The sequence below is a fragment of the Aptenodytes patagonicus genome, chromosome 4, assembly GCF_965638725.1.
Source record: "Aptenodytes patagonicus chromosome 4, bAptPat1.pri.cur, whole genome shotgun sequence".
In the NCBI taxonomy this organism is placed as follows: Eukaryota; Metazoa; Chordata; class Aves; order Sphenisciformes; family Spheniscidae; genus Aptenodytes; species Aptenodytes patagonicus.
The window spans coordinates 65538820-65605955 of record NC_134952.1 but is presented as its reverse complement, the minus strand read 5'-3'; the positions used below and the strand labels follow the sequence as shown (position 1 = coordinate 65605955).

The 67136-nt window shown below is 49.0% G+C and overlaps 2 protein-coding genes across 5 annotated transcripts in view; both read left to right on the top strand.

Moving 5' to 3' along the window:
- The first annotated feature begins 7331 nt into the window (after nt 1-7331).
- Nucleotides 7332-42761, top strand: SCD5 (stearoyl-CoA desaturase 5). The gene is made up of 5 exons (XM_076336984.1): nt 7332-7497; nt 31403-31533; nt 36577-36782; nt 40291-40523; nt 41090-42761. The coding sequence occupies exons 1-5, from the start codon at nt 7338-7340 to the stop codon at nt 41278-41280; spliced, it is 921 nt and encodes a 306-aa protein (XP_076193099.1). The 5' UTR covers nt 7332-7337; the 3' UTR covers nt 41281-42761.
- Nucleotides 42762-52561: 9800 nt separating this feature from the next.
- The window catches only part of TMEM150C (transmembrane protein 150C), a 25584-nt gene continuing 11009 nt past the window's right edge, over nt 52562-67136 (top strand). Inside the window, exons 1-6 of one of the 4 annotated variants that reach the window (XM_076336982.1) lie at nt 52562-52605; nt 57920-58054; nt 63946-64027; nt 65084-65137; nt 65257-65289; nt 65391-65458. In XM_076336982.1, coding sequence (XP_076193097.1) covers nt 58048-58054; nt 63946-64027; nt 65084-65137; nt 65257-65289; nt 65391-65458 — 244 coding nt within the window. In that variant the 5' untranslated portion in view covers nt 52562-52605; nt 57920-58047. Of the gene's footprint in view, nt 52606-54209; nt 54419-57919; nt 58055-62746; nt 62800-63942; nt 64028-65083; nt 65138-65256; nt 65290-65390; nt 65459-67136 lie in introns of those variants that run through there. The other 3 variants (XM_076336980.1, XM_076336981.1, XM_076336983.1) reach the window with 3 other exon arrangements.

The window sequence follows — 67136 nt, the reverse complement described above, 5'->3', positions numbered from 1 at the left end:
ACTGAGTGTTTTTGGGAGTACTCCTGGACAAGAAGCAGGAGTGGTGGCAAGCAGCACTTGTGAAGGACATGCAGATGGTCCGCAGTTTGTGAAGCTGGCTGTTTCTGGCAGTAACAACCAGGGAGACTAACGGCGGTGGCAGAAGCGGGATGCACTTCGGTAGGTCCAGTATGCACGGTTGTGGGGCATTGCTGTAAATTGGAAGCTCATAAGTTGGGAATAAAAGGAGCAGCAGGACCTGAGAGGATTAGCTGGGAACAGCTCCTCAGTATGATGTGGCTTTGTAAAAGCCAAGGAATGTTTAATGGCATTGCACAAGCCTTTGTGAGACTTCCATCCACATAATAGAGGATGCCAAGTGAGAAGGACTCAGCAAGGCATGCAGATGTCGGGGACTGAAGAGTTTGTTTAATGGGGAGAGACTAAATAAATTTTGCTTGTTCACCTAGTGAAGAGCACAAGGGAATCGCGTTGATTGGAACTAAAGAGCAGTGTTAGCATGAGAACAAATGTGGTATGAGCTGGCCACAAGTAAGCTTGGTCTGGAAATTGAAGTGGTCAAAAATGAGACCACCGGATTGTAAATTGGAAGCTCATAAGTTGGGAATAAGAGAGAAACACTGGGGTTTTTGAGGTGATAGTATCTTTGGGTACTGTGATGTTGCACCACTGGCCTGGATGCTGTACATCAGCAACGGAGTAATCTTGCTCTCCTCACTGAAAGGAAAGCTGTCCTCCGCCTCAGCCATCCTCAGGACCAGAAAACTGCACTGCCCAAGTACATAACAGGAGTGGATGCAAAAATCTGCTACTTCTCTCCTGAGAGCAGCTGAGATGAATAATAATAATCAGTTATGCTGCCATCTGTTCATATCTTCAAGGAATGCCAAGCAATTAGCCACCCATCTGATATTATAAATGTAAATGGCCATCTTCGTTTACAGAAGGCAATGAAGCCCTGCCAATTTACGCTGGTAAAAGAATTTGGCCCCAAATAGCCTAATTTTGATCTCACTGAGTGAGAAGAGATTTATACCATGGCATTAACACCAACCAAGCTACTCCTCTTTGCGGCCCCCCAAGGCTGCAGAATTATAAGAAAAAGGGATGGAAGGAAATTCAAAGATGTAATCTGTGGCAGCATGGGTGTTGTCCTATGGCAGCTGACACAAGGAGGTATCTTGCTACTTCAGCTATCACCATCCAGACAAAGGCACCAGTAGGAGAGTTTGTGAGAAAGGGCAGCATTAATGCAGTTCTCTCCTGCTGCCGAGGCAAATAGGTGGGGATGTAACAGGGGCAGTACTGCAGAGCAGCCTGACTATGGGCAAAACGTCTAAGTACTTGAGTGAAAACCTTTTTCTGCCTGTAAAGCTCTGTAATGGATTTACCTTGTTTTTGCTGGCAGAAGTCCAAGGTCAGCATTAGGCATGAATGTTGGAGATTGTCTTTTAATCACTGCAGCATTTCTAGCCTGTGCAATGTTTACATCAGATTTGTTCTGTTGTGCCTTTCGGATAACATAGTTCCCTAACATACAGATTGGGATGTGGGTTTACTGCTTAGTAACCGTGTTTTGTCTGCCCAGAAGGGAGCATATGCTAGACTGACTGGGCTATTGAGAGAGAAGGTAGGGGGGTCTTGCCTTAGCTGCCATAGCTGTTTCCCCCCAAAACTGTGGAGGGAGGTGGCATGTTTTGGGAAGCATAGCAGAGACAGCATGCAGAGCAGTGGCACCACTCTCCAGAGTCCTGCAGGCTCCCCTCAGCCTCGTCCTCACCCTCACCACCACGGTGGTCCTTTGCTTCAGCAGCACAAACCCCACCATGTTGTTAGCCTGGCTGGAGACTCTGTTATACCTGAGAGGGGAAAAAAAGGAGTCCCTGGGTCAGATATTTCCCTCCCCTGTCCCCCCCACCATATCTGTGATCCCACATGGCTCCGCACCCATAAGGGTTCACTGTTCTGAGCCGCATTAAGCATCCATTGCAAAGACAGGCAGCATGTATAGAGCCGGGCATGGCTCAAAGCTAAAGGGAAAAACAGGCTTATATGGCCAAACGTCTGCCACCGACAAACTTTCTGCCTCTCCTGCAGGGGATGGTGAGTGTCCCATTGGGGTGCCTGGTGCCGAGCTGAGTTGCTCAGCCTTGAATAAGAGCCAAGGCCACTGTCAGAGTATACTGAGGGGTGTAATAAATAATGTACTGATACCAGGAACAGTTTCAACGTGTCCAATCTTAAATGGGGAAGCTCTACCAGCCTTGGGCATCTCCCAGCCTTGACTCGTTGTATGCTGAGTTGGTCATTCCTATGTTTCCTCTGCTGGTCCTGCAGATCAGACAGATCCATCATCAAATGGCAAGGCAGGATGTATGGATACATTTAACGCAACCCTCACTCAAAAGAGGCTAAACCAATTAAAATTCCTACCAGCTTTAGAGCTGCAAGTTAGCCAGAAGAGAGTCTAATTAAGAGATGATTTATTAAGGAGCACCCTAAAAAGGCAACTGCAGCTGACCTCACCAGTAAGTCCGTGCCTGCCTGGACAGCACGAGGGAGACTTCTTGGGAACCTGTTGCTCAACTTCTTTGCCAGGTACACAAGAAGCACTTCAATACATAAACACTGAGCACATATTTCTTGTCCCTCTGATGTTTTAGGCTTTGTTTCTTTCTTTACCACTTAAGGCCTTCATTTGAACAATGCTTTGGGGTCATTACTTCATTTTTCATGGCAAGAGGAAAGAAAAAAAAAAGGCCACTCTTGTCAACATTTTAAATAGCTCTGTGCTGAAATGTGATGGTAGCAGGCAGCAGTAGCATTAAAATGATACTGTGTTCTCATGAACCATTCGCTACCTTTCATCATCACTGCCCTCTTTCTTTCTTCCAGGTGGAGAATTCTAGAAGAATGTTTAAAATATATCAAAAACAACCTTCGGTTTAATTATATACTCTCTGCTGATTCACTTGCCTCAGGAGGTGTAGTTAGTAATTAATTAGCACAGCAGACTAATGTGCTTTGTACCAATATCACCCATAAAGCCACTCTCCCCCCAGGTCCAGGCCCATGCCCCTGGCAGTCTCCCATCAGGAGTCAAGGCCAGTGCTGTGCTGGGAGCCGTTCGGGGTGGAGATGAGCTAGTGTCTGCCTACCTCCCTCCGCAGCTCTAGAACTCTGGCAAGAGCCTCCCTCTGAAGTCCTTTGTGGAGCTTTCTGAAGGCCAAAAGGGGTAACGCTTTCAGGTCAAATAACTAAGGAAGGACAAGTAAATTCTGGAGCTATGCAATGTTAGAGCTCAATTTTTGCTATGTTTCTCAAAGCTTTGTGATAATAAAAAATTGTAAAACTCTGTCTAAGACACTGCAAAGCCTTTCGAGCCCTTTGCAGCCTCAGCTTGAAAGTATTGTCCCAGCCTAACTCACCTCAGTAAGGCAAAGAGCCTCTAGGTCTCGTGTTATTTGGCAGGAAGGCTTTTTGGTGGGATACGCATCACCCTGACAGCCACTGCTGCCTGCCCATGCACTGCCATGCAGAGGACAGCGCAACAGGCAGGGGCCAGTCGCAGGTTTAAGTGGATCCCCTGTGCTACCCTCTGCAAAGTGAGAAATAACTTTGTCTGTGGGGCAGTACCTAACTCCAGCAGCAGCGCTGGATCCCTGCAAGTCCACAATGTTTTCAACTGGAATAGGAAGCCCCACAAGATTTAGGTCTTTGTCCTTTGTTCTTGCGTTGGTTATCTGACACACGGTTGTGTTGGTGGAGAGCAACATGTAAGTAACCTCCTTCCTCCCAGCAAGACAGAAGTGTCTGCAGCACAGAGATGCCTGTCTCCATCAGTGGTAGGAATTTGCCAGTGAGATATTCACAGAATAATGTCATGGGCAGCATTTCTCACCTCAGTGCAGATGATGGATGAGCCCTCTCTCACTGGTGAGGCTACAAGAGGATGTGCAGTTCACTTGCAGGGTGCACCGAAGCAATACTCGAAGCCTGTGCCTATCTGTTAAGCAACCTGGTGCAGCATTTCAGCCAGGTTCAGAAAGGCACACTCTGTCCCAGGGGGAAATCACACGCTTGCATGCTGCCTGTGAGATGATTTGAGCCTGTAGTCCAGTCCTCTCGCCCATCAGTGAGATTTGAGCTAGAGCTGTGCTGAGACAGACAACAGAGTGAGACTCATTTGAAGTTAGTTAGCTCATAAGATAGCACCAAGGGCTACGTACAGGTCACCCGGACCACAGCTAAATGTCAGGTGCCTCTTTCACCTGCACAGAAAAGGCATTATTGCAGCAGAGGAGGCCAAACTCAGTGAGCAGACGGACATGCATGACAGCAGAAAGTCCAGCTGGGATTGCCAGCAGGGGCAAGATGTGCAGAGGAGAGGGAGGCTGTAACCTTTCTCTCCAAACACTGTCTTGAGTTCTCATTTCCAGCGTGTCTGCAGTCACTACACCTCCACCATTAAGTGCAGCAGGCAAAACCAAGCAGTTTCCAGATTTCTAAACTACACTCAGGCATTTTTTTTCAGACTTGTACATCCTTCACGTTTAAAAATATGAACCCTGGAGTGTTTACTGAGAAAATCTCCTTTTGCATTTGTTGCTGTTTTGGTTGCAGCTCCTCAGGTTTCTTCTCTAGGCAATTCTGTCTCACTGAATGTTTTCCAATATTATTTTTTACCAAAGGAAATGGAATCAGATTTGCAAAGTCTTTTCTTTGCATCTCTGGGTACTAGCAAGATCTTAGCCTGGCAGTCCAGATCCCTCTCTGTGGCATGTAGTCCTGACATCATGATCTACGTAGCCAGGTAGCTTTTTGAAAGAGAGGAGATGTTTTCACAGCATCATGTCCCAAAATGTGCTGCTGCCCACAGCCACTGCAGTGATCCTGGGACAAACGCTGACACTGTCTCTGAAGCGTCGCTGCCTGAGTGGTGATTTCTGGGGTCAGGGGAACAGTGATGGGCTCCACTCATGAGGAATGACACTGTGCAATGACATTCTCAGAGGGGTGACTTTGGTCTGGCTTGGGCTTCATCTGCTCCTCCACCAGGACCAGCAACTCCATGAGCAGTAGGGACCCCTCTAGTCCCAGCTGGGCTGGGTACAGGACAATGTCCCCCTTCCAGTTTTGCTGCTGCACTTGACAAGCTTTCTCTGCATGCGACTGGCTTTGCTAGGACAGGGGCATGACACCTTTTCCTTCACAGAAGATACCCAACATGTCACTCTAAGCATCAGCACTCCCCACACCCAGAGGACATCCGGCCACAAAAGAGCATTTGTCATGTCATCTGTTCACCTGCTTCCCGTGCTGTGTTGGCTACTGTGTAAACAAACTGCTATGAACTGCAGATAAAAGTAGGACATAAAACTTACAGTATTGTGTGCAAAGGTAACATCACACTAATGCACACTGGTGGCAGAGGGAGCCTTCATGGATGCATTCATAGGTGACCCAAATTAGTTGGAAATCTCATAAAGCAGTTTCCATGTGTGTTTGCCTCTTGCTAGGGTGGCAGGAATGTTTGTGGAAGGCAGCTGCTAGGTTTCAGCACCACTTGCATCTGTGTGAGCATACAAGACTAACATCTATCCCATGCCATGCTTTAATAGCCTGCAGAAGCCCGTCAGGACGAGTGCTTTCATCCTGCTTTTCCAAAGAGACGTGCTCCCCGGTCTCCATATTTCCTTGCTGCCTGGTAGCACTCCCATTTCACTCGCCCCGAGCCCTGACCTTCCTCCATTAAACACTCAGGGCAGTGTACCCACACAAGCCGCAGTGTGCAGAGGTGAGCTTGGGCTGTGCAGTTTGCTCCTGTAAGCCTGAGGGTCACCTACGGCGTAGTGCGCCCAGCAGCAGCCGGGGAGCAGCCAGTGTGTAAGGGATGGGGGCTTCTTTCTGCTCTTGGACACTGAGAGATGGAAAAGTCATTAAAGGATGGAGTCCTCCCTCCTGCCTGCCCCCAACATCATATGGCAGCCCTAAAAGGAAAGCGAGTATCACATATTAAATTGGTAGTAGGTACACTTGAATTTAGCCTAACAGTTGACCTTGGGCACCCAGAGGAAGTCAGAGCAGGAAAGCACAGTGCAAGTTAAATCACTGCCTTCTGCAGTCCTGGCGCAGTGATGGAAAGACATCACAGGCTATAAATCATTGAGGAGCCTGCCCCAGCAAGGGCGGAGGGCTGCCAACACACCTGTGCCGCTCCCTCCTTCCTTCCTGTCCTCCCAGAAACATTCAAAACTAAAAAAAAAGCATTGCAGGCAAATTGCAACCTAGCGTCTGGTTCCCACCTAATGACTTAGACCCTCCATACACTGCTTGTGCAAGATGTTCTCTGCTCTGCAGCAGGTGAAGCGCCTCACTAGTAACAGTGAACTACTTTCTGCCTGCCACTCCTCCGCATATCTGGGTCATCTTTCTGACACAGGTGAACTCACCACTAACAAACCCCACCCTGGCATCCCAGGTAACGAGGGGTCCTTCCTCTCCCGCAGTGGCAGGCCATGGCAGCATGGGGGGAACAGCATCCCCAGGAAACTACATCTGAACACTAAAACAACACTCCATGGTGGGATGGAGTAAACAAAAAGCGTGGCACGCTCTTCATTCGGGTATGCATTGCTGATAAAAAGCTTGCTGTCTTTTCTTTTGGTTTTCAATGCCCACCTTGTTACTCCCAGTCAGATAAACTTTGTTAACTAGTTTTTGAATATCTGCTCCTCCCTAGCACCAGTGGCATCTTTTACTCCGGTTTCACGGGCTTCCAAAATTAAACGTCTTTGAAAACCGTCTCTCTGGGGGAGCGTTTGCTTCCTCACACTCTCAGGCAGCCAGCAGGAGAGGTGCCTGCCGTTCTTCAAGGGCAGACGCCTAAAAAAGGCGCAGGCAGGGCGGACGGAGGCCTGTACCCCTCGGCCATCAAGTGCGGAGCCCCGGCTGGCGCCCGCCAGCACGCCTGCTCTCCATTCGGCGGGTCGGGACCGAGCCCGCGGGGGCCGGTTGGGGAGACCGATGCGGGCGGCCGCTCGGGACACCGCCACGAGCGATCGCGCGGCCATTGGGGCGCCCCTCGGGGCGGCCCCTCGGCGGTGCCGGGGGCGGGGCGGGGCGGTCCGCAGCCGCCATTGGCTGTCGCTATGCAGGGCCGGCGGCCGCCCCCCCGCCCGTCCCCCGCCGCGGTGTGGGGCGCAGCCGGCGGCGCGGGAGCTCCATGGAGGCGGCGGCAGCAACAGATGCGGCGGCGCGGCCCGGCCGCCCCTAGCCGCTCCCCGGCCGCGCTGCGCGGGGGCCGCCGCCGCCGCCCCTAGCGCCCCGCCGGCGAGATGGCCGGGTCCCGGCGGCCGGCGAGCGGCGAGGCGGGCACGGCGGGCTGCGGGCAAGCCATCGTCTGGCGCAACGTAGTGCTGATGGGGTTGCTGCACCTGGGCGCCGTCTACGCGCTCAGCCTGGTGCCGCGGGCGCAGCTCCTCACCCTCCTCTGGGGTGAGTGTGGGGGCGGCGCGGGACTGCGCTGCGCCACAGGTGGGGAGGGGGCGGCTTCCCGGCGGCCGGGACCCCGGCGCAGCCCCCGCCCGGCTCGGGGCCGAGGGTTTCCCCCGCGGGTCCTCCGGAGCCGGCGGTGGGGGAGCGAGCCGCGTCTTGTTTTCTATGTATTTATCCCGTTTATTTGTGCAGTCGCTTCGCTGCGTTTGGCGTGGCGAGTCGCGCGCGTTCGCGGGCAGGCGTGGGCCGGGCGCTCCGCTGAGCGGGGGGACGCCCCCGCGCTGCCCGGCAGCTTCTGCCGCTTTTGTTCCCGTGCCCCCCCCCGCGGCCGCTCCCGGGATGCCATTGCCAGCGCCGCGCCGGGCCCTCGGTTGCTGTAGAAACAGGAGGCACTCTGCCTCCGGTTACGTTTATCAGGTTTTTTAGTTAAAAAAAAAAAAAGAGTCAAGCAGCTGATATTTCGGTTTAAAAGTCTGATAGAGAACGCGTTTGTCTTTCCTTTGCTGCTTCCTCTTGTTACTTTATGAGCACCTAGGTCTTTCTGCTCCGGTTGGGAGTAGAAAATCACCCCGTCCTTTGTCTCTTGGGGAAGGTGATACATCTTCTCATTAGGGAAGATTTAAAAGTCGAGGAAGAGCTGTAAGGTGCTGGCAAGGAGAAAATAAGCCCAGCTGTGCTTTTCGAGGTGAGGTGGTTTGCTGCATCTGTCGTCTTGGTAGCTGTGAAAAGCTGAAGATTCGGTTTGGGAAAGAATACGAAATACAGCGTCTTTACTTCCATCCTACAGCGAGGTCCTCTTTTCTCCACAAAAGAATGATGCTGGGAGAAGGGCTACATAGAAGCACTGCAGTATTGTGCAAGGTTTCTCGGGGTTTGTGAGACTAATACATGGTGGATGTCAGCATCATCCTTCACCGGGCAGAACTGTGTATCGAGTCATGTAAATGTGGGTGGCCAAGAGGATAAAAACTTGAATGCTACTTACAGCTGGTGCAGTTTCTTGGGTAAAAGACCTGCTTTGGTGAGCTTTTGAGGGAATGGAGAATGTAATGGCCTGGGACTCTTTTATACAAATAGAGGGTCTGTGCTGCAGGGAACTCACAGGGAATTCGGGTTGTTAGGCTGCCATCAGTAGCGTTGAGGTGACTCTCAAAAAGCCCCAGCCAAATGCTTTAGAAATCAGGTTTATTTCTTCTGTTTGAGGAATTCCTAAATCTATTTTTCACTGGTTCAGCTTTTGATACTCAGTCTGTCTTAAACCCTTAGAAATAGCCACCTTTGCTGTTTGCAGTTGGGAAATGAACCCTTCTGTCAATTACCATCCTTGACAAGTTCTTAATTGGGAAACTGTTTCTGGGGACATGGCATTTGACTGGCTGCCTGGTTTGTACAAACTGTTACCTGGCTCGCTCACAACCAGAAAAGGTTTGGGGGGTGGTTGTGTTTTGCTTAGTCTCCTGTGAGCTTCTCTCCCCTCCCTATTCCTGGTAGTGTTCAGGCTGATTTCATAGTTTACCTTGGCCGTAGCTTGATGGCTGGGGAGACCAGGATAGCCTGCGGGAGCTGTGTGACCAGAACATGCAGCCTGTGGTCTGCTTTCAACCCTTTTAGGTCCTGTAGTGTGCAGGCAGGTGGGCTTTCTTTTTATCTGTTTTGCCTTTCCAAGAAGACAAGTTGAAATCATCTCTGATTTCACTGTGTCTTAATTACAAAACTCCTTAAGGCTGGAGCTGAAGGATTGAATTACCAATTTCAGCCTTCCATCCTCCAAGGTATTTTTTCCTGGTTGAAATTAAACAGATGCTAAATAATAAACAGGTCTCAACAACTTTACAACTTAATGCCTTTCTTTCTGAAAGCAAGAGCCTCCCATTTCTCGACATCATTGTTTTTAACAGCCACCCTAAAGCAGACCACAAAGTTTTTACGGGCATTTGCCGGGTGGTTTTTACAGGGGCTCTGCAGCAGGGAGTGGGTGCATTGCCTCCAGCTGTCTTGGCCAGCTGGACACTGTGTGCTGCTCTCGCAGCTGGCTGCTGTGGGGTCTGCCCCCCTCAGAGGTGGTGGGCAAGGTGAAAATACAGGATCTCCTGCAGAATACATCAGACAAAAGTAGCTTGCTGTCACGCTGGAGACCTGTGTCCAAGGTCTCCCTGAGAGAGACTCAGGGTAGACAAATGCAGGGTTGCTGTTGCTTAAATTGACAAACCCACCTTGCTTCACTCTGGAAGGAGCCAACCTGTAAAGTTGTGTTGGAAGGAAGAAGTGTCGATCAGATGTGTCCCTTGCCCTCCCCGGTTCTCCACATCTCCTGCCCTGTGCAGACCAGCTGTGAGATTGCCTTTTTGTGGGCGGTGGCTGCCAGCCAGCCTTTGGAGCAGGGCTGGCGCAACACAGAAGTTGGGTGGCGGGTAGGGGTGTAGCCTTGGGTAGTGCAGATACATGCATACACTGAAGGGTGCAGATGGAGGAGCTGCAGCCCTTGTTGCATCCATCCGTGGTTTTCTTTTTCTTCCCGAGCTTGCTTGGGACTTGGGAAGCTTCCTAGTGATCTTATGCAAGCCCTTGCATTGGTCTGTCCTGTGCTCCTCCATGGGTAAGCTGCAGGAACAAGTGTGCAGAGAGTGGCTTGCTGGTGCTGGGTGTGACCTCCGTGGTGTCTGGCAGGAAGCGGGCAGCTTCCCATGACTCACCACTGCCTGCTTGGCTTTTTACTTTCTCCTCCCCCCCGAGACATCCATGGCTCCGTGGGCTCTCTGCTGGGGCAGACTGGGTGCTTCCCCTCCCTCTGCAGGGCTTGCTTTCCTCCTTCCTACCCCTGAAGGCAGTTGGTAATCCCTGATTCACAACTGCTTGCTAAGCGGAGCTGCAACACCACTGTGCCACCTAGAAAACAGCTGTTCAAGCCAAACTGCCTGCTCAGCAGGGCTCATTTCCATTGGTAATTTATTGACATTTGTCCAGCTGTACCTAATAGACAATGGAAAAATGTTGCCAAGTGAAGGCTTGGCTGGTTGTTTACTTGGGATTATCTGTGCTTCCCTGTTCCTATTGCCTCCTGCACTAACACCTTGAGGCCTGTGTTACAGCTTCCTGCACCCCACATGGAGCCGGGGTTGCACAAGGGATCCCAAACAGCATTCTGGGTGGTACAGCCACCTTGCCCAGGGGGCACCAGGAATTGGGTTATCTTTCAAGGGATGTATAGATAAACTGGTTAAAACATAGGCTTTTGAGGCCATCCCAGTGCCTCCATGGAATTTGGTTTCAGTCCAAGCTGAACAAAACCAATAAAATTACTCATGTCAAAATTTTCCATGAGCTGGGAACTGCCTTGACCCTTGACAAGAGGCAGCAGATGATATGTGTGAGGCATCAAGCAGCCCTGGGCTGTGCCCACGGGGCAGCTGTGTAGCCATCCCAGCAGATCCTGCCAGCACTGCGCCTGTAAGATGTCCCCCTTTCTGCCAGCCCGACTGTGCTCTCTGGGAACCCTCTTGCCTTGCTCTTTTCCAACCTGACTTGTGGTTTGGTGCAGGGATGTGTGGAGAAGACCCTGTTGCCTTCCCCTTTCCCTCCTGATCCAGAGCCAGACAGCTTGTGATACGTGGTTCCTCCTTCCTCTTGGTGCTTTGCTGTCTGTGTCCATGCTGTTTTGTAGCTGACAGCTGCTGCTTTGGGGCATCCCTGCACTCCGGGTTCCTAGCCTTGGAAAGGGGTGGGAACTGTTGAGGAAACGTGCCTCAAGTCTTGTCTGCCCCCAGTCCCACCAGTAGGCTTGCTGAGCACGGCTGGCGGGTTTGGCAGGGTTCACCAGCCATCCTGCAAAGCCCAATGCATGGTGCAGCCCAGGCCCCAGGGAGCTGGCACGTGGACCTTCCCCTTCAGGTCTCTCTTTGTCCACCTGCTTTTGCAGGGCTTTGGGCTCCTGGTGCTTAGCACCTCCTTAGAGAGATTTGCAGGGGAGGGATTGCCATTCTCTGTAGACTTGCATCAGGAACCAAAGCAGGGTGGGAGCACCTTGCTGTCAGTGGGGCCAGAAACCAGAGAATAGTGATGGGTCTGCCGGCTGGGCCAGGCATGCAGGTTCTCCAGGAATGAACTCGTGCAAAGGGGTCCTTGTGGCCAGCTGGGGCTGTGGATGTGGTTCACTGATGGCCCCTTTTGGGCTGGACATGCTGCACCTCCTTCCACAGGCCACTTGGTAGGAAACTGTGTGCAGCTCATCCCCTAAGTTTGTAATGTGCCATTAAATGATGCTTCTTAACCAGGAACCTCTCTGTTCCAGCCAGCTCCATCCTGTTGCAATCCCAGCGAGGTTATCTGTTTGGGTTAGGAAAGCAAAGCAAAAAAACTCCGAAAGCCCTGTACAGAGAAAATTGCCAGCATATTTCACTGCAGGGCCCAATGTGCTGCTAACAGGTTTTTTTGATGGGCTCGTGATAGCTTCTTTTTCTTCAAGACTCCATTCTGGGGGTTCACATGATGTGTAAGGGTCTCAGATTTTGTTTGGAAAAAGGTGCTTTTTAGCCTTCACAGGGGGTTTGTGAGGAAGCACTTAAGGTAGCCAAATGCATTATAGGGAATAGAAAAACCCCACAAAAGATTAAGCTGTTTACCTGCTTTAAAACCTCTTCTTGCAGGCTGCCAAGCATTACTGGTACTAACAACTTTAAAACCCCTGTATCATGTGGATGTGTTTCGCAGAGCTGCCCGATAGCTGAGCAGATGTTGGTTCACACGCTGATATGCCTTGCCAGAGCCTGGGATCGGGGAGGAGGATGGCCTTGCTCTGATGGTGCTCATATGGGAGGGGAGGCTTGTTGCTGTTATTTTAGCAGTGTTTAGGAGATGTTTTAGTGCTCTTGAGGGTGCCAGATTGATCATGTTCAGCCGTGGCAGGCCCCATGCCATGCTTACCCACAGCTTTCCCCTGCGCTCGAGCGCTGGCTGGCTGGCAGACGGAGCGGTGGTGCTGCCCAGCTGCATCCCTGCCAAAGCACAAGCTGCTCCCAGGCACGGGTCTGGATCCAAATCCTGCTGCCTGCATCACTTCGATAAGGGAGATTAAAGCAATTGTGGTCTTAGCACTTTGGGTTACTGTGGTGCCTGGAGGGCACCACCGAGATCATTACCTCTTTCTCAGCCCTTCTGGTAGCGTGTCTATGTAATGAGGTACATGTTGCTGTTGTGCACTGCAGATGGAAGTTTTGTTGGTCTTGCACATTTCAGAAGTCTTGCATATTCTTGAGTGCCATCTACTGGCTTTTTGGTTATTAACTGGTTTTAGTCGTTAGCCATTTCTACGCACAGTGTTAGAAACTTTGCACAGGTGGCTGTAAATAAAAAGATCCTAGCTCCAAGGAAGTTACACTTGGTGCCTCTGAGACATCTGCAGGTGAAGGAGAATGGAAATATTGTCTCTGTTTTGCAGACATGAAATGGAGACATTTGATTAAAACTTTCTACTGTCATTCCTGCTGCCGCTCTGGAAGGAGCACCCTCCAGGTCCTGCAAAGTGGTTATGCTCAGGTGATTTCTGTAGGCAAGGTTTTGGGTCAGGAAACAGGTAGCGAATGCCTTCCTCTTAGATACCTCTGTAGAGGTGTCTGTGGCCACCTTGGTGGGAGGAGCTTAATGAACAGAAGGACCTTACCTCGCCTTACTCCCAGGAGACATCTCCTGCAGCTCTGGGAGGTTTCTGTGGCATACAGGAGGCTAGCCTTGTTGTCCATCAGCCCCTAGCTCTGCTGGGCTTTCAGCAGTTCAAGACAGCAGCTGGTCCACTAGATGAGCAGAGAAGAGGCAGACCTTCAGAATGGGGATTGCATCTCTGAGGTGCACATCAGCACCGGGGAGTAGCCCTGCTTATCTCCAGAGCGGGTTTGTACTGGCTTTTCCTCCCCTGCCCCGTTTGAAAATGTTGTTTTACAGCTGTCTCTCTTAATAGTCAAGTTCTTGGCTTGTTCCTTCGCCCCTAGCATCAAGAGCTGAACTCCCATCATCTCTTACGGGAACAGAGTCTTTTCTCAAACAGTACTTCTTTCCTTAAAAATGACAAGTGCCCTGGAGCTTGGGGTGGCTGTAACACGCTGTTCCCTAGCCTTTTGCATCTGGGAAAGGTCTGAGCTCCGTGTCCACTGTAGAGCTGGGGAACACCGCAATGCACAGACATGAGAGTGGTCCCGGGCCTGTTCCAGATCCCACTCTGAGATGCTCTACTGTAGAGGACACTCCTGCCCATCCGATGTTTCCCCTTTCCCAGCATTCACTCCTCTCTTGTTTTAACTGTTGCTGGAGATGATTCCTTAAGGTCTTGTCTGTGATAACATGATAAAGAAATGGAGAAAAAAACCTAATGTCTGTGTGGGCGCAGAGCATGTGTGTGCTGAGCCCTGGATGCATGTGATGGCCCTTTTTGGTCCTGTTGTTCTCAGGAGGTGGGTTCAAGGCACTCCTAATGAGTTCTTGCAGTTGGGCTGCGTGAATAGGTGAGTGAGTAGTGAAGCTGTTTGTTTAGACACCAGGATGTTCAGCTGGCACAAAGCACTGCTGGACCTTTGGCTGCTCTGAGCTGTGCTCCAGGCAAACCAGAATAACCTCAAATACTCTTTCCCTTTGACCTGTGTGATGAAGATGGAGATGAGAGCTGGATCCAGCAAAGGTAGAAATCCCTGTCTCTACTCCTACTGAATTTGACAGGGATTGTTGGCTTTCAGGCTGCCCTCTGACACTGGGGGGTTGGGAGAAGCATCCCTCTGAAGCAGCCCTGTGAAGGAAAGAGCTGGGGAGGTTTGTTGGCACCCCCAGAGCTGGCTGTGTCAAACACACAGAAGCCTAGCCAAGGGCTGTGGAAGCGTGAGATGCCTCCTCCAGCCCTGGCCCGCCAGCTCCTGAGCTGATGCAGGCAGGCTTTGGGGAGGCAACAGAGATCTGTGGCTCTAGCTTTTTGTCTTTGGTTACATGTGGAGGTGGGGATGGCAGTATACAGGCTCTGAGAAGTTTCCGTGGATGAGTTGGGACAGACTTTGCTCCAAGTAGAGGGAACGCATCGGTCAGTGTTGTGTCAGCATTAGAGGAAGTCTCAAGGGGCTGGGAGCAGATCAGATGCCTCTTCTCCAGGAGATGCCACCAGACAGAGCAGCGGGAGCCACGCAGACCTGCTTGTCTGGGGTTGCTGCAACTGCTGTCAAGGAGGCAAAGGCATTGCTCTCTCCCCTGCGACGGCTGGGCTGGAAAATGTCAGCTCGCCCACCAGAACTTAGTATGCATCCTCATCACTGCCACTCCGCCTTCCCTCCCTGCAATTACAGTTGCACTTGTAATTAACACTGATGTTATAATTGAAGCCAAGCAATTTCTTGCAGTCAGATTTTATTTTTACCATGTAGGCTAACAATAAAATGTGCTGCCCCACTGGAGAGCTGAAACATTAACAATTACTGTGCTAAGTAAAGCAAGGCTGATATGAAAGAGAGGGGAGGGCTGTTTGACAGATGCTGGCGTCAGGAATCCTGTATGCCATCCCTCTTTTGCAGGGACCTCATCACTAAGAGGATGGGGATTTCTGGAGGGGGACTGAAATGAGGATCTTTCTTGACCCATTTTTGGCCACTGGCTTCTCAGATGATGTTCTGGGCGGCTCAGAATAAAATAACCTGGCCTTTGCAAATGGGGGAGCTCTTCTTGACTGGACTCTTTCTTTGCCTGGCTCTTTGGCTCTGTTCTTTGGCTGACTTTGTTTTTTTGAGTGTTTTGTATGCTCCCCAACCCAGCTTCACTGTAATGCCTTCCATGCCCGTGAGGTCCCACTGTGTCAGTGGAAAGGGTTGCAGTGTTTGGCTGCTCCTACCCTGCCCTCTGCATCTGGAGTAGTTCACAGGACGTCTCCTATCATGGCCACACAGCTGGATCTGTGAAGGGACTTCTGCCCAGGCCCTTAGGTGGCATTTCAGAAGCAAGGGAGAAGGCACCTGGAAGGGGTTTGTGGTGCTCTAACCAGCAGTTGCTGCAGTCCAGGGCTGGGGTGGACCTACAAGCTTGCTGTGCTCTCCTGGACACCCAAGAGCTTGGAGAGAAGCTGGAGGCCAGGGTGAGACAAGGTGTTTCTGAGGCTTATTTCATGTTCTTCATAAGTGGAGGTGGAGGAGTTGGGATGCAGAAGGGCTGCAGCTCATGTAGAGAAGTGCTTGGGCAGAGCAGCAGAAGCAGGTCCTGATGGGAAAGACTGAAGATAGATTCTCTGAGCCCTGGCGGCACGTGGGGTGGAGGGACAGCAGTCCTGGGCTCCCGCTTGGTGCCTGTTGCTCTCTATGGATGATCCGTCAGGCAGGGCCACTACCAGGGCACTGGAGAAGGGAAATGTATGGGTGTTGGGTAACAGCGCAGGTTGGAAATGGCAGCATGTCATATGAAAATGTCAGAAACTCCCTATTTTATAGGGGATTGAGGATATAAAAAGGGGGGTTGCCTTTTAATAATTTTTTTGGCCAGCACCATGAGGTTATAACTTCTTTCCAGAATGCATTTGGCTGTAGATGTGGAAAATAGGACCTTTATAGTCAACTGAAGCAATCAGTTGTAATGGTGGTTGTAGATGATCACTTTCATTCTGAGCTGCTCCTTCCCCTGCTGCAGTCAGTTAGACTCGGCTGCAGTGAGGCAGGCATGCAAGTGTGGCCAGACCTCCTTGCAGGAGCCATAGCAAGGCTCTCCTTGTTTTCCGTTGGCTTTGGCTCCTACCTTTGATGCAGAGGGATAGACTTGTGTGCTTGAGTTGGCTGAAAACTGTCTGGCCACTATTCAGCAAGCAGATGAAAGTGGGCCTCCTTATGCAGTGTATGCACAGGTGGTGGTGGGGATGTGTGTGTGGGGGGATATGAAAAACATCTTGCTGGGTAGGTGGAGGCAGAGACCTAGTGTGTGGGCCTTCTCCCTGTGCCAGAGCTCACTGCAGGAGCAGAGCTGGGCTGGGCTAGGGCTGTTTGGGCTGAAGGGGCGCAATGAGTAGTCATTCAGAGAGCGTGGTGAGCAATTATCTGGTGAGTGCCCCCGGAGAGCTGACAGCATCAGCCTGCCTGCTGCGCTGGAGACAAAGGTGTCCTTCTCTCCCCTGGGACCATCCTCTAACCTGACAGCTCTGGGTTACTGACCTGCCTGCTGCATGTTAGCCCAGCTAGAATGCAATTTGGCCACTGCTGTTAGAGACAACAAAAAATGTTTGTACAAATATATTAATGACAAGAAGAGAGCCAAGGAGAATCTCCATCCTTTATTGGATGCGGGGGGGAATATTGTCACCGAGGATGATGAAAAGGCTGAGGTACTCAATGCCTTCTTTGCCTCAGTCTTTAACAGGCAGACCAGTTATCCTCAGGGTATTCAGACCCCTGAGCTGGAAGACAGGGATGGCGAGCAGGATAAACCCCCCGTAATCCAAGAGGAAGCAGTTAACGACCTGCTACGCCACCTGGATGCTCACAAGTCTATGGGGCCAGATGGGATCCACCTGAGAGTGCTGAGGGAGCTGGCAGAGGTGCTCACCAAGCCACTCTCCATCATTTATCAGCAGTCCTGGTTAACGGGGGAGGTCCTGGATGACTGGAGGCTTGCCAATGTGATGCTCATCTACAAGAAGGGCCGGAAGGAGGATCTGGGGAACTACAGGCCTGTCAGCCTGACCTCGGTGCTGGGGAACATTATGGAGCAGTTCATCTTGAGGGCGCTCACAAGGCATGTGCGGGACAACCAGGGGATCAGGCCCAGCCAGCACGGGTTCATGAGAGGCAGGTCCTGCTTGACCAACCTGATCTCCTTCCATGACCAGGTGACCCGCCTAGGGGATGAGGGAAAGGCTGTGGATGTGGATGTGGTCTACCTGGACTTCAGGAAGGCCTTTGACACTGTCTCCCACAGCATTCTCCTAGAGAAGCTGGTGGCTCACAGCTTAGGCAGGTGTACTCTTTGCTGGGTCAAAAACTGGCTGGACGGCCGGGCCCAGAGAGTTGTGGTGAATGGAGTTCAATCCAGTTGGTGGCCGGTCATGAGCGGTGTTCCCCAGGGCTCGGTTTTGGGGCCGGTCTTGTTCAATATCTTTATCAATGATCTGGACAAGTGGATCGAGTGCACCCTCAGTAGGTTTGCAGACGACACCAAGTTGGGCGGGAGTGTTGATCTGCTCGAGGGTAGGAAGGCTCTGCAGAGGGACCTGGACAGGCTGGATCGATGGGCCCAGGCCAACTGTATGAGGTTCAACAAGGCCAAGTGCCGGGTCCTGCACTTCGGCCACAACAACCCCATGCAGCGCTACAGGCTTGGGGAAGAGTGGCTGGAAAGCTGCCTGGCAGAAAAGGACCTGGGGGTGTTGGTTGACAGCCGGCTGAATATGAGCCGGCAGTGTGCCCAGGCGGCCAAGAAGGCCAATGGCATCCTGGCCTGTATCAGAAATAGTGTGGCCAGTAGGAGTAGGGAAGTGATCGTGCCCCTGTACTCAGCACTGGTGAGGCCGCACCTCAAATACTGTGTTCAGTTTTGGGCCCCTCACTACAAGAAGGGCGTTGAGGTGCTGGAGCGTGTCCAGAGAAGGGCAACGAGGCTGGTGAGGGGTCAGGAGAACAAGTCTTATGAGGAGCGGCTGAGGGAACTGGGGTTGTTTAGTCTGGAGAAAAGGAGGCTGAGGGGAGACCTTATCACGCTCTACAACTACCTGAAAGGAGGTTGTAGCGAGGTGGGTGTCGGTCTCTTCTCCCAAGTAACTAGTGATAGGATGAGAGGAAATGTCCTCAAGTTGCGCCAGGGGAGGTTTAGATTGGATGTGAGGAAAAATTTCTTTACTGAAAGAGTGGTTAAACATTGGAACAGGCTGCCCAGGGAAGTGGTTGAGTCACCATCCCTGGAGGTATTCAAAAGATGTGTAGATGAGGCGCTTAGGGACATGGTTTAGTGGACATGGTGGTGTTGGGTTGACGGTTGGACTCGATGATCTTAGAGGTCTTTTCCAACCTTAATGATTCTATGATTCTATTCTATGATTCTATGTTTGTCGGGATGCAAGAGGCTTGTGCCTTGTAGTTTTAATGAGGTGTAGCACTTGCAGCCCAGCTCTGAGACTCAAACTGCCGGAAGGAGAGAAAACTGGGAGAGGACACTTTTTGCAACAGGTTTTTCTCTGAGCTCCATTTGGTTTTGGAAAGGGGAGGAAAAGGTGTAGGAGCTGACAGCATACAAGTGAAGCAGGCACAAAGCATCTGGGCAAGATGCAGTGATACAGAGGGACAGCAACATCGTCCAGAGTCTGAAGTCCTGAGAAGTTGAAACCATCAGAGCTCTGCTTTGGCAGCTGCTGGCTGGCCTCGGAGGGCACCAGGTCGGAGCAGGGTCTGTCCTGTACAATGGATCCTGTTCAGCGTGGGGCTGGGAGAAAGGTGCTGCTGCTTCCCCAGGGAATCGTGCCCAGAGGCCCAGCAGTTCAGAAGGGGATCGCTCCCTGCTGAGCCCTGTTCCTTTCCTGTGCCCCATGCCTAGAGATCATGAAAGGGGGAAGCTTTCAGTTTGCCCAAATCACAAGTATGTAATATGCCTCGTCTTTGTTTCTAATAGTCAAGAAGCTGCTGTTCCCTGGCTCTGTGCTTTGGGTGGTCTTGCCAGCATGCACAGCATGAGCGGCGGGATGAAGCCATTCCCTCGCCATGTACCCAGCTGTGTACAGGGCAAGCTTTGGCCAGTGATGGGCAGGGGTGCTAAATAACTAATCCTTCTTCCTTGAGGCAGAGCTGTCTGCTGAATGCAGGGCTTTGGAGTGCTGTTCTAATGGCTTAACTGCACTATTTCTTTGCTCCGTCCTTGAAAAAAGAGACAAAATTGGCATTAATTCTTTCTTGGCATTTATAGAGCACTTAAAAACCACCAGAGCCCTAGCCGGCTTGCGGATTGAGGACAGCAGTGAGGTCACTGGGAGAAAAGTGAAATCTGCCCATGGTTTTGTGATGATGCAGGATTCAGCTGAGCTGGGAGAGGCTACACATAAGCATCAAAAATTTCAGAGAAACCAGAGCATCTTCCAGCCTTCTCTTTTGATCTAAAAATACATGTAAACTGTTCAGTATCTTAAGGCAATCTTCAGTTGCTGGTGAGTTCAGGGAATCTGTATTTGCTTCCTAGGGGAATTTTAGCATTCGCTGGAATACTTGCTGTCAGCCGTGATTTCCATTGCTCTGTTGGCTTTATTTATGTCACATTGGCTGCAGTTGTCAATGCGAACGTTTCTGCTATTCCAACTGGAATAAAGTCTTTTGTATACTCAGCCAAAAGGACTGGCTCTGGGGAATGCTCCTGAAAATGTATACGCAGGCATGTGCATCCAGGCAGAGACAGCCTGGATTTCATGAGCTGGTGATGGCAGGGCCAAGAAGATGCGACAGATGGCTTCTCCTGGAGCTCCTCCACCATGGTACAGAGGGGCAAGAGAAGGACCTCGTCTGAACTCATCTTCTCTGCAGCTCTAAAACTCTGCTTCCCCTTTGCCTTTGATGTGCTTCCTCTTATCTCTTTTTCTCTTGGTTCAATTTAGAGTAGCTCAGAGGACGTGTAGATCTAATTTTAGATGAACCTGCTTCTGGCCTGAGACTTCACACATTTGGTCTTCACAGGAATGCACGGTTCCCCGTGAGAGCTGGCATGTGCTGTATGATGGGCAGCTCAGGGAACTGGTGCTGCTGCACGCCGGTGCTTTTTAATTCTCAGTTGCTAGTTTGAATCCCGCCCAAGGTGCTTTTGATGCCAGCCTTTGATAGTTAGCAGGGCTCAGTGAACAGTGGGTTGGCTAATTGACTCCATCTGCTAGCAGAGAAATGTTTCCTTCCCAGAGACCCCAGGGCCAGAGCACTAATTCAACATTTCTTCTTGGCAGCAATTTAGGGCCTAAGGTGGAAAATTTATCCCTCCTTAGTAAATGTAGTTCCAGGTCAGGAAATGAGGCTTTTTTAGTAGGATGATGTGGATTAAGTGCTGTGTTAGTGCTCCTCACGTCTCTCCACTGTGGAGGAAGAGATCTCCAAGGTTGCCCTGGAGGGTGACAGAAGTAGAGATGTGTACTGGAGACTTGATGTCTAATCTAGATCTAATAATGCTGCATGTTGACCCTGGCCCTCCCGCCAATGCAGTGCGTGACATCAACCAGAGTTTTTAAATGAGATGTTTGGATAGACCAAGTACTGGTCTAATTTGGCATAGGAAAACTTTCCTTTCTGAGGGCAGACACGGCATTTTAAGAAAATATATCCCAAAACTTCGTGTTATCTAATGATAGCGCAAAAAAGTGTTGTGGTACCAGGCACCATGAAATTATTGGCTGCATTTCTGGTCTGAGCCCTGATGTTGAATCAGAAGAGAATCTTCTACTGCTGTGTGTGTAGTGAAGTGGAGGATCTCTGAGGTGTTCAAAAGAGGCCAAGCAGCTACTGAAATGGATGGCAGTGCTGCCTTGAATTTCAGTGGGAATGGAGTTAGGCACCACTCAACGCTACTGGAAGTGCTTTCCCTGGTTTGGTCAGATTAGCTGATGTGGTTCATTAGTGCTAAATTTGCCGCTGAATAACAGCAAAAACCCACAAGTGAGGAAGAGAAGGCAGATGCAGGATATGCAGATGTAATTTAATTTTTAGAAAGGAAAAAATCCTAACCGTAAGGTACAGAAATGTTACATATTTATGGCAATCAGTCAGCTTTGCAATACTCACTTTGTGCTTGAGCAACTCGCTGTTTGTATTTCTCATGCAGTTCTTGTAGCCTCATGGAAGACCCTGGGTTTTATGCATTTGGTTATTAAAATTCCCTAGCAAGCAATTTTGATCTGGCTGAATAAGCAGCAGTAAAATGCTGGTGTGGAAATGGACAAATGTTGCATGTCCATCCCTGTTATTTTTAATCCTCAAATAGTTATTTATACAAACAAATCAAGTTGTGGTATCCCTTTTTATACAGGGATGAAAAAAAATGGCCTGTGCTCAGATGAAAATTTCTTGCCAGGCTTTGTCACACAGAGGTTTGCCTGAGACTTTGCTGGCTACTCCACCTGTGGAGAGAGTATTTCTACCAAACGGTGTCATGTCACAAGACGTCTTCGTCATGCAACAGCATTTTTAAGGTCAGTTGCTTTCAGCTGCCTTATTGTTAAAGAGGTAACAGATGTCTACAGGTGAAGCACAGCCCTTGTGTTTGTTAATTTTTCTTCCCCAAGCAAAAGATGTGCTTTCTCGGCCATTAGTGTCACTAGAATTCACGTCTTCTTAAGAAATTACTCCTTCCTGTATCTGTGGGATTTTGCCTCCTGATCCTTGAACTGCTAGAGACACAGTGTGTGTACAAAAATGCATAAGCCTTTGCTGAATGTAACTTGAAGCACTCCCACCTGGGGCTGGGAACGCGTCAGGTCTTGAAGGCTAAACAGTGTTGGGAATGTCATCACCCGGCAGTGAGACCTCCAGCAGAACCAGGGTGCTGTATGCTTCTGAAGCTGTCCTCAAAATGAGGGCAGTAGGAGAGCTAAGGTTTTTCCACGATAGCAACTGAAAGCCACTCAAGGACCATCTCCCTGAGCAGATATAAAATAATGCTGCAGGTTGGTTGGCTTTGCATCAGGGGGCTGGCAGGAAGCGGCCGTGGGCAGAGGCTGTGACACAGAGCTTGGGAGAAGGGCAACCACAACCAGAAATCAGATGGACTCCGACAAGAGGTTCAAACAGGGTGTGGCTCTGTGGCTGGAGTATGCAGTTCTTCTACCCTGTTTCTCACCACAGTGAGCGCACTGGATGTTTTTCTGATCTGTGTTGGTGCTCCTGGCTTTCTTTGCTGGCTTGTGATCTTGCTGTCTGCCAGAGCCCCCGCTGAGTGGGATGCTGTGGAGAGACAGAGGAAGTGCTCAGCAGTCTGAAGAGGGATCTAGCAGCCCCAGCTGCAGGTCCCCTACCTGCTGACTTGAGGCCATGGGAACAGCAGCTGCCAAAATCTGTGTTAGGGCTATAGCTGTCAGTGATAGTGGCCAGTCCTAGGAAAGAATGATGCTCAGGCAGCTTGTTCTGAGCTCTTTGCTCTGGGCTTTGCACCAGCGCAGGAGTAAATGGGGCTGACGTCCTCTGAACGAGACATAAAACCAAGGTCATGACCCTTGGTGGCTATCTTGATCCAAGATCTATCACACCAAGTGTGATAACTCTGGGACAGCCTCCAGCCTTGGTAATTACTTTCCACATACTTCGTGCAAAATGCTGCATCTTGAAATCTACCAGTGTGCAGGCACTGCTAGTGCAACAGTAACTTTGTCTTTTTTCCCCCTTTTTAATTTTTTTTTCTTTTTTTTTTCTTTTGAATAGCAACTCCTCTCACCCTTGTTAGGAAAAAGTATTCAGCTAGGTGAGCCACTGTTCTGATCTTGGAAAGCATGTCATCTGTCTTGTTTGGAGTGGCCAGCACTTTCCCCCACGTGTTTTTCCCCATTGCTGGTACTGGTGAGACAGAGCTGGTCTGGGAGTTCCTGCCCTGCTTCCTAGCACTTGATGTAGTACATCCCCATGCTGGCTGACCTAAGATTTGTTATCACTTGACTTAAAACTGAGTCAGTGCTTTGCTGCATCAGGACCAGAAAAACATTTGTTGCATTTTGTAACATGCAAAAAAGCTCTAATGTTCACAAAACTTGCCTAGTCCCAAAGTCTGTTTGGAAAATGGGGCTGTGGTGGGATCTGTGTTTGGTACAACTCACCTAGACCAAACTGCGAGGATGATGGCTCTCTGGGCTTGTGTCAGGTTCAAAGTAGTCACCTTGCTATGGTTGAATGTAGTGTCCAAATCCCTTACTTCTGCAAGGGACTGTGAGGTTTTTAGCCATGTGTGAGAGAGATGCCAGTAGTGGGACTGGCAAGGGCTGATTCCCTTCCCTGCTCCTGGCCCTGCTAGCCCTCCTCTCCTTGCCGCCCCTGTGCAGGCAGGGATTGCAGGCATTGGGTGTGAGCTGGTGCCAGGCTCCATGTGTCACCACCCCACGGGAATGGTTGTGTGACATTATTCTGTATTTTAAAGATGTTTTATATATTGACAGTAGTGCCATTGTGAATGTGCAATTGATTTTGTTTCACCGCTACTATTTTTATGTCTGGTGTTTTGTCCCTTACAGATAATTGCGATTTGCTCCATGTAACTAGTTTATGTTTGACATTGGTAACGTGTGGGTAGTTGCTATCTGACACAATGTCTCCTTGTAATCTGTGCCTAAGAAAGATATCCAGTCATCTCATCTCTTTCAGGAGCCAGCATTGTCTGTTCAGATGTGTAGAGGGAACCCAGTGCTTGTTGGGCTTCTTGTTTTGGTTGATTTTTTTTTTTTTATAACCAGATAAAAGTCAAAAGTAATCTGGAATCTGCTGGATTCACAAACAATAAATACATATCATATTTCTAATGTGGTCCCAGGTTTCAGAAATGGAAGAGGTTCTAATTTTGATATTCAGCATACAACACAGTTGAAATTTTTTGGGGGAGAGATCTGCTCCAATTTAAGCAACCACTTAGAGCAGAGGATGATTTACTGATGCCTGTGAAGTAGCTACAGACTGTGGCAGTATCTCCCCGTATCTTCATAAGAGGTCAGTCCCCTGGACACTCAGGTTTTCAGTTTTGGCACTGGGTGTAGTAAAAGTTTTCTGGAAATCCAGCCATGGGGATAATGAGCTGTTCTGAAAAAAGATGGCTCAAATGTTTTATGCTGTTGATCTTCCATCCCATCCATTTTTAAACGATTTGCCTGGTACAGTTTTCATTGCTTCTCTCTGACAGTGAGATGGTACCTCTGTGCCTGCTGTTCAAAATCACACTGATGTCTTGCTGCCTTATCATGTTGCATGCTGAGAATATTTTATGAGCTGTTGGTCATCCTCCTTGCAGGATCCCACTTCCCCAAGCATCTCACCCTCGTTGCAGATCCCTATCTGCAGTTATCGCCCCCTGAACTACATTACTTTGCTTTTTCTATCCAGGCAGATCTTTATTTTGAGCCTTACTTTCCCTGTTTCTGCATGGATCCTTTTGTGTTTCTTCGCTCTCTCACTGTTGCTCCAAATTTAGCATCATCTGCAGTTGTAATTAATATGCTGTTTGCCTTTGTTTCAGGTCATTAATAAGGATGTTGAATAAAAATCTTCTGCCTATTGATTCTGGCATGTTCCCATAAATAGCATCTGTGCATGGGCACAGTGTACTTGGAAGCCTAGCAACCCGCCAGCTCCCTGTTTGCACGGTAGTTTAACCTTGTGTATCTTGTCTCTTTTGCATCCTCTCCCTGTCCCCGTGCACTAGTTCTCTTTTGTCCTTTTGCATAGGCTTACTTGTTGTTTTCTCTTCCCCCTCTTCCTCTTTGTTCACTCTCTTAAATGCTTCTCCCACTGCTTCAGTTCAGAAGCATTTTGCTTATGCTGTGCTCTGAGTGAGCTCACGGTTGGAAATGCTCTTGTCAGACCTTATGCTTCTGCAGGGCTCCAGCGGGGAGAGTGTGCTACCTGCCCAGGGGAGTGATGTGTTGGGGCCCCGCTTGCCATGAAGGCATTTCACACCAGTTTACTCCATTAACATGTGGTTTGTGTATTGCAGAGCTTGCAGGGGGGGTGTCGGAGACAATGGAAGAAGGAAGTAAAGTTCCTATTTTTAAGAGTAATTCTGCTTTGAGGTCTTGAGAAAGAGTAGGGAGAAACAAGGAGGAACCCACTTAAAACCTCTGCTCTGCTGGATTAAATCATCTTTCTTTGAAACGGGTCCTGGTTTACTGTCCAAAGGCAGCTCTGGGCTTGGTGTTTGAGTTGTGCAGAGCCCAGAGCTCTGGGCACAGGCTCTGCTGTTTCAGGTACTTGCACCCAGGTCTCAGACTTCCTGGGCCTGCAGCAAGCCCTAAACCTCCCTGCAGAGTTTTGGGTCTTAATTGGGATGGCAGTTAGAGCTGTTGGCTGGGGACACTTGTTTTGTATGTGTTGGGGGTAGAGCTCTGGCCCTGGCAGAGGGCTCTGGCTGGTGCTGCAGCCTGGCTGCCTGTGCTCAAGGATCCAGCTGGTGGGGTGATGAGATCAGAGCTACCTCCTTGCCCTTTCTGCACAGCTGTGGCACCCTCCTGGCTGCGATGGGCACCTGGATGGGCATAGCTGAGGATGGCTGTGGGAATGTCCATGACCATTACTGTAAAAGGAGGTCCAGAGGCTACGTTTCTAGGGAATTGTCCTGAAGCCAGCATGTTCAGATAAATGGGAGGAAAGTGGGCTTGACCAAAGCTAAAGCTCCTGTAATCATTGCTTTGAGCAGACAGTAATTCAAAGCAAAGCATAGCCAGCTGAAATTCTCTAAAACTATGTAAACTTGGGGCTCCACCACCTGTCCAGGCTAAGCTAGCTATTGCTCTGGGGAGCAGCAGGCATGGCACACAGCATTGCCACACCATCCTAGGGGCTAGGGAAGATAATTCAGCTCTTGTTCTGAGTAAATTCTTGAAAGAAACAATTTTACAGAAGCAGGAGTAAAGGCCCAAGAGCGCCCTGCAGACCTGTGGAGCTCCTTGCCATGCAATGCCACAGTATCCAGCAGGTGCAGAGGTATGTGAGGATGACACGTGCCTAATAACATGGGTATCTGCATTAACAGAGTAGATCTGAACTCTCACACTTAACATGGTAATTGGGAGCTGATGCTGAGAAGGAGCTGCTTTTGGGTCCGCGTGTGGCAGGAGGACCCTACTGCAGGCATAAGGCGGACCACAGAGCCGTGGAGTCAGCGCTGGGATGTGTTCCCAGCCCAGTGTCATACTTCAGCTCCATGCCAGGCAGACGGCTCCCTGCCAGCGGCCCAGTGAAGCAGATGCTCCACACTGCCTTCAATCCATGAGCGAGGCAAAAATAATAATGAATAAACGATCAGAAAATGGCTTGAAAGGATCTTCCTCCTCTCCCTCTGGCTTTAGTATGAAACTGTGAGCTGCACAGCTCTAACTTGCTTTTCACAACACCAGAAATACCAGCCTTAAACCCACTGTCTTTCAGATCTGTTCATTGGCTGCTCTGTTTCCTCTCTCATCCCAGGTCTCTCCAGACAGCTTTTTCTGCTGTGTTAGCTTTTGCTTTTTCATTTTTTTTCCTCTTGAAGTCCTCATTCCACTATCTTCTTTTTTTCTTTTTTTTTCCTTTCTTTTATTTTGGTATTAGCATGACACAGCCTTTTGTCAAGTGGCTTCAGAGCTCCTGCTCAGGCTGCTGTACTGTTGGTGGAACTCCCATGCCCTTGCTCTCTTAGACGCTGGCCCTGCCTGCCTGTGTGCTCCATCCCCAGGCTTGTGGCTAGCAAGTTCCTCACCAAGCCATTTTCTAGCTCTGTCTTTCTTATCCCTCAAGCACCTCTTGTTTCACAAGCAGCCCTCTCTGTGCAGACAGTGCTGGGGCCGGCTTGGTCTCCCCGTGAGGACAGCCCCATGGAAATGCCTCTTGGCCTCATAGCTGGGCATCTTGGGGAGGTGAGGATGCTGCCAGCTTGCTGTTCTTCCTTCACATCCATAATCAATGGATGCCGCCACGCTCCAACACAGCCCTGTCCCAAGCTGTGCTCCTGCCAGCCCTGCAGCACTGGTTGAGAGGAGGAAAAGCAGTATATTATTCCTCCTCAACAAGGTGGTTATCTGTGCCCTGAATTCCGTGTCTCCGGTACTTGTGGTGGCCTGTGATCATGTGTGAAGCCGATATATACGGATAGCACAGCTCAGTCTTCAGTCTATAGGTTAGGTCTGAAATGCTGCAGTTTCCTTGTGAGTGTGATTTTGCTTTGGTAAGTCAGCCCGGTTGCAGAGTTAGCTCACTGAAACATGCCGAAGAATAATCTGGCTATTTTAGCAGCTTCCTCTTTGTACATTAAGTACCTCACTAAATTAAAAAGAACTGTATCATTAACTGTTTGGATTCCAGGTTGTTTATTGGTACTTTTCTTGTGTTTTTCTTTTTTTTTGCCTTTTTCTGCAATAACTGTTTTTTACTCTTCGTTACTTAGGAGACCTGTTTAGTTACAGATCTAAGAGGGAGTTTTCAGTATAAGGGGAAGTTGCTATTAACTGAGCTGCTTTGCTCCACAGTGTAATCCTTTTGTGTTTCATGGGGATGTTCACCCCACACACACACTCCCCACCCCCCAAAAATGAGCCAGGTAGGTAAGTAGTGGCTCTCTTCTCATGTACTTACTGTAGCTGTGCATAATTAATGTAAAATCAAATGGTTTATAGTCTGATTTTTGGTTTGAGTTCATAATTTATTCTGCAAAGGAAAGCTTGAGACCTATCTTTACATGGCAAATATTTGTCATCTTGGCTATTTATACATTGGGAATTAGTGGCTGAGTATTATTTTCAGGCACCCTAATTCCTGTAAGAACCACAGAAATCTGATATCACTGTACAGTGCATTTGTCTGACAGGATTTGTTTCTGCTCTGGTCACCAAACTCCTGAGTAATTTTTTTTGTTTGTTTGTTTTTCTCTGGGGATGTTTCAGCCCTCAGGATTTATATTAGAAAATTCCTGCTCTTATGATTCCTCCTCTGCAAAGCCAAAAAATAGGCATGTTGCATGGGTATAAGCCCCAGCCATTTCAGCTTGATCACTGCAGTAGTGGCTGGGGCTGGCAAGTCCCTGGAGGGCTGGAGAGGGCAGGAGGATGGAGCTTGTGGTTGTGGCCCAGGGAAGCCCTGGGAAAGCCCCATTTGATCAGGGCAGCATGTTTCTGGGAGGCTCCGAGGGTATTTCCTCAGTCTGGCGCTTGTTCCCGGTTGGCCTTTCTGCCTCTCCACTTGCCGAGCCACACAGGTGAGATCCGGCTTGTTCCCAACCATGGCCATTGGGAGAACCCGGCATGCTGGCTGCCCCCTGTGAAACAGGCGTCCCCCTGCTTTTGCTGGGGCAGACCACCAGTCAGTCCCTGTCCAGAAGTACAGCTGAGCTTGCCTGCTCATGGTTGATGGCTGGAGACATGCTGCCTGTGAGGCCGCCTATGCAGCAACAGGACCCCTGTAGAAATGTTTCAGATAAATCCTCTCCCCATTTGTAGCCCAGGGCTTCCTGGGAAGTGTGAATTGGGAATGATGCTGGGAGGTGCTGTTCAAAGGTATGGACACAGGGTGGCATGTAGACCCTAGGGCAGCCCCCAGACTCCCAAAATACTGTTGTCCATTCTGCTGCAGTGCTGGTGGTGTGGAGTGGGCTGAATGAAAGGGTCTCTGTTAAACTGAGCTCTGTAAGAGCTGAATCATCAAGTGGCATAAATCCCTTGTATTCAGTGCAGCTATTTCATGTGATCTGTATGTTACCTACCACTCAGCCTCTTTCTTGCACTGGACAGAGAAGGAAAGCAAAATCAACCTTAATGTTGCATATGTCTTGTTCTACCCACTTATCTTTAATTCTGGTTTTAAGCAATCGATCATGATTAAGATGGATGTGCCTTGAGAAGCACTTGGTCAACGAAATGATCTGTTGCTTTGAAGTGGGAGAAAAGCCCCTCTTTGTGCTTTAAGGAAGCAAAAAGACTGCTAAAGACGGGAGGTTAACCAGTCATAAAGCCCACAGACAATATGTTCTTGTAATGATTCAGGACTATAACCTTAATATTTTTATGTTAGCTGGATAATGTCAGTATTCTGTGTGTCACAGATCTGTTCCCACAATTACAGTCATTTGAGCAATTTGGAAGGCCTTATTTAGTGATGTTTCTGCACAGCTCAACGTCATGTATAGAAAATGACAGGATAGGTTTTCCCTAATTTCATAGAAGTCCGAGTCCTTGCACTGACAAGGCATGTGCAAGAACTGCAAGACTTCAGCGGAGACTGGAGTGTGAGTTGTTGTGGTGTCGGCATTTTTACTGATCTGAGAGTAATCTGTAAATTCAACAAAATCTGTAAATAATGTGCAGAGAGAATGCCTGATTTTCAGTTCACTTCTATACCTCCGTTCAAGAAGCAGGCAGAAGTCTGAATTTGTCAATAGACTTCAGTGGTCTGGACTTAACTGCACAGATGAGCCTTTTCTGGGAGTAGCTTGAACGCTGCAGCCAGCTGAAAAGGAAAATTGCCTCTTTGGTGTCCAAAGCGGGTTTGAGAGATGTGTCATCTTTACTAGGACCATTCTGACTCCATTTGTCTGTTGCATTTTGTTGAAAGGCTTTGGTTTGCTGTGCAGGAGATGACAGGAATTTGGGCCATGTACATAATGTGAAACAGTTTGGGTAAATCTGTTTTTGATGGATTCACCAGTGGAGTGGATAAGGTCCATTTACTCCCTCAGTCTGCAGGGGTGACAATCAACGTGAAATATGGTTGCTGTTATTTTACCAAATACCTTTCTATTATATTTTCTCTTAGATGCTGTAATTTCAAGCACTGTGAGTTGGGAGTTGATAGAGGGACACAGTAGACACCCACCTACATACACATATTTTTGTTTTCTTTTTGTAAAGATAGATGTTTTACATTACATACTGGGAAAAGCTGATTGTGAATTCCTTTCTAGCCACTGCATGTCTAACAGGGTTCCCTGCTGTGCAGGGAACTGTTGTTCTCACTGTTGTGCAGACACAAGTAGAAAACCCCCTTTTGGGGGATAAGGTTTTCCCTTTTTGTTCCAGTAACTCTATTTAGGTATTTGAAATAGGCTGTTTTAACCAAAACATGCCTATGTGTGTAGGGTGGCAGGGAGCCCTGGCTAAACAGCACATTGCTTCAGACCGTGCAAGGTTATTTGGAAGTTACATAATACTTTCCTCCTAGCTGTACCCATTTTCTCTCCAGTCTCTCTCCAAAAGGAGAAGCATCTCTAATGCACTGTTCTTCCAACCCTTTCCGATAGTCTCCTCTTTTGTTGCAAGTCAAAACTACTCAGGCTATGGATCATCCATCACACAGGAATTCAAAGACACTAGAGAAAAAAAACAGCGAGCACATCAAAGGAGAAGCAATCAGTGCACAGATGCATGGTTCAAGCAGGCGGGCCCAGGTCCACTGTCTCGTTCTGCTGCCCCAGCCAGCCATTCCCCCTGCCCCTGGAAACATGAGGTTAACCATCCGGAGCATGCGTGAGTGTACCCCCTGCTGAAAGGAGAACCAATGCTATGATGGTGGTCAGTGGGGGTATTATTTTAAGCATGGGAGGTACACTGCGGGGATGCGTGTGCTTGGGCTATGTGTCTAGCCTGGAGCCAATGTGGTAAGTAAGGAACAGACCTGCTCCTGTGCTGTGTTGGCCATCTGAAAAAATGCTCAAAACAAGTTTACTTGGCCAATTTTTTAATTAAGGGAAGGAACAGTTCCTGAAACTGAGGGAGATGGTGAATGCTCTGCTTCCTGGCACGTTTTTATTACCAAGTCATGAGCTCCTGATGGTAAGAGAAGTTTTTATTGACACAGCTCTTATCTTTAGGGGTGGGACATGATGCTCTTACACTGGCTGACAGATCGGACTTGAGCAAAGGCCTGTCTGGAGCAGGCTGGCAGTGTCCTGTTAGAGTTGTTGCTACTCTTCTGACACGAGTGATGAACTCTCACTCCACTGTACTTGGTGAAGGCACACTGTGTAAACATGTCACGGCATGATGCTTCAGTGCTGCCAAACTCTCCTGAACAACGCACTGGCTAAATGGGGAGGGGTGGGAAATGGAACGACATGTCCCTGGGGCTGTGGGGCAGAGGTGGGCTGAGAACCTCACCTCCTGTCTGCCCAGCCTCATCTTGTGAGTGACCCTGCAGGCGTCAGCAGGCAGGGGCAAGGAGCATCTTTATATCAAAGAAAGCAAAAATAATGGCAGTTGGCCCCTGGCACATCCTGTGTCTTGTTTTTTTTTGTCTTTCAGCATATTTCTGTTTCCTGATGACGGCCCTGGGTGTGACGGCTGGTGCGCATCGCCTGTGGAGCCACCGTTCCTACAAAGCCAAGCTGCCTTTGCGGATCTTTTTGGCTGCAGCTAACTCCATGGCTTTCCAGGTGGGGTTGTGGTTGCCTGTCCAGACTCTTGGCCTCCAGGCAGCTTTCTCTCCTGTGCAGGGATCCTCTCAGCTTAGAGACAGCAAAAGCAAAAAAAAAATATTGGCAGAAAGACATTTGCTGATAACGCACTCTGCTGGCTCAGGGGATGCAGAGCCCCTCTCACCACCCATATGTAACAGTATGCATTAGACAGTCCAGGAGCAATAATTACTTAAAGACCAAGTTGAATGTGCGCAGATCAGGGGCTCAGCACAGCATCCCAGAAGCCTATTTGTGGCACAGGTCAGGTCCCACACTTCACAGGACGATGTTGAAACTTTTGTAAGGGCCAACCTGATGCAAATGTGTCTGCGTAATCAAGTCTCTTTGTCCATCCAGGCAGTTGGAGATCTTGACGTGCCCAGAAAGGAGAGCAGGCATCCTTTCATAATCTTAATTTAGCTCTGTTTTATGCAACATTTTTCACCAGTAAAATTCAAATACATTTGCAAAGAAGCGTGTTACTAGCTCTGTACTTACTGATAGGCAATCTTAGACCTCAAAAATGTTTGTGTAACACCCAGCTGGTGGTAGGAGTTAGCCCAGAACCAGGATCATCTTGGTGTGAATTTAGTTACTCCTTTGGCTGTTCAAAATAGAGATATGAACCTGTACTAACATTAAACTTATCGAGCTCGGCTGCCATAACCCCTTGTGGCACAGAGTGCCACGTGTGTGTTGTGCCTTGAGTTTTCAGCTTTTTCCCTTCAGTCTGTTTGGTTGACTACTTGTTCATGTACCTTGACAGAGGATTAAAAGAGTCCCTTTATCCACTTCTGTACTGTTCATTTATCATCTTTGATCTTTTTTTTTTAAGGTGGAAAGAATTAATCTTGTTAGTCCCTCTAGACATTACAAAGAGCACAATGCTTTTGCTTGAATATGGGAATGTGTCCATTTTGACTATAACCTTCCTTTATTCTGAGCCATATTCCAGCTGCTTTGTGCTGCTTAGTTCCTTGCAGAGCTCTACAAGCCCTTTGCTCAGCGTGTTAAAACAACTGTTTTGAGTTTTGAGAACCCCCTGGTACTGTCGTCCTGTTTTACAGCTGATCTTATCTTTCATAAGTAATTTAAATGAATGTGTTGAGCTGGTTGCAGTGAGCCTGCATGTTGGGATTTCATTACATTCTGCTCCCCCGTTGCTATGGATTTTGCTCGCAGCTGCATTGGCCTCATCACTGCTTTTGGCTGAGGACATGGTGTGATTCTGAGGCAGGGAAGTACTTCAAAGTAGCTTCAAGCCACCTTTGTGCCCTTCGTATTGGAAAGAAAATGAAAGGCCAAATCACTGACTCTTAAGTTTTAAGTAGTCTGAAGCCTGCTCCTAATTACCATGACATCCATTGCCTGCTGAAGGCTGTTTTCACCACCACAAGCAGACAGTGAATGAGTTTTCAGGTCCATCTCCCTCATGTTGGCTTTGGGAGGAAGAGGTAGCATTGGAGATACCTACAGCATCCCTGGATGCTGACTATTGAGGAAATATTCAGACTTCTTGAAGAGCAGGGGAAATTCTTCAGCAGAATTTTAACTTGATGCTGCATGGGCAGTGACATACTGTACTTCCTCTGAAATACCATCAGATGCAGCCATTTTTGCCCTGTTGCCCAGTGCATTTTTTGTGATTGGAGCATGCTGAGCTGTGTTTCTTCTCTCCATCTAGAGTGAAGCTCTCACAATTTTGAAAGACTGTGCTTCTTGCTGTCGCATGACTGTTTCAGAAATAGGTAATACCTGGCCTACGTCTACTTGATCTCCTGGTGTTTAAGTTTCAGCATCTCACTTGGGACATGCTGGTGTCTCCTCTGCTAACTGTGTTGTACTGTTGCTCCTGGCCATCTCTGTGAAACAAGCTGTGTTCAGCTGAGGTTGTGCTGTGAGCATTTGCACACAGCAACAGTGGTTGTATGGAAATTCATGTCACCACACTGAGCTTGTTACATAGCCCAATTTGTTGTCATGTTTCGGTCCGTGGGTTTATTAAGGGACCTGCTAATGAAACCTCATGTCTGCATCACTGTCACAGCATGATGCTGTCGCTCTCTGCTTTGGAAGGGATTTCACTCCTGTGTTTACCTGAAACTTGATCAAGAGTGATGTGTTCCTGGAAAATGGTTGCTATTAATACGCTCGGAGCATATTTACACATGCTATGCTCCAGTTCTGTATTTATTGCCAACAGTTCTGGCCTCTGGCCTTTATTTCCTCTTAGCCTTTGTGGTTTCTAATTAGATGCAATTCAGTTGTTTCACAGCTTCCTAACCCTTTCATCTGGGGAATCATGTTTTTTGCCAGCCCTGCAGGTGTTTGCTGTGGTATGAAAAGCCAAGTTAATTTCTCACAGTATCATTGCTTTGACCTGGTTATCTGCTGTCCCACAAATAATTTTATCAAGTGACAGCTCTTGTGACAAACTGATCAAAAGTCTCACTTGAAAAATTATTTCTGGTTAAGAAAGAGGACCTTTCCTAGGTGTGCTTCTTGCATAACCCTGTTTTATTTTTAAATGACTTAATCTTGGCATTTTGCAGTCTTCTGGATATTCCTGCTGAAACCACTTGAAGCAGTGTAGAGGCTTTCATTCCCTTTGATTTCTCTGCAGGAAAAAAATAAGACGGCAGCAAGGTAAAGATCTCCCCTTGTTCTCACTGAGGAGTTTGGTGACTTCCTTTGCTTCATTCAGTTTACTTTGTTCTCTTGTGCAATTGGATAGTTAAGGTGCGACATACTGGAGTGCTGGTAAGGGGCTGATCTTTACTGCCTCCTCTCAATGGCTTAGATGAGTCAGTGCTGCAGAAAAATGTTCCCCTCATCCCCAGCCCACTCCCAGCATCACTGCGGCCACGGTGTGACAACAGTACAGGGCTGAGCACAACTGAGTGCAATGGAGCTGAGATCTTTCTGGGGCTTTTGTTCTTCACTTGTCCCTTGTGGGCTCCTGCAGACAGAGAGCATCTTTGCAAGGCTGAAATTGGACACAGAGGCATTTGAGCTGGATTCTTTAGCTGCTCTTTGCAGTTGTTCCTGGAGTCCCCTCACCAGCATGGGTGGCCTCAGTGCTTTCTCTCAGATGTTGGCAGCTGAGAGAAAGAGCAATGATTTCTGCAATGCTTTCAGCATAGGGCTTTTGTCTCACAAAATGTAGATATATACAGTTGTCATTAGCCTGGGCTTACTGTGTCCTGCTGTATATTCAGCGCCATGATGGCTGATGCACTGCGGTTACTCCACAGACACCACAAATGCTCAGTTCTGCTGGGAGCAAAGCTGCTGCGGTTGGTGGTTGGTGGTGTTACTGCTGTTCCTAAAAGTAACCCAAGCCCACCCTTCCTTTGGGTATTATTGCTTGGGTACCTCCCTGGCTGTGCAAAGATGGAAATAGCAGAGGAAAGCACACTCAGCTAAGCATTCTCTGATTAAAGTTCACACTGTTGTGGATCTGAGCATTAACTAACATTTCCATGTTTTGGTGCTGGTGTTGGGCAATTCAATTCATAGATGAGTGTGTGGCCTGAGTTTTGCAAGTGTTGTACATGCTTACAATGCCCTGTGCTAATAGCTCGGCACCACTGCAAAAACCACCAGTTTAATCCAATAGCCAGTGCATCCTGCAGAGCAAACTGGGAGGCTGAAATCGCTTCAGCTGAGTAAACTCAAAATCTCACTTTACAGATCCAAGTCTGAAATTGCGTTCCATCCTTTCCTCCCTGCAGTCCACATAATCCCGTTTACAGCTATAACGTATTTCAGTAACCCATATCTGCTGACAGCTTGAGCAGAGATAGGACTGAACTTGTTTTGTATCTGATCTGGATCCAATGCTGAGCTGATGATATGGGTCTGAGACTTTTATTCCAGCCTGGCTGGAAATGCAAGACTTGATTTCCCATAAAATAGGCACATCTCCTTTGATATCTTAATCACAGAATCATAGAATGGTTTGGGTTGGAAGGGACCTTAAATATAATCTAGTTCTAACCCCCCTGCTATGGGCGGGGACACCTTCCACTAGATCAGGTTGCTCAAAGCCCCATCCAACCTGGCCTTGAACACTTCCGGGGAAGGGGCATCCACAACTTCTCCAGGCAACCTGTTCCAGTGCCTCACCACCCTCACAGTAAGGAATTTCTTCCTAATACCTAATCTACATCTACCCTCTTTCAGTTTAAAACCACTACCCCTCATCCTATCACTACACTCCCTGACAAAGAGCCCCTCCCCATCTTTCCTGCAGGCCCCCTCTAAGTACTGGAAGGCTGTGCTCCTGTACACATCCCTGCAGACAGAGCAGTAATTTAAATGGAGGTGCGGTTTTACTGTGGAAGAAGCATCCCTCCAAAAGGCTGAGCAAGTTCAGCTCCTGTTCAGGTCAGGAAAAGGCATGTGTAGTGTTCCACAAGCTCTGTCCTATTTTCAGCACTGCGTTTGTGCTTGGAGGGTGTCAGTGGTAACCAGCCACAACCAGCTTAGAAAAAGGATGCCAGAACTGAGTGCCTCTGCACAGTAGTGCCCTGAAAATAAACATGCAAGCTCCCCCATGGCAGGGTCATAAAATAACAATGTAAACATGTATGTACCTGGTCCCTCCAGCCCAGTGTCCATCCTCGGACAGCGAACACCCAAGGACACAGGACCAGGGCAGACTGATTGATGGTAACTTGGACAGCAAACACCCAGGGAGGACACAGGACCAGGGCAGACTGATGATGGTAACTCCCAAAAGACTGTTGGCTTCCAGCCATCTCCAGCCCTGGGACGTGTCTAATCTGTATCACCGGTTCCCAGAGCATGTCCCATTCTGTGTGGGCACTGACAGGAGCAGTGTGATGGGCTGGATGTCTGCAAAGCTGGGGTCCCTCAGGATGTCTTTAGTTGATAATCTTTTTTGAGGAGCATCAGAGAGCGGCTTGTTGCTGTTACTGTGTGGGGAGTGAGCTGGAGGTGGTACTGCTGGAGCAGTGCCTGGCCTCTCTCACCCCCGCCATGCTTTTTGTGCAGAATGACATCTACGAGTGGAGCAGAGACCACCGTGTGCACCACAAGTACTCAGAGACGGATGCAGACCCACATAACGCCCGCCGTGGCTTCTTCTTCTCCCACATCGGCTGGCTGTTCGTGCGCAAGCACCGGGACGTCATAGAGAAGGGGAGGAAACTGGATTTCACTGACCTGCTGGACGACCCCGTTGTCAGGTTCCAAAGAAAGTAAGTGGGAGTGCTGGGCCTCGTGCAAGGCAGGGTGGAGAGGTCACTCCGCCCGATTGTCTACTTGTGGCTCATTCATTATTTTTACCTTTCCCTTTTCTCCCCCAAGATATCCCTGCCACCTTGATTGGAGGCGTTAGGACTGCCATCCCTCTGGCCTCCACTATTGCCATGTGGCTGACGCTTGCTGACTGTCCTTGCAGGCTCTGCTACACAAGCAGTGAGCCCTGTCCTTGTCCCTCTGCTTTTCCAAAAAGCCACGGCTGGCTGTGAAAACAGCCACAACAGAAGTTGCTGGGATCTTGGCCTTCTCCTTTTATCATTGGAGTAAATGCTGTAATCACTAACTGCGTTAATGCAGAAGTGCACATCTCACTCTGCAAACTCATCTTTGGCACCTGTGGGCCAGTGCAGACCAAGCGCTTCCTCTCTCAAGACTGTCATTCTTCACGGGATTGATTATCTCCCTTGAGAATTAGCACAGAGCTAGTTCAGTTTGCACACACTCTGCGAGAGGTGGGAATTGAGCAACATGCTTTGTCCTCTATGTGAGTACCTATATTTTAGGCACAAGAAGACTGTTTCTGCCTGCAAGCATTTGGTCCAGGTACTTCAGCAAACCACATAAGCTCATTTGAGCGTTTTATGGGTGAGGGGAGCAGTCAGTTGAGTCCAGAAATCAGTTTCCTTTTTGCATTAGAGAAATCTGTGTACTAGCAGAATTACCCCTGCATCGGAAGAGCTCCAGGAGTGAGGATTTCACTGCCCTCCACGTATTGTTGCTGTTACTGGTTCCTCTGTTGGCAGTGCCTGTTTGCAAAGGCTCCCTTGCAATTTGCTGCAGCTCCTCTTGGTTGTGTTACTACCTTTTCCAAGACAACAGCATCCCATGAGAAGCAGGCTCTACTGCTTTGGTTATGCTGCAGATGTGTAGTGAAGAAGTATGTTTTCTGCAGGGAAGTTATGTCTTAGCAAATGGCTCTGCTCTGGATTTGAATTTAGGACTTTGGAGTTTACCTTCCCTTACCTTGGAAGAAAAATTCAGGTTTCTCCCTTCTGTAAGGTTGGGGTTTTTTTGACAGCATGGAAAACTTGGCAGATCAGATCAGTAAGAATCATAATAAGCCCTTCTTTGTCATGTTTCATTTTAAGGCCAGATTGTTAGCTTTGCTGAATTTAGTGGTGCTGGTGAGCTGTGGATGAGGTACCACTCAATCGGTTTAAAACCACATCACTTCAGCTGAAATCACAGTACTGCTCCAGGCATGACTGATAGCAAAATTTGCCCTCTGTGAATAACAGCAATAATCCTGCATGTGATGTGAAAGAGAGGCTCACAGGTGAGGTGTCTTGATGCCAAAGTTTTCATGTGGTGAAAGCAGCGCTGTTCCCCAAGCATGTATTAAGGCATTGGTTCCCCTGAACTCCAGGTAAGGAGACTTCTCATTCCAGGGTGGATGTTTCAGTCAAAGGGAGACAGAGAAAACATAGCCGGTTGCTCATTCGGATGTGAAATCTCATGTCATCATCAAAGACTTCAGTCTGAGCTTCTTGCATCTCACAGAATGGTTTTAATTGGTGCCTGATAGCTTTTTTCATATTTTATTTTATTTTCCCGGAATGGGAGAGAGGCTTTGAACTTTGAAGGAGTTTTCTGGGCTGGAAAATATTTTCTCCTCCAACTCTACTTAAATCCTGGCCTTGAATTGATGAGGTTTGCAAACCTTATCCACAGCCTGTTCAGAAATCAGTCAGATGAGTGGGAAATTATCTGTTATCTTTGGTGGAGCGAAGAATGGGGGCTGTTTCCTTTGGAGAGCCTTGGCTCAGGTAAGTGAAGATAGAGTTCTGTGTGAGAGCTGAGGAGACGCTCTCTTTTCACCATGGTTGGTGTTGCTGAAGAGCTGCAGATCTCCTTCTGGAGTCCAGCATGTGAGGCACACAACAGCAAAAAATATCAAAGAACTTGCAGGGCAAGAGGTTAATTTATTTCATACACAAGATGATCAAAACTAGCTGGCGTGTTATAGATGAGAACCGTGTTCATGGAAACTTTCTTCCTTCCAAAAATACTGCTAATATTAACATTTTTCCAATCCTCTGTGGGTTTTAATTGAAAATTGTTTGTTTTTGTCAAACCAAATTGACAGGTTTTCCTATCTGAAAAACTTCAAGCAAATGGAAAGTTTTAATAACTGTTCAATAAATCCAAACTCTGTTCTTCCTCATCCCTTCTGGAAAACTCAACAAAAGCAGGGGTCTATTTTAAACCGACAGGTTTGGGCACAAATAAGACGGGTCTTACTTTGCGTTTCTTTTCTTTCTGCATCCTTCAAAATCCTGTCACCTCGGCCTACTGCTCCAGTTTCATGTGGCAGCTTGCTTTGATGGTGATATGCTGAGAGCACTGTGGGCTGTAGTAAATCTGGGCTCCAGGGAGGTAGAAGGGCTCAACGGGGAAGACGGGGGCCTTGTTTCCTCTTGAGCTGGGGACACACTGTAGGTGGATCCCAAGCTGCACTGTCTTGCTGCTGTCCACTTCTGAGCACTGTTAGCCCATTCTCTATTTAGAGTAATTTATTTCCTATCTCGCTTTTGGCTTTGCCTCCTTACTTCTTGCTTAGCTGCTCCCTTTCTCCACTTGCCTTGGATTAATTCCCCCCAGCATGATTTCTCTTTGTCTCTCCCGCTGTGGTCTCTGCTCTTCACCTCTGTGCTCGCTGCATCCTACGCTCTCTCTTCCCTGCCTTGCCTGGGCACGTGGCTTTAGCTGTACTATAAATCTTTCCTGTTTGTTCTCAGACTGTTCGGCTTCCTCCCTCCCTGTTTTGCACTGCACACTGATTTTGTCCAATATATGGAGGAGTGGCAGGGCTTGTGCCAGTCAGTGGGCTTGGAGAGCAGCAGTAATCCTGGCTCCCAGGCCAAGATGCATCTTTCTCCTCACCCTTGGCAGGATCCCTGTGGTCTCTCAGCAGCTGCTTTGGGTCTGCTACCACTGTTGGAGCTCACGCAGCAACAGTGGTATAAAAGGAGCAGCTCCTGCCCTGTGCTGCAGGTTCTCTTCTGATCTGAGCACAGGGGAAGTCTTTGTCGGCTCCTGGCAGTGAACGTGTTTCTGATACAGCTCCGCCAATGCCATGCCAAGCCCTGGGCTTTTCCAGTCCCAGAGCTGGAGCCTAGGCACAGGGTGTGCAGCCAACTCTGCGCTTCCCCAGGTTTAAAGGTGCTCGACTTGGGAGGTTTGCTTTGGGACTGGATCTCAGCTGTTCAGCTCCAGTGTTACCTGCTGCTTTGGGGTTTCGGGTTGTCTTGACACTTTGAATTGCACTTGGAAAAATTGTGTCGTGATTGTGGATGTCTGAAATGTTCCCTGCTACCCTGGTTATGGGACCAGCCCAGGTTACGCCAGGGGTTTCTGGCAGAGCCGTGTCTCCAGAGATCCAACCCCACTTCACCCCAGCTGTCATTCCCACCACGGTAATGGTGTCCTTTTCTTTCCCCACAGGTATTACAAGAGTTCAGTTGTGCTGATGTGCTTTGTGATCCCTACCTTTGTGCCGTGGTACCTCTGGGGTGAGAGTCTGTGGAACGCCTACTTCCTTGCCTCCATCCTCCGGTACACCATCTCCCTCAATGTCACCTGGCTGGTCAACAGCGCCGCTCACATGTATGGCAACCGCCCTTACGACAAGTACATCAACCCCAGGCAGAACACGTTTGTCACTCTGGGAGCCATTGGTAAGTGCTGTAGCCCTGGGTAGAGCTTTGCAAACTCAGAGTGACATCCCATCCTGTTTCACCCTGGTTGGGGCTTTGGGCACCTGCAACTGGACACCACTTAGAGCCAGGGCTTGGAGGAGGCTGGAGCTTGCGCATCCTAGAGGAAGGCTCCCTTGTTCAACTGATGGTACCCACATTGCAATAATGCCATGTAGTCTCTGGGCAGAGACATGTTCACAGTAGCAATCCTCTCTTCTCAGCAGTTGGCTGGGGATGGCGCAGCAGAAGTAAGTGACTCTGCTTCTTACTTGGTTGTGTGTCTCCCCTCTTGAAGCACTTACGGCTTTCTTCCCCGAGCGTAAGGGGTGGGACGTGCCCCTTCCTACTGTGGAGAAAAGCCCAAAGCACTGAAATGGAGTTCATTGCAGGTCTGCCCCAGAGGTCTCCCATAGCCAGGCGTGGAGCATAACCTGCACTGGATTCAGGACTTGGGAAAGAGGTGTTGGGATGTCCCACCCAAGCATGTTCCTAAGGTCATAAACGTGCTGGCCATGTGGTCTTTAAACTCCCTCTCTGTTTTTCAGGTGAGGGTTTCCACAACTACCACCACACCTTCCCATTTGACTACTCAGCCAGCGAGTTGGGCCTGAAGTTCAACCCCACCACCTGGTTCATTGACTTCATGTTTTGGTTGGGGTTGGTCACTGATCGCAAGCAGGCTCCGAAGGAGATGATCCAGGCTCGTAAGGAAAGGACTGGAGATGGCAGTGCTTGAAAAGTAATACTTCGCTCTGCCAGCGTTGTTGTACACGTGGGTGGGTGGGTGTGCACGCACCCCCGTGACTGTGGTGGATTTATTTTCCTCTGGGTAAAATTAGTTTTTTCAGATCAGTTGGGCTGAATTAATTCCCCAGGAACAGATTCGGCCCCAGCTTTTTTTCCTTATTAGTTGTCTTATGTCCAAACTTCAGACTATTAAGTGTAAAAATGTTATATATTATTTAATATTATAGTTAAACAGGAGAGAGATTTGATTTTAGTCACTGTAGTTCATGTCTGAAATACATTGTAATTTGCTTGTCATGGTAAACGTTGGCAGGTTGGAGGAACTAACTATCCTTTCCAAGTGCAGTTAGGGGAGATTTTGTTTTTTCTACTATTAATCAAATATGCTGTTGAGATGCATCTCTCAGAGGGGATGGGGCAGCAATGTGCTGTTTCAACTACAGACTAATGGAAAGGACAGTAACAGCACCAATGGAAAACAGGATGTCCAAGGGGAAAAATTGGCCTAAATTCAGTTAGATGTTAGTTTGAAAACCTGCTTGCTTCTTTTTGTTAGCCCTGTTAGCCAGCCCAGTGCACTGCTGTCTTTGCTAAATATGAAAAACTGAATTGCTGAGCAGGCTTTTGTGTTGAAAATTAGTCTCTATGCAGGCCAAAATACCAACTGATGCTATGTTGAGATGATTCCTTTGTTGTCGCATATACATTGTAATTTGTAAAGGTATAGAGCTCAACCATGTCTTAAGCCAAATAAAGCTTCGGTTTCAGTGTTTGGAGACCTAAGTTATATTCTCATCAGTCATGGCCATCAATGCATGCATATTTTAGCTCCTTTTGCACAAGAGGCCTCTTAATTTCTTTTTCTGCCTTTGACTAGTGGGTCTTAGAAAACTGACCTTTATCTAAGTCAAAGTCTCTACTAATATTTCAGCTGCATGCAACATCCATTGGTTTCTGAGCAAAATATAAAGACAGTTATGTAGCTTCTGAATTTTAACAGTTGCCTTGTTAAAAAAAAAAAAAATAAAAAAAAGGCATGTGGCATTAATGGGACATATAGCCCTTTGTGTTAGATATTAGCCAGTGCAGGAGAGAGGCTTTGTACTGTCAGCACTGGAGCACTTTTGAAGATAGAGGGCATGATTTTCATTTATAAAGAAGGTCACCGCCTTGCCCCTCGGAGAGGGAGTGCCCGTTTCCCAGCTGCACAGCCCCATGCCCTGGGCAAGGCAGGGATCTTGAGATAACTGAGACTCAGGCCCAGATATTTTCAGGAAAGATGTAGAACTGGAAAAAAAAAAATAAAATGGTTTCTTTTTTGTTCTGTTTCTTGTTTTTTAAATGATGCCATATAATATTAAAGAGTTGTCTTTATTCTGTATTTCATCCAGCAGGTGTTTTAACAGTGTTACTTTGCCATTAATGATGTGTAAACTCTTGAGAGATTTACAATAAACAGTTATGAGTTAGGCCGCTGTGTTTTATTTTGAAACTCCCAAAGCAAAGGGCTTTATGCATCACACATCAGAATCACAGCAGCGTTTTGCTTGGTGTTTCCAGCTATTCACTTGGTGCAGTGTTTCCAAAATACCTACCCCCTCAGCATTTCTGGTTTCCTTGTCAATGGAAGAGGAGTGTTGTCAAATGGAAGGTCACCAAGAGATTTGATTACTTCAGGCTTAGTGGCCAAGCTGATAGAGGGGAAAAAGAAAATTCAAGCTGACATAAGCTTGAAAGGAGACCGTGGCAAGTTCTTGCATGTGAAAATCCCATTTTAATAGCAAAACGTCAGCCCAATGTGACTGCAGGACAATGCTTTGACCAAAAATATTAAGTATTTTGTTTAGATTTTGCTGGAAGTTCTCCTTGTTTCTGCTGAGATGTGCCTGAAGACCCGGGTGTGCCAGAAGTCGTGTCTTGATGCGATTCATCTGGAGTCAGGGCTAGTTGACAGGCACAGGAATTACATGCACACGAGTAGGAGACATCTCCCCACCACCCCCTACAGTGCCTGCAGGAGGGGATAGAAACGGGCTCCCAGAGCTGGGAGGTTTCCAACCTGCTGGTTAGAAAGATAGTGCTGTTGCTTCCTTCTTCACGCGGTTGATGGGCAGTTGGAGAGCGGCAAAAATCGTTGGGAACCCGCCTTCAAAATGATGCAGGCAATGGGTTTGGACTTTATGTTTGAGTGTAGGAGCAAAGCTGGGAAGATGAGCGAACGGCTAATCTTACTGGTGCTCCCATCATTTTGTTTGTGCAATTTTCTGGCTGGAGAACTGTAGTGAATGCACTTTACAGACACTTAGAGAACATCTTCCTGTTGATCTTTATCATACCTTCGATACTTTTTTTTTCTTTTGTACTGCTATTACTTGGACTTCCTTAACCTGTCAAGCACATGGTGTAAGAAGAACTGGCCCTGCAAAGAGGTACATGCTGTTCTGAATCTCTCTGACTACCTGAGATTACAAGAAGGTAACTTTATTTCCCTCCCTCCCGCCCCCGTGGGTGTAAGACTTCAGCAGCCACAGCAGTTCCAGTGGGATTCAGGGATCTGAGGTTTTGAAACCGTTGGCAAGTTACCCATGCTTTTGAAAAACTGAAAATAAGTAAAGAAACATCATTCAGAAAAGGAAAAGCTCTTCCATCAAATGTCTTATCTTGGAGCTTGTACTACCTGAATTCCTGTTTCTATAGATGAACTTCTCCACGTGGTAGAGTTGATCAAAAAATGTCAGTTAGCCTTTGCAGGAAAACTAGATTTTTTTGAAGGGAATGCCTTGAATTTTGGTAAAACAAGGAATACTTCTATGCATTTCCTTTTTTGCTTATTTGTATTGATTTTTTTTTTGTGTGTTTGTTTTTAATTTTTTGCTTGTTTGTTTTGATTTTTGTTTTCCTTTGGAAATCATTTTGGCCATGTTCTCTAGTGTGGTCTCCCCTTCCTCAAGATGATGTAGTGTCTCCAGGAGGCAGGAAGGGCCCCAGCCACCTCCCGGGGCAGCTGCTGAATCCACCCACAGCTGCGTGCAGTGACATGGGGAAGTCATGGAGCCTTAGTAAGGTGGGTACTGAGGCATGAGCTGCACCCGTTTCTGTGGACTTTGGCACCTCTCCTGCTGATCTGGTAGTCAAGGACCCCACTAGCGCTTTCTGAGCAGCACGAAAGCGTTGAGGGACTGCTGGTCGATGGGTGGCTGGCTATAGGCTGGGCTAAACCAAGGGTACAGTGACCGTCAAACTTTTCAAAGACCTGATGGTCTGACAGTGCCTGATTTTCTGTTGTCTCTAACTCTGTTCTTGGCACATTGAACCGTCTGGAATAACACCATGTAGGACTGAGAACAAGAGGTATTTGTACGCTGTCCTGTGCAGTGTTACGCTGAGTGTTTCCAGGTGTCCTGGTTTTGGCAGGGATAGAGTTAATTTCCTTCCTAGTAGCTGGTACAGTGCTGTGTTTTGGATTTAGGATGAGAACAAAGTTGATAAGGCACCGATGTTTTAGTTGTTGCTAAGTAGTGCTTACACTAGCCAAGGACTGCTCAGTTTCCCATGCTCTACCGACTGAGAAGGCTGGAGGTGCACAAGAAGCTGGGAGGGGGCACAGCCAGGACAGCTGACCCAAACTGGCCAAAGGGATATTCCATACCATGTGACGTCATGCTCAGTACATAAACTGGGGAAAGCTGGCTGGGGGGGCAGCTGCTCGGGGACTGGCTGGGCATCAGTCGGCGGGTGGTGAGCAATTGTACTGTGCATCACTTGCTTTGTGTATTATCATTATTATTATTATATTATTATTATCATTTTATTTCAATTATTAAACTGTTTTTATCTCAACCCACGAGTTTTTCTCACTTAGAATCATAGAATCATTGAGGTTGGAAAAGACCTCTAAGATCATCGAGTCCAACCGTCGACCCAACACCACCATGTCCACTAAACCATGTCCCTAAGCGCCTCATCTACTCGTCTTTTAAATACCTCCAGGGATGGGGACTCCACCACTTCCCTGGGCAGCCTGTTCCAATGTTTAACCACTCTTTCAGTAAAGAAATTTTTCCTCACGTCCAATCTAAACCTCCCCTGGCGCAACTTGAGGCCATTTCCTCTTGTCCTATCGCTAGTTACGTGGGAGAAGAGACCGACACCCACCTCGCTACAACCTCCTTTCAGGTAGTTGTAGAGCGTGATAAGGTCTCCCCTCAGCCTCCTTTTCTCCAGACTAAACAACCCCAGTTCCCTCAGCCGCTCCTCATAAGACTTGTTCTCCAGACCCCTCACCAGCCTTGTTGCCCTTCTCTGGACACACTCCAGCACCTCAACATCCTTCTTGTAGTGAGGGGCCCAAAACTGAACACAGTATTTGAGGTGCGGCCTCACCAGTGCCGAGTACAGGGGCATGATCACTTCCCTACTCCTGCTGGCCACGCTATTTCTGATACAGGCCAGGATGCCATTGGCCTTCTTGGCCGCCTGGGCACACTGCCGGCTCATGTTCAGCCGGCTGTCAACCAGCACCCCCAGGTCCTTTTCTGCCAGGCAGCTTTCCAGCCACTCTTCCCCAAGCCTGTAGCACTGCATGGGGTTGTTGTGGCCGAAGTGCAGGACCCGGCGCTTGGCCTTGTTGAACCTCATGCAGTTGGCCTGGGCCCATCGATCCAGCCTGTCCAGGTCCCTCTGCAGAGCCTTCCTACCCTCGAGCAGATCAACACTCCCGCCCAGCTTGCTGTTGTCTGCAAACCTACTGAGGGTGCACTCGATCCACTTGTCCAGATCATTGATAAAGATATTGAACAAGACCGGCCCCAAAACTGAGCCCTGGGGAACACCGCTCATGACCGGCCACCAACTGGATGTAACTCCATTCACCACAACTCTCTGGGCCCGGCCATCCAGCCAGTTTTTGACCCAGCGCAGAGTACACCTGTCTAAGCTTGTGCTCTTCCAATTCTCTCCCCCATCCCACCGGGGGGGGGGGGGAAGTGAGCAAGCAGCTGCGTGGTGCTCAGTTGCCGACTGAGGTTAAACCACGACACCAGGCCCTCAGCTTTGGCACACAGCAGGGACTGGCTCTTTTTTACCTTTTTTCCCAGAACTGGTGGGGCCCTTAGGAAATGCAGTGTTGGCTCAGGAGTCGTGTGCTCCTTCCACAGCAGAAACCCCAGAGCAGGTCACCTGCTTTGTGTCGTGGGGTGGCTTGAGGAAATGCTACGCCTGTCCTGGGAGGCAGGTGTGTACAAACAGGACCGTCAGGGTGTGGCGTGAGGCCAAGGTTGTGACAGCTGACTACAGAGTAGCTTCCAGGCTCCATCTAACCCCATCTCTGCTGTGGTCAGGCACATGGGCTGGGCTATATTTGGGTAATCTCCCAGAGCTGGAGGCAAGCATGAGCAAAACCTGCTGGCACTGGAGTTAGGCCTTGAGAAAGGGACTGTGGTGAGAGGGTGAATGCTAGCACTGAAGAAATGTGGCAGGGTTCTCAGTCCCTGAAAAGCAGCCAAGTGGAGCAGACATCTCCTGTGCCATCTCCTGCCTAGCAGCCCCACTGCCGTGCTCAGGAAAGCTGGTGGCAGTCCTGCTCTGTGCCATCGGGCCAGGTGCCGCACCAGAGTCCTGTGCGGCAGCACCAAAACTTCATTTGGCCCTTTGGCACTTGGATGCAGAGCTTTAGCACGGGGGCCTGGGGTGGGAAAAGGGTGCATGGTCAGCCCTGAGCTGGTCACCATATCCCTGAGCCAGTTTAAAAATACCTGGTGAAAGTGGGGGGTTGCTGGGGAGGTGTGCAGGGATGCAGAGGAGACTGCTTAGGGCATCGGGCACGGTTTTCTGCCCACTTCCTCCAGTGGCTCTGCTGTTTCCTTGTAACCCGAGATGATGTCTGCATCCCTATCTTCCTCCGCAGCTTGCAAGTGCAAGGCGACTGCTGTCCTCTGGCTGGCATTGATAATTTTTCAGGCCCAGAAAGCAGCAGCCAGAACACGGCTTTCTGGAAATAAGCCCAGCAGGTGGGAAATGGAGCCTGACTTCAGGTATCACATTGAGCTGTTGGTGTGGGAGGCTCCCAGGAAAAAAAAGGTCTTCTGAAAGGTCTCCTGTGTCCACATGAGCCTGGGAGTCCATGCCAGGCTGGAAACGTGGTGACAGACCTATGGGCTCTGGTCAGCCGATGTTTGGGGTATTTGCAGCTGGGAGGGCTCTCAGTTTGGAGGGATTTTTAACGGTTGATCATGTATCAGCCCCCAGACTGTGGCCCCAAAGGCATGGCTGGACTGGACTCGTATTACCTCGGTATTTTTGCTCCTGGACTGTTTTGTAGCTGTACCCTTATGTAGAAAGGACTGCATAGGGAGTTATAGGGCTCCTTTTCACCAGCTTCTGGGGCACTTCTGGGAATCAAGGTACAATTTCCCTTAAGATCTTCTTTTAAAAGAAGAATGAAAAGAAAAACCGAAAGCAGAGCCCAGTGGGAAAGGAGATACTGGGTAACACATACCCACGTGCCCCAGCTCCCAGCAATGGCTCTGGCTGAGTGGTGCCCAGCCCAGGAGCTGAAACCTTTGGCATCCAGGGGCACACACCAGCCCCACTAGACAGGGGTGAATAGGGGAAAAAACCAAAACCCCTGAAACCTAGCAAAGGGCTGAGTTTGTGGAGGAGCCAGGGGTGCTCCTGCATGGGCAGAGCTGCCCACTGGATCGTTTGGAGGCTTTTGCTGTTTAAATCACCCCTTGCATATGGGGTGCATTGTGTTTACTGAGTACATCTCCTGCTGTCCTGCTTCCTGGAGAGTTAAACCCTGACTTAGGCTTTTTCTGAGAAAATGATAGCAGAATTCCCACCCTGGTTTTGCAAATCAGCAGCCAGCTGACCCCGGCAGGCCTGTCCAGCCGCTGCCCCACACCAGCTGCATCTGTAAAGATAAATCCACTGCCCAAGAGAAGCAGATGAGCAGCAAAGCGTGCAAGCAGGACCAAAAAAAAAAAAAAAAAAAATCCCTTTTTGTGAGCCTTGGAAGATGCCCAGGAGAAAAGCTCCAGTGAGTGGCACAGATAAAAACTGTAAGTGAAACGGTGCCCTACCATCTCTGCACAGTAATGCCTAACCTCCATATTAACTGGGGGTACTAAATTTTCCTGGCTGACATAATTCCATTAGCATTTATAGCATAATAATAGGAAATAATTATTTTATTAAATCTCATTATTCTTTAAAAAAAAAAAATTTGTCTTTTTTACAGTGTTTCTCCACTTCATATAGGACTGTGCCAGGCCAGAACACATGCCCACTGGGGCCGGGGCACACCAGCCTGCAGCTCTCATCTGCACACACCAGCACTTCAAGGTGTCCTCCCCAGAGTTCAGACCCTGACCGTCTCACAGGCAAGTCCCATGTATTTGCCATCACAGCGGTAATTTTTTTGACTTCTCTTTTTATGGAAAAAATTTTGAAATTTTGTATCCATTTTTTCCATTTCCCTTCCTACCATTTAAATGGTATCACTTTCTTGCAGCGAGATGAGGCGGATCACTTCAATTTGCTGCTCCAGTCCCAAATCCAGGTGAATTTTTCTCAGTTGGGATCATGTGGGCGAGCTGGGAAGAGGGAGCGCTTCATCATGGAGGGCTGGGATCTGGGGATATTTCTTAGAGTGAGAGAGAGCACTTTGCAGGTGACTGCCTCTCCAGCAAATCCTGAGCACACCTGTTAATGCCATGCCAAGGGTGCGCATGCTCAGATGGCATCTGTTTAGCAGCGGGGCATTTGGAGAAGTGAAGTCTATCACAATATTTAAAAAGCTGTATAAAGGAACAGATGGCTTTGATGAGAGATGATCTGGCTAATGAAATGAGGGCTAACACTTAAACTGAGAAACAGTTGCTTAGGCACTGTATTTAGCCCATGCATCAGTGTACGCAGCAGCTCTGATGGCTGCTGCTGAGTGATCCCTGGTCCCTTTCCCCCACTGCTCCTGTTTCTGGGTGGGCGACATTTCTTGCCAGGCCTCACTCTGGCTTTGGAGCAGAAAGGAGCAGGACAGGAAAACCAGGTGGTAAATCTATTTTCAGAAAACATATATTTCCCAGGAATGAAAGCAAACTCAAAGCAATTCCCTTTTCCATTTTCCTCGCCTCTGTGTACCTTTTTTCCCCAAAAAACCAGCCCAGTAAAACCATAGCCAGTCTTCAGGGGTAATATCACCCTGGGGAGGACTGCAGTTAGAGGGGAATGAGGTTGCTTTGTTTCTTCCTGAGCTGCGAGTGAGGTCTGCAAGGGCAGGGGTTAGCTCTGCGGTCGTCCTCTCTTTTACATGAAAAATAAAATACCTCCGAGGCCTGATCCTGCTGCTTGATGTCCGGACACAAGGGCTCAGCCTTCCCACTTCTCTGTTGCTGGAAGAAAGCGGATGAGGAGATGGCGCACAGTTTTGTCCCCGTGAAGAGCACTGATGTGGTGAAATTTGGACAGGGAACATGCACGTGCTGTAAGGCATCGGGGGGAGGAAATATTAATTAACAGACAGCAAAGCAAAGCCATAATTTTGAACATTTGCTTGCATTGGAGCAGGTCCCCTTTCTGGGCCAGGCAGATCCTCAGTGGGTCTCAGTGGCCTAGCAGGAAGACCCAGTGAGGACTGGGGCAGGAGAAGTCCTGTGCTGCTCACAGCATCCCAGGAGCGTTGTCATGTCTGTGCACCAATGTCATTGCAATTGTGTCTTTGAAGACATGGGCTGAGCAGGAAGGGACATCAGTGTCAGCCTCCAGCACACCTACCCCTGGGAAAGCTAGGCATAACCCCAAATGAGATGGGGGAACGTACTTGTGGCTACTCGTCTTTGTTGAGGTAGTGTTGGTGGAGATGTGGGAGGAAAGACTCTTTCCACAGGTCAAGGTCAGCTTGCAGCAGGCTTTGGGACGTGTGGCATTATGGCGAGGGATGCGTCATTGTGGGATGCAGTTCAAAAGCAACACGACCACATGCCCTACCTCCCTTTGCACCCAAACACCCCTTGTTGGGGGGATGCTGCAGGACGAGGTTCACGGGAGAGGAGCTGCTCCTCCTGTGGGACTAGTGTCCCGTGAAGAAGGGATTGTAGGAAATATCTCTGTGGGCCCACATAACACCGCCCCTTGATGGCTGGTGCCTCCCTGCACCTCTGTTGTGTCCTGCACCGGGTGGACTCCAGCACACACTTGCTGTCCCCAGGCTGTGCCCTTTTTTTAAGCTGTGATTTTTTAATTTGTGAGAGGTCTTCGGTGGGCCTGTCAGCATCGTGCATTTTCCAGCACTCGAAGGGACACCATCTGCTCAAAAAAGAGCTGTGAACAAAATGTCTCAGATGCTCAGAGTTTACCAAAAATGAAATTGCTTTAAAATCCCATATGCTGCATTGTTTTCCTTCCAGCTTTGGCTGACAGCAGAGGTGAAGTGACTAAGGCGGTTTCTGATTAATCAATGCATTTTCCTTTCTGGCCAAAATCGCCGGGGCTGAGCGCTGTCACTTTTTGCCTGTTTGACAGAAGGATTTCTTCAGCCTCAGTTGCTGAAAGCCAGAGGTTACTGAATTCAAAGACCTCCCCTCTGTTACTTTTAAAGTGAGCTTCCTTGACTTTTGCTATCGCAGGAAGCCTTGCAGTCAGGGATGTGGTTAACACTGATACTTCAAGCATACTTTTTTCCAGGCACCTGATTTTGGGACCTGTCTTGGTGACACGGGGGCAATAGCACCTCCTTGCCCAAAGAAAGCTGTGCCCTGCAGTCACTTGTCATGGCCTGCAGCTCTTTAGTGTGGCAGTGCCATGGGGCAGCGTCAGGTACACGCAGAGGGAAAACCTGGCCAAGATCTCTGGATTTTGTGGGGTTACAAAAAGCAAATGCTACGAGGAGCCATTTATTAATCCAGGATAACACAAGATTTGAAATGCCAGAGCAGGAAGAATGTTATTTCAGCTCTCAAAATAGCTCCCTCAGCCTTTAAAACACCGAGACGCGTACACAGCGGTTGCCTTTCTGTGAGAGCGGCTGTTCTCTCCCTTGGCAGTGCCACTGCAGAGATGTGGCCATTTTGGTAAGGGCTCAGGGGACCTGCTGGTGCTGCACTTGCTCTGAGGACCTGTGCTTTGAGGGGTTCGTAACCCCCAACAATCAAAGAGATGAAACCTCTTCAGGGCATGCCATGGGGGCCAAAGCTGCAGGGCGAAGGAGCGTTGCTTGGCCACTAGAAAGACAGTGTATAAAATACGGATAAACTGCTGATGTCTAACTTAGCTCACTTCTGGGGCCTGGCGTGGATTTAGGCAGGTGGCTGTCTTGTGTTGGTTCATAAGTGGTAGCACCAGGGCAAAACTTTGAATAAGTGCCACCTTATTTGGGTTTTAGGAGAAGAAACAAGACAGTCAATAAATAATATCAGTCATACCGCATCCTGGCAGAGAGAGAAGGGAGGGAGAGGAGAAAAAAATGGTAGCGTTCACATTGACTTAATCCCGTGAAGGTCAGACAGCGAAGGGATCCCTCCACCCCAGGAAACATTCCCAAATGGTTATCACCGAGCTGTTATGCTGGGAATGTTTCATCTCAAAATTCCAACCACAGAGAGGCTTTACAGACTGCAAAGCCCACCATCCAATAGGAAAGGGATAGGGGGTGGAAGAGGACAGCCTGGCCCAGGCTGCTCCTGGGGTCTTTTGCTACTGGGTGGCTGCTTCTTTCAGGTCTTCCAAAATACTTAGCAAATGGGCACCACTTCCCAGGAGGACCACAAAGATGTCGCGGCTGGTTTTGGGTGGTAAGCCCTCTTCAGTGCCTCTGGGGACTTTGGAGCAGAAGGCGTACCCCGAGCCGCACACTGGGTAGGTGCTGCTGGGACTGGGGAGGGCAGGGAAGGAGCCAATTTACAGCCAATTTACAGCCTATCTCATGGCTATGCCAGGGACAGTGTGCAGCCCGAGGGCCCATGCACGGTGCTGGGGCAGAGTACGGGGCTTGTTGTTGGCGGAGATTGGGCCGCCAAGGATCAGCCATGCCCGAGAGGTGCTCTGAGGTTCTAGGAGAGGCTGCGGTCCCGCCCCACCACCCCAAAACCGGCGGTCAGGGCGCGGCGGGTTTTACTGCCAACCGGCTCCGCGGAGTCCCGGGGCCGCCAACGTCCGCCCCGAGCCGCCGTGCGGCGGCTGCAGTCCCCGCCCGTGCGGGGCGGGGCGGGGGCGATGCCTGGCCACCTCCCCGGCCCCAGCCCGGCCCCCTCGGCCCAGCCCGCCCCCCGCTCGCCGTCGCCGCCGGGGCCAGAGCCGTCACCGGAGCTGCCCGCAGGTAGGAGCCGCCCCCGCAGCGTCTGGGAACGACCGTTGGGAGCGCGAGACCCCCCGCCCCCTCCTGTCGCGCTGTCGCCGCCCTGTCGCACCGCCCCGCGAATCGTCACTCCCCCTGCCCAGTCGTCCCCCTCCCCAGTCGTGGTCTGGGTGCCCCCGGCGGGAGGTGGCGGTCGGGGAGCCCCGCGGGAGGGCGACCCTGGCCGTGGGAAGCAGGCGAGCTGCCTGCCGCGGCGTGCCGAGGGGCTGCGGATGGCGAGCGCTCTCCGCCCCGAAGGACTGGCAGCAGGGGCTGGTCCGGCGTGGGGCACCGCAGGTGCTGCAGCGCTCGGGAGGAGCCGAAATCTCAGTGCTGTCTGTCCTGGAGCTTGCTGATTTACGGCAGGTAGACACAGGGTAGCTAAGACGACTAGAGCCGCTTGACCCAGGGCCTGAAGGACCCAGCTATGGAAGAGATCTTCCCCTAGGTCATGATTTCGGCATCCTTCTTACCCATGAGCCCCTCTGTGGCATCCTTTCGGGGTTGAGGGATGTGATGATAATAGAGCTTGGCAGGGCCATCTGCCAGCCTGCTGCCAGGACCTCTTCGCACAGGGGTCTGTGGAGAAACTCACCTGGGTTGAGGCTGTGGGGTGGGACAAGTCCTGCCTTCCCCAGATCCTGTCGGAATGCCTGACATACAGGCTGTGTCCCATTAAATTCCTGGGAGGGGAAGAGGTTTCGAGAAAGGCCATTCGGCTCTGCTGTGGTCCCTCAGGGAAGGAGGGGCGAGATCCTGCTTCTGAGTGATACAAAGAGACAAGCCGATGCTGGGTGCTAATGCCCCAGGGTGATGATGGGGTACCTTGAGATCTCAGTCTTAGCTTTTTCTTACAGCAGCATGCTTGTGCCAGACCTTTGATTCAGAGCCCTCGGGTGCTAAAGGTTGGAGAAATTCTGAGCTAATCTTCCCTTCTGCCTTTGAGGTTTTTTTTTCTTTTTAAACAAAGCTTCTCGGGAAAGTGACCTTAAGGATTGTCTGATCAACATTCACGTAATCCTTACACCATAGCAACGTACACATGTATGGTTAATTATGAATAGCAACTCAGTATGGAGGAGGGAAGTGTGTGAAAGGTATATCCCAACACACTGACTGCCTGTTGTGTCTTGCTCAAATGGATAAAACTGCCTAAAAGAAGGGGACTTGATTCTTGCTGACTTTCTGCCTTTGGGTAACAGGGTAAATAATGGGGACTCATATTTGCTTGACAAACATCTGGCTCCTGTTTTCACTGTTGTACTATTAAAAGTCAAATTATTTTCTTGTGCTGTTCTTCGTGCCCAGCTGTCAGCATTTTCTGAGCCTGGGTGGTGGAAGTCAGTGCAGTTGTTTCATTTCTCCTTTTCAGATTCTTTGTGATGCAGTGTTTGCTTTTCAGATGCAGAGCAGGGATATGTACTTGTATGAACACCAACATTTTCAATTGTTTTTTCTTGGAAGAAATGTGTCCACGGTTTTCTCTCCTCCCCCAGCCATTTCCGGGCAGCCTGAGATTGCAAGATTGCGGTTTGGCCCAACAGAGACACTTTAAGGTCCTGATCCTGCGGTCCAAACTGAAACAATGAGCTCTGATTGCAGGATAAGTGGGAGCGAAGAAGCAGAGAAAGGTCTGTGGGAAACGAGAGAGATGATCCTAAGCAATATATTGGGAGGAATAAACCATGAAGAGGGATGGCTGGCAGATGAGGCGGCTGCTGCTGCGATAGAGGGCTTGGACCAGGACTCTGAATGCACGCTCCTCTGTGCCACCGATTTCCCGTGTGACCTCTCGGTGAGCAACTCACTGGCCCCGTTGTCTAAAATGGGAATAATGATATTTTTTGCTGTCTCAAGAAGACTTGCAAAGGTCTGTAGGTGCCTGGCTCCCTTCACCTTGGGTCCCTGCAGGTTGCAGCAGCAGTCACCTGAGGTGCAGGGATGAAGGTGGGATGAGAGGGGTGAAAGGGAAGCAAAGCGCATAGGGAACAGGTAGAGAGAGAAGGATGGAGTGAATGGGAGGAGGGAGGAGAGGAAAAGAAGACTGATGAAGCTTCAAAAGCCATGAAAGGAACTGTTAAAACAACTATAGATTACCTTGCATGGGGTTTAATCCCAATTTTTAATGCTGAGGTTGCCTCTGGATGGTTGTGCCTACAAGGGAGAGGTGCCTGCTAAAGTGCTGTTTGCTCAGTCAAGAAGTGTTTGCCTTTGGCAGGCATGCAGACCTGGCTCCCTCGGGGAGGGCTGGTCCCATGTGCAAGACAGGAGGGAAGCCTACTTTCCACCCTGCCCGCCACACAGAAAAGCAGAGGCCTTCTCCACAGCACCCAGGAGCTGCTGAGCTGTGCTCCCCTGTGGAATAGGCAGCATGTTCAGCAAGTCTGGTGGGAGGGGAGGCCGAGGTGGTCCCTGGTGCCATTAGGAGAGGTCCCGGCTGCCTCTCCCGTGGGGAGAAGTGGGAAGGGAGGAAAAGCCTGGGGGACTTGGGCCGGTCTGCTGCAATGGTGGGGGGAGTGCCCAGCGTCCTCCTCTCGATTTCCTGAGCTGGGGCAGATCCAGGTAGTCGGTGAGAGAACTTCTGCCCTCCCTGTCTTATTTTCTGCTCCCCGTGAGGAACCGCTGGGATTAGTAGTGGTGGCTGCCTGAGCCAAAAGAGCCATTGGCCCATCAGTTTTGGCACCACAGGACTGCAGGAGTAGACTTTGCCTGGCCAAGCCACTGGAGATGACCACAGCTTTGTCACGGAGCACCTGACAGTGTGGTGTCACCTCCCCAGTGTGGTTTTGGCACAGCTGAATGCTCTTAGAGGTGGTTTAATGTGGTCTCTTGCGCTACAGGAAAATCTGTCTCTGAAAATACTTCAAAAGACAGCAGAAGTTTTAAGCCCTCTGGATGTGATGAAGAGGCTGGTCACAGCAGGCTTGCAGGCTTGGCCCCTGTTTAACAGGTGGAGGCTGTTCCCTGGTCCTCTCTGTCTGTTGTGTTTGCAACAGGTTTGCGTGAAGTGAAATGCTGTGTGGCACCTTCCTCCTGTAGCTCACCTGAGCACCCTGCAAGCAGCAATTTATAGTTGCAGCAGCCTGGGAGATTGGTAAATAAACGTAACTAATTCCTTCAAATAAGGAATGCTGGCAAGGCAGTGATGAACACAACAGAAATGCCTACATGTGATTGCTTACCTTGTACTTGTCTCAGGACAAATGATTTCCACAGATCTAAATGGAGCTGAAAGACTGACATGGTAGTTTGTACCCTTGACAGTCTCTATGCCCAAGAGGGCTACCTTAGAGTAATGACAAAAGCCAAGTCATGGGCTTGCGTCCATTACGTCCATTGCTCGTAGCTCACCCTCCGGCCCATCATCTCACTGCTGCTTCCCTGGGGCTTTCGTGGCTAATGCGAGGGGAAGAGGACCTCAGTTTGCCATGTGAGTAGTGGAGGAGGCATGAGTCCTCAGGCTGAAGAGTTTGGTGAGGGAAAACTGTCCTGAGAAAGTTCGGTGTGCTATGCCACACTCCCTAAAAGCTCACAGGCCTTGGGTGTTTTCTCCATGGCTGACAAGTGCAGACTGCTTGGTATTTACGCTTCTGCTGGTGGTCCCCACTGGTGTAACCAAAGGAAATGCTGCTTTGGGGACAGTGGACATCTCTTCAAAAGCGTAGAGCTACAAAGTGCAGTGAAGAAAGGAGCTTGTGCTTCCAAACAGTGGATAAAAGAGGGGTAGAAGGGACAAGAGGTGAAAGACAAGGTGAACAGGCGGGAAAAGCCCTGCTTACACTGCATGGGAAGCTCTGTAGCTTGAGTGTATGTTTTGTGTTTATTGGGGAAAAAAACAGTGACAGAGTAGCAAGGGGAGGGAAGCCTGGAACTGTTCTGGCCTTCCAGGGCATGCACTGTCTCATCCATAAACTACAGGAGGAGATAGTATAACCAGGAATAACTGCTCTGCAAAGTCTGCTCTTCTGGCTTAGTCTGTCTTTCCTTACCTTCAAAGCTATCTGTAAGTTGACATGACATATCTGTCTCTTTCTTCGCCAGGTTTTGCCTCCCTGTTGCATGTTCTTTGCTACTACCAACACTTACATTGTTTTCCCGAAAATGGGACAAACCTTTCGGGCAGGCTTCCTACCCCCTTCTGTTGTAATGTGTGTCTTCGCTTTGCTTGCCCATGCACATTGGAAATGCTTGAAGGCATTTGTGTTTTTGGAACTGAGAAGCAAATAAAACACCTCAGCAGACCTCTATCAATCTATTAATACACCGTCAAGATCACTGTTACGGGGCGAAACACCCATTCTGCTTGTTGCTGGTTCAGGCAGTGGTCATTAGATTGGGGTGGTTAAGGTGGAGGATGATCACTGGACAGCCTGTCTGCACGATGCCTCAGACTTTCTGGGCTTTGCCACAACATCAGCCTGCATTTGTGTATTACTTGCAGAGCAAGGAGATGGTTTCAGAGACTCTTTCCTCACAGCATAGCTGAAACTGGGAGAGCTTTGCCGTCTTTTATTTTATGAGGACATAAATAGCCCTCCTCATTTTCCAGCAACTCTTTACTTTGGGGTTTGGCTGGGACTTTGGGATAAGTGTCGTTTTCGCAAGCATCCCAGACCAAAGGGTTGGCTAATTGTGCAAGGGGAAAATATGCCCTTGTGGTGATGGTGTGGGACTGTGGGGTTGGGTCTGTGTTGAGACTCTCTGCTAGAGACTTCCCTTGCATCTGAGGAGAGGTCTGGCTAAAGTGGCCCCAGTCTTGAGCATCTCTGCTCTTGGAGAGGCAGTAAGGCGTCTGCCCTGGGATGTGGTCAGTCCAAGACGCTCACACTGCAAGGACTCGCTGGGGGCTGGTTGCTGCCTGGCTCACACAGTTCCTGAGGTCACAAGGAGCCAGGAGGGCTGAATCCTGCAGTGGGTGCTCCCAAGCAGAATGGGGTCCTTGGGACAAACAAACACACAGCACCTGCAAAATGCAGTGCTCCTCAGCTTGCTGTGAGTCTTGCTCTAAGCCCTGGCTGCTCCCAGCTGGTTTCACTGCCTGCTGACCCAGCTCTTTCTGTCTGAACTGGATGTGTACCTTCTGCCTTACCCAGCTCCTGCCTCTGCCTTCTTTGCCTATTGCAGGCTGAGGGCCACGACTGCCCAAGCCCTGCTAATGGTACGAGTGGGACCTCATGGAAGTCAGTGCAGGCCAATGTAGGTGCATGGGTCAGAGCACAGCACTGTCAAAGCCTGCAAAACACCCCTTTGGTCCTAAGGTGGCAAATTGCATTCATTTTTCTTTTATAACATCCAGGAGCCTGGTCTTGAAGCAGGACGTGCCTGGTTTGTACAACGCCAAATGCAAGAAAGGCAAACTCAGCCCAGAAGAGTTTACAGTCGACATCTCTGGCTGTAACACAGCAGCTCAACACCAGTTCCTCAATGGCCTGTAAGTACTCATGTGTGATTGAGGGCAAAGGTTGTGTGGCAGCAGGAAGCAGCATACCAACGGCACTCTTTGAAGGACAGTAGGGTGCAGAGGGTTGATGCTGGCCTCAAGACCCAGCGGTGCTGCAGGAGTATCTCTGGGTAGGTCATGCTGTCAGTCACATGGTCTTCTTACCAAGGCACTCAGGAAAGGCTGAATATATATATTTTTACAGAATTGATAACAAATTAATTTTACACAACTGCAGGAGACAGCTTCCCGGGGAAACTTGAAGGGATGGTGTGGCCAAGTGGATGTTAATACAGCCTTTTCTGCCCCCATTTTTTGGTGACTAGAAGGTTTCATTCCTTTGGTGTGCTTTGCCCATCTCCATTAGGTTTGTGTTGGCCAGAGCATTTCATTAGCATGCTGAATGCATTTACAGTGTTTGAAATGAGACAAGAAATATGTACGGATGTTTCTGTGGGTGAAAGCATTGCCTCTCAACATTGTTGCAGGATTACTGAAGCATCTCCTGCTTCCCCCATGTGCAACCCGGAGGTGTCTCTACCTTTTCCCATTCCTCTCTTACATAAATAAATGAAAATGGCATTTCTGTACACCCTTGAGATGGTAGGTGGGTACCCAGAGCAAGCAGAGCACTATACCCTGCTGATGGAGGGGATCACTTATCTTCCTGTTACCCCACTATTTTGTTATGTATTTACAAGTCTCTGGCATCCCTTATCTCTTGCATTGTGCACTCAGGCTGGGAACCTTGAGATAAACCTGAAAACGCTCTGCTTTGTTATATTGGCATTTGTGGCTTGTGGGCGGCAGGTTATGTAATATGCTGGTTTGTATCCACTCGGTTACAGTGATTAGGTATCAAGTGACTGTGGTTATTTTTGCTTTTAAAAGCAACAGAGAGCTGAAGTGGGCTCCCCCAAAAGACAAATTGTGTTTGTTCCCCTTTGATTGTTGCTGACTAGCAACAATTCTTTATGACTTGCCATATGTTTTGAACAGCATCCTCCTTCTCCCAGTGCTTCTGGCTCTGTACCTATTCTCTGAAATGACTCAATGGCCTAGCGCTGTGAAATGCAGGAGCGTTGCTCTGGCTTATTATGCAGCTTGTGTATGGGCCCTTGAAATGCATTTGCATGCTCTAGTCTTAAAAAAAGACGTACAACTCTGTTAACGTGGTAATTTTGTCCTTCCTTACATTCATGTTCTCTGGCGAAAGCAACTTCAGGAAGAGCCTGTTACTTTGCTCGGCAGATGAAATTACGATGCCCACATTAAACGAACCTTGAGCAAGCAGCAGTATGTTTGGTGAGCTGCCTGCTGTAATTGAAACGTGTACATTAGAGGAATGGGAGCTTAATTGGTTGAGGGGGTGTAGTGGGGCAATGGTAATAAAAGCAGAGCAAACAGCTGACAGTCTGAGCAGATTTAGACATAAAAATGGGAGTGGAGATAAGGGAGTAAGCCTGCACTGAGAGAAATTCTCAAGACACACCCTGTGGCAGTGCTAATGTGAAACCCTTTGTAGTTCTGCACCCTGACCCGTGATAGCTGGCAGCAGGAGTGCACCTTGATGGGGTTTTTGCAATGCTGGTGTGAGACTGTGAGTCAAGAGGGACTGGAAAACCACAGCGTGTGCTTTTGGGAAAGTGGGCTGACTCCGGCTGGGGTCAGCTGCAAAGCTGAAAACAGGTTTTTATTGTGTATTGTGGTGCACCATTGCACCACAAGGGCTTTCTGTCACTGAAGGCCTTCCTGTGCAAGCCTTAAAAATGGAAGACAAATGGATGTATGCAATTACCAACTGCCTCCTGGACGCAGTGTGTTTATTTGGGAAAACATGGGCCGGCGGAGATGGCTGTTGTCACCAGCTGGAGTTGACTGCTCAGATTTGGCATCACTGGTCATGGCAGCAATGCAGAACAGAGCTGCGGAGAGGAAGGTTGGCTTTATGTTATCCCTGTGGAGCAATTAGCTGTCAAAGAAATTGTTTCTACATTTCCCATGGAGAATTTAGGTTATTTTTCCTGTTGCTCTTGGCATTTTATTTTGGCTAAACTGCTGTGGTGCTGCAGGGGAGACTGTCATTTGGGTTCCTCATTCTCTTGTTCCTGGCTGCTGTTAGAGGTGCTGGTCTTAACGTGCACAGAGGTCTCTCAGCTCGAAGACACGAACATCGGGGCCATCCCTGAAGAGGACAGGTTAACCCAAAGGCAACTGCTGAGAATGGTATCTGCTGAACACTAGTGCAAAGCTAGGCAGGTTTGGCACATGCTTGGGGTTCCTCCTTTGGAAGGAAGTGAGGTTACATGTAATTTTGTTCCTGGCACCCAAATAACACAGCAGGGAGTAAATGAGAAATGTGCAGGACCTGAGTCCTGGTTTTAAACCATCCTCTGCCCACATGGGGGTGTTGAAACATCTTCAAGCATGTGTGGGATGTGCCAATGGACAGCGTTAAAAGGTGTTGCCATTTGGGGACATGGGGGAAAGGGACCATTCTTTCCTGCTTTTGGTATTTCATCCATCAGATGCAGGTGTCTTGCTCCTCCTGTGTGGGCTGGCAGGGGCCAGCAACACCACTGGTCCAGCCATTGCCCCCCTGCTCTCCTTCCAAGAGTGTGCCAGCTCATGCTGTCCTCGGTGTGGAGCCTGTCAGAGGAGGGTGCATAGCGGCAACATCCTTTCCTGGTCAATTCTTGCTGCCTGCCATGAGAGGCGAGCTTGCACAGAGCTCGGCACCCTGTGAGGCCGGCCAGACTGATGTGGAGTGCTTATTTTCCAAAAGGTCAACCCCTGGCTGCACTGAGCTCTGGTGAAGACCTGGCCCCACGCAGGTCATTGTTGTACTCCCTGGGAGTGCTGTCCTTCCTCCTTGGTGCAAACCCAACCGGCCGTGATGGGAGGTGTGCGGGGGGTATGTTCTCTAAGTGTTTCTTTTTAACTGGCTGAAATGAACGTGTTTCTCTGAACTGTGGACCTGGCATCCCATCGGGATGCTGCACTCTGCGCTAGTCATTCATTTAATATGCAGTGATTTCATATGTCATTTTCTGTTAGTGGTCAATAGAAGGGGGACTCTGTATGGCACAGTGAATATTAAACACAGGGCTGTTTTCCAAGGGAGCAAATCTGTAGCCGTGTTGCACTGACTTCGATGAGGTTGGGCACCAGTCCTGCCCCCGCTCCATTGCAGAGCTCAGCACAGAGTAATGGTTATCTGGACAGTATTTTCGCATTTCCCCACCTCATCCTGGCGTGGAGTCCCCATCCCTTTGCGCTGCCTCGCTGCTCTGCCTGGGGGAAAAGCCCTTTGCCACCTCCGTCTCTGCATGACAGACAATGCTGAAATAGCTTGCGAAGGCTGCTATTTCTTGGCTGGGAGGCATGCTGGGAGGCAGAGGAGCTGTGGCAACCTGTTAATGAAGACAAGTGTTATGGCTAGGATTTGCTTTTATTGCGTAAATGAATCCTTTGTACCTTTCCAAAGGGGAAGGATAAATAATAAGATCTGTCATCCCCTGAACTGAAAGAATTGTGTTACCTTGGCTTAGTCTAGCCACCACCAGAGAAAAAAGGAGAGTCGAGCACTGCATTAGCAGTAATTACCTTGCAGAGGAATCACGGGCTGTGACAGGAGGTGACATTATCTGCCTGCTCCCCTTCAGCCAAGACAGGAGCAGGGAACTCGGCTACAGCTATGGCTTCCTTGTGTGGGGCGCCAGCACTTGGGCACTGTGCTGCCAGGGTCTGGCAGGGACGCATCCCTGCTGCAGGTGAGGCAGCTGCCACCTGGAAGCGGTCCTTGACATTGCTGGTATGGGTCTCCCGGTACCAGAGCAATGGCCAACACCAGCTAAGGGATGCTGCTGCATGTTGATGGGCTGCAGGAGGAAAAGGCAAGGGCAGCGCTTCACGGAATAGTTGCAATTGCTACAGCAGGGGCTGTGCGGGGAACAGAGCTATGAAACACTTTGTGTCTCCTGTGCAGGAGGAGAGGAATAGAGATGAAATGGGTGGGGAAATCTAGTCCACACTCATTGATAATTTCTTCTGATCTGTTACACCATACTAAAGATCTCTATACGCGCTGGAGCTGACTGCCTTTTAAATTGATGTACTTAATACTTGCATCGTTTCATGCTCCCTGTCTGCAGTTCTCTCTGCTCCCAGGTCAGGGAAGAGACCTTATCTGATTGCTTTTCTGTCTTTTACGGTTTGCAATTCAGCCTCACTCAAGGCTATCTGTACAGACAGCACCAAGTCGTGGCCTTGTGGTTTTGTGCAAGTGTGATGTGGCTCGGGGTACTGCAAGGGTGTTGTTTTGTACTCCTGCCAGGGGATGTGCAGGGAACACAGGACAGCTGACCTGTAGGGGCAAGCGTGAGGCTGCCTTCTGCAGGGTCTGGGGAGCCTCATCTCAACTCCTTCAGCCTCTGCTGCTGTGGGGCAGGGCAGAGTTGGTGTGGGGGCCCCAAGCAGTGTCCAGCCAGCGTTGCCTTTGGAGCCCGGGGCTGTCTTGTGGGAGTGGTGAGCTGTGGGGCTGGCTGTTCCACGGTGAGGGTGCTTACTCTCTTCTGCGGGTCCTCACAGGGGGGAGAGAGCAGGCCCAGAAAGACCATGGCTCCTGTGCTGCAGATGTAGGAAGGCCAGGGGAGCTGAGAGGAGGAGGACGACAACGTGGGCACTTTCTTCTCTGGAGCAAAGGGAAGAGTCATTGCTTTAAGGACCTGGATGAGGTAACTGAGCTGCAAACACAAGCAGGCTCTAGTGAAAGGCCATCATGTCCGAGCTGCCCTGGCACCCCAGGGTGCCTTGCTGTCCCGTGGGGACCTCAGTGATCCCATGAAATGCCTGCCCTGCAGCAGGCTATAGGAGGGAGGAGGAGGCAGAGCGCAGGGGTGCAGGTGCTGCTGCCCTGGTGAAAGTAAAACAGGCACTGGAGCTGTGAGCCTCACATTGTTCACTCTGTGTCTCTTGGCTGTGCCGGTGCCTGGAGGAACATTCATGGAGGAGGACAGAGCATGAGGAAATATTTGATCTGTTGTCAAAGGACTCACAGGGAGACATAGGACTCTGTGTCTGTAGCACAGCAACATAGCAGTGTTTCTGAATTGCACGTGTTACAGGAACAGCCCCGGCATCTCAGATGCTCATCCAGCATGATCTTGCTTGGAGGACAAATGCTTTCTCAGGAGGTGGTGTACGGAGCATCCTTATGCCCCGTGCAGGATTTCGCAGTGTCTACATGTCAAGAGCTGATCCTGTTTGTAACTCCTCGTCCTGACAGTACTCTGGGTGCTGGCACTCAAGCTTGGCACTGCTCTGGGTGTGGCCAAATGCTATTTTTAGCTGATTGCTGCGGCCAGGATGGGAGCTGGTTGTGTGCTTTGTGGAGGTGAGGAGACAGCACGTGCATCCTTCTCCCTTCATGCTGCAGGCTTTGCTGAGGCAGCGTGTGTGGAATTGGTAATGATCCTGGGAAGAAGGCTGCCTTGCCTTGTGCCTACGGGAAGTAGCAGGGAATTAGGGCTGTGGGTCTTGTGGTGTCACCTTGTGCAAAATGCATAAGAAAAATACTTTGAAAACCACTCAAATGCTGTAGGTGTGTCTGAAAAGTCTCCCCCTCCACCACTCTTTGTGCCTTGGTTTTTATGCACAGTGCTGATGATGCTGCCTGTGTGCAGTAGCTTAACCCCTTATGCCAGTAATGACAGTATGAAAGGTTTGCAGCACCTGCTGTCTGGCCATCAGGAGTTTGATCTTGGGATGCTTTGGCACCTGCTGTGTGGATGCTCTTCATGCTTTCAAAAGAGGGGGGCAGAGGTGAGTGGGTACCTCTGCCCTCTTTCTTTTGTTTTTACTTTGTTCTTTGTTTCTAGCAGGTATGGATGGGAAGAAATGCAGCGTGTGGATGTTTTTACCTCTTGTGTTTACCCTGTTTACATCAGCTGGATTATGGATAGTGTAAGTTATCTCCTGCTGGTTATTTGGGAGAGCAAGTTAGGCTGGGGCAGTTGAAAGTACTGCTGTGGTGCGGGCTGTATCTCAGTACGGAGAGTCTTTTGGGGATGCTCTATCCTTGAGTTACTGGCTGGGGGCTGGGAAGGCACATGATAGGGGCAGGGGCCAGTCCGTGTCAGTTCATGGCTTGGAGGATCACATTTTTATCCCTGAGTTTCTGTGCTCCCCAGGCCAAGTTTCTGACCTTGCCTTCTTCCTGGCACATGTTACTGGGAGCTGCCTGAAAAGAGACAGACAAAAATGCATCACGTTTTCTCTGAATGACTCAGCAGAGCTCTTGGAGAAGCACTTAAGGCCCTGCTTTGGGGTGCAAACTCAAAATCCGCAGCATCCAGCACCGCACTGACAACCTGCCAGCAGCCTAATGCTCACACCTCACTTTATCACTAACACTTCTTACCAAAGTGCACGCGAGACATGCATTTCCCTGAGCTGGGCTTCCTCCAATCATGCAGGCAGACGACTGCAGCATGAATTTGGGAGCGATAAATGTGCCATCAGCAGCTATGCTCAGCCTAAGAAGCAGTTATATTGTAGGATATGGTTTTGGCCATGGTCTGTGGACGTTGTTTTTCAGCAGCAGGGGCAGCTTAAGCCATTTGTCTGACCCCTATTGCTTGTTGTTCTTCTTGTCCCATCCCCTCTGTTTGTATTAAAACAGCTTTTGTGGATGGCGGACCATGGTAAACCAGATGAATGAAATGATTCATATTAAAAATGAAAACACTCCCCTGGTTGGTTATTTTTAAGGCAGCTCAGTTCAGTGACCCTGTTTGTCTACCTGACCATGTAAAACAGATGCAACACAAAGGAAGGCATATAGGCTGGGAAGTGAGCAAAACTGGCTGCTTGAGAAGAGAGAAACACAGGCTGCCTCCAGCGGATCCTGCCAGTGGACTTTGAGACACTTAATGTGTTGTTTGAGTGATATTTGGAATTGAAGCCAGGATGAGGTTTTACACGGTTTTCATCTTTTTCTTTTTTTCTTTTTTTTGACAGGTACTTTATAGCAGTGGAAGATAACAAAATTCTCCCACTAAATGTACCAGATAGGTAAGAGCTGGTTGTGGGCTTTACGTTCAGTCACTTGTTTCTTTAAAATAATAGTACAATGAAAGCTAAATGGGAAAGAAAATCTTGAATCTTTGTTCCTATGCATTTATGTCTCTTAGGAAACCTGGTTCCAAAAGACCACCTTATATAAGGTAAGTGAATGATTTTCTTCCAATTACTGTTCTGATTAATAGTTGTTATTTATGTCTCTTTGCCATCTTAGAGTTACAATGATACACTTTATATTTCCAAGTATTGCAGGTGACGCACCTCCTGCAAGCTGCGTGTTTAGCCAAGTCATGAACATGGCGGCATTTCTAGGTAGGAACCACAAGGGGAATGTTTCTTTCTCTCTCATAATTCATTTTAAGAAGTCACTGAAACATAGGTAATATCCCATACACATTGGAATCTGATGATGTGAAATCATATAAACTGTGATTACTACTGATTAAGACAGTATTATTTTGTCTTCATTTGTAGAAAGACAGAATGAAGCTGGATGCATTTGAACTTTATTGGTTTCTGATTTATTCTCATGTTTTTAATTGTCTCAGTCTTGAATCTGTATGACTGTTTTTCATTGTATGGTGGGTTTTTGTTATATGCTGTGAATGTGAGATAATTGCATGGGAATATTGGCAAATGCAGCAACTGATTATGCAAAATATCATCCGTGCTAAAGTCCCTCCTACCCTACCCCTTCCTAAATTCCATTACTAAATCTGTGGAAGTTTACTGGCACTTTCCAGCAGTGGAAGTAAGAGGGAAACACCACAAAGAGAAGAAATATCTGAAAAGTACTTGAAAAAAGATGTCTGTGTTTAGTTCTTAAAACTGTTCGTTACCTTTACCTGTATGTATTTTGAGCAAATTATCCCAAACTTAAATGGCAAATAATTCATTATTTTAACCTTGATTTGCTGTTCTTTACTAGTACTTGCATTTATCTTTTCCTGTATCGGTGATTTATTGTGCTTTCAGTTTTGCTCTGAGCTATTCTCTCAAAGTGCAGGTTCCACCCCTGCTGCCTGTGAAAGGCATGATGTTTCTTTTCAGAAACCTGGGAGATTCAGTTGAGCTTTGAAATTAATCCAGACCTGTAAGAGTCTGGATTAATATGAGTAAAATACCTTAACAGTCTTAATCTGACATAATGAAAATGAGGCTTGGAATGTAAAACCTGGTAAAATATGTTTAATCATGAACCTTGACATGAACTTCCTAATTTTCAAGTATCACTTCAGGGTGGAGTTTAGGCATCCTTACACACATCCTTATACTTTGTTTCCGTGTATGGCTTTGTTTCAATTTTAGATCTTGATTTACATATTGAGCCAGGGTCTCAATTAGTAGAAATAATTCTGGCTCCGGTTTGTGCTAAGGCAGGGTCTTGCACACATTTTATTTATATGCCTGACACCCAGTGCAATGTGATTATGACAATATGATTTAAACTTCTGATCCCCAAACCTCTTAAAACAACATGTGCATAGTATGTTACTTCTCATGTTAACGTGGCTGTTTGATGGTAGTGCATACCGCCTGCCTTTTCAGCTGCTTCCAGGTAAGGCCCCATTTCTGCAGGCCACTCTGTTCAAGCAGCCTCTGTGGACCTGCACCAAGTCCCAGCGAGTCCGAGGGCTTTATGAAAGGGCAGGAATTGGTTTGATGCTCACTCACCGTGTGATCTGGTGGACATGAGGATAGCAGTTGCGTGAGTGAGGGGAGCAGCTGGTGTGAAGAAGGGCAGGCAAACAAAAGACATGCAGCTTTTTGAAGCTAAGCTGTACTGTATGCTTTCATTGCTGCTTCTTCCCATTGCAAGAAGAAATATAACCAGGGAACCTCCAGACTGCAAATGTGTCGTGGGAGATGTGATGATAGGTGGCTGTCTTGGCCACGGTGATCATGAAATGGTTGAGTTTAAAATTTTTGGTGTAATGAGAAAAAAGGACAGCAGAGTTGCTACCCTGGATTTCAAGAAAGCAAACTTCAA

Coding starts and splice junctions, on each gene's coding strand:
- SCD5 (XM_076336984.1), top strand. CDS start 7,338: ATGGCCGGGTCCCGGCGGCCGGCGAGCGGCGAGGCGGGCACGGCGGGC. Junction 7,498..31,402: donor GCTCCTCACCCTCCTCTGGG/GTGAGTGTGGGG, acceptor TTTGTCTTTCAG/CATATTTCTGTTTCCTGATG. Junction 36,783..40,290: donor GTTGTCAGGTTCCAAAGAAA/GTAAGTGGGAGT, acceptor CTTTCCCCACAG/GTATTACAAGAGTTCAGTTG.